The sequence below is a fragment of the Pipistrellus hanaki genome (genome assembly GCF_964339955.1).
Source record: "Pipistrellus hanaki genome assembly, chromosome: 8".
Taxonomy (NCBI): Eukaryota; Metazoa; Chordata; class Mammalia; order Chiroptera; family Vespertilionidae; genus Pipistrellus; species Pipistrellus hanaki.
Genome location: NC_140510.1, coordinates 48,722,746 through 48,783,693, shown reverse-complemented (window position 1 = coordinate 48,783,693; position 60,948 = coordinate 48,722,746). Strand labels below are relative to the sequence as shown.

The 60,948-nt window shown below is 36.4% G+C and overlaps 1 protein-coding gene across 2 annotated transcripts; it reads right to left on the bottom strand.

Moving 5' to 3' along the window:
* Positions 1 to 1,551: 1,551 nt before the first annotated feature.
* On the bottom strand, positions 1,552 to 52,753 carry MTX2 (metaxin 2). 2 transcript variants are annotated; one of them, XM_084892677.1, is made up of 11 exons: positions 52,492 to 52,753; positions 40,972 to 41,123; positions 32,903 to 32,950; positions 31,872 to 31,918; positions 15,218 to 15,290; positions 12,052 to 12,128; positions 10,603 to 10,695; positions 10,060 to 10,098; positions 9,539 to 9,664; positions 7,505 to 7,581; positions 1,552 to 2,006 (listed from the first exon to the last, which is right to left on the bottom strand). In XM_084892677.1, the coding sequence occupies exons 5-11, from the start codon at positions 15,276 to 15,278 to the stop codon at positions 1,823 to 1,825; spliced, it is 657 nt and encodes a 218-aa protein (XP_084748803.1). In that variant the 5' UTR covers positions 15,279 to 15,290; positions 31,872 to 31,918; positions 32,903 to 32,950; positions 40,972 to 41,123; positions 52,492 to 52,753; the 3' UTR covers positions 1,552 to 1,822. The 2 variants fall into 2 exon arrangements, with proteins under 2 accessions (XP_084748803.1, XP_084748802.1); XM_084892676.1 differs by lacking the exon at positions 40,972 to 41,123.
* Positions 52,754 to 60,948: the final 8,195 nt, after the last annotated feature.

Sequence of the window (60,948 nt, the reverse complement as noted above, 5' to 3'; positions counted from 1 at the left end):
AGGTTTACAGTTGATATTATAAACCTCCTTTTGCCCCATCCTGTATATCCAGAGATTTTTTAAGAATCACAAATTATGTAAACATCAATTTCTTCAGTTAAAAAATATTTTACTTCATGGTGGTTTAATTACGTTTACTTGATAACTAAAAAATCTTTTTGCCTAATCCAAAGTTCTAAATATTATCTCCTCGTTTTTTAGAAGTGTTATTGTTTTAGCTCTTACATCATTTAAATGTATAGTCCATATTGAATTAATTTTAATGGATTGCAGGTTGCGAGACTGATTCCCAGTCAGGGCACATACCTACGTTGCCAGTTCAATCCAGGTCGGGATGCATATGGGAGGCAACGAATGTATGTTTCTCTGACTCTTCCTTCCTCTCTCTAAAAAACCAATAGAAAGTGAGGATTAAGTATACATATATGTAAACCTATTATAAAAATTGTGCAAATATTAAGTATATATATATAAGCCTGTCATAAAAATTGTGCAAAACCAGGTAACTTGGGATGTTTTTATTTTAATAATAATATACATTACAAAATTAGTTCATGGAAGCTATAATAAACAGCACTGTAGTCCAAAGAGAGAGCCCAAAGTTTATGGGGGATTTAGACTAAGGAGACTGTAATGTGCACCTTATAATGTATAGATTTATAATCTTCAACAAAAATAACTATAGTGTTCCTTAAAGGCCAAAGAGCTGCCCGACTGCCTGCGTTTGAATCCCAGCTCTACCACTTATAACTCTATGACCTTGGGCAAGGTATTACCCTTTCTGTCTCCATTCCTCTTTTTTGATTTGGGGATAATAACCTTTGCAGTGTTTTTGTAAGGATTAAATGAGTTAAAAATGCGTGCATGGTACCTAAAAATACAAAAGTATTATTATAGAAATTATTTTTACATCTGACTCTTCATAGCATCCCTGGTTTTATGTAAAATATTAGAAAATTTGAAAAGGATACAACACATAATCCTTAATGCTTATATATAAGCTCTTATTGATACTTCTGTGAAAACTATCCTCTCTTCCCCACAAAAGGAATAAAAAAGCATTATTTAAATATTTTCTCAAAGTTTCACAAAAAAAAAAAAAATCCTTGAAACTATCCCTTTATCAATATAAATTATAGCTGCTCTGATGAAATGTTTTTAAATTTAATTGAGTTTATTTTTATTCCTTTTTATTGAATTTATTGGGGTGATACTGGTTAACAAACTTATACAGGTTTCAGGTGCACAACTCCACAACATCATCTGTACCCTGTATTGTGTGTTCACCACCCCAAGTCAATTAACCTTAGAGATGAAGAATGTTCTTAAATGGTCATCTGCTCAAGGCTTTAATCACCTTGTAATCATTCACATTTTCCAAGAGTATACTTATTAGGAACATTTTTCCTATGACCAGGTTTACCATGTAGCTAGCAAACTAATCTTGGGCATAGGAACACAAATAATTTGCCTGAGAAAAGACATTGCTTACTCCATGAATAAAGCTCAGAAAGTGGCTCTCAGAAAGACCAAGTAAATACAGAAGCCATATAGTTGTTTAAAGTTTATTTTTATGTGCATACAAGTTTCAAGAAAACAAAACTTTCAAGATATAGAGTATGACATATCAAATGGATTCATTAGAATTATTTCAATTTGTACAGAAACACCAGTATAAAGTACATGTACAAGATACATTATATAATTTTTTGAGGTTTCAAAAGCAGTGTTTTGGTTTTAAAATGTTGATACCATTCACATATCATTCAAGTAACATATTTCAAGTTAAAATTTTTAACAACAACTAAATTAACACATAACTCTAGGACAATCTAAGAGATGAGCTGCCTTTAGCACGATCTTCAAAATAGTGCTGTTCAATTCTTCTACAAAAAGCAAGAAGGTTGCTATAGTTTTTCACCTTCTCAGAAAGTTCATCATTGGTCAATTGTGTGGTAAGAATGGTGTACAGATGGCCAAATACCAGTGCATCTAGTTCAGTAGGCCTAAAACAAAAGTAGAAATGAGAGTAACATAGTGTTTAACTTGTATGGTAGGGTATATACTATTTTTAAAAACATATTATTCATCTATTTAAAAGAAAAACTCACAGAAAGAAATTCTACCCAACTTGATAGAATTTATTGTTTTAACTTAGAGTTTGTTATAAGATATGAAAAATAATTTTAATTATGATTTGCTAGTGTGTGCCTTGCTTTTTGAAGTAGTAGTATTACTTTAATGTGTTAAAATTATATTGGTATGATTGATCATATTCATCTTATTCATTAATTTGTTCACTAGATAAATATAGCATGTCGCCAATGTGCCAAAACCTTCCCTGATGCTAGAGAGATAAAAACAAGAAAGATATTCTAAGACATGGACACAAATTACACAACAGAATTTAGTAAATGTGTGAATAGATGCATAGACAAAATGTTGACAAAGCACAGAGGATTTCACTGCGGTGTGGGACAACAAAATGATACCTGATTACCCAATCATATACTAACAATATATCATTTTATTTTTTTTTAAATATATTTTATTGATTTTTTACAGAGAGGAAGAGAGAGGGATAGAGAGTTAGAAACATCGATGAGAGAGAATCATCGATCAGCTGCCTCTTGCACACCCCCTACTGGGGATGTGCCCACAACCAAGGTACATGCCCTTGACCAGAATCGAACCCGGGACCTTTCAGTCCGCAGGCCGACACTCTATCCACTGAGCTAAACCGGTTTCGGCCAATATATCATTTTAATTTGACCATTTTTAAAGTGATTTAACTTTAAAAATGAAGGTGGTTTCAACAAAAATTTTTCCAGGGGGTTTCCATATAAAAAAAATGAAATTTATCTACCTTACTACTAATGGTCTACATTATATTAAGATAACCATGGCAATTATGAACTAACTAGAGGCTCGATACACGAAATTCATCCAAGAGTAGGCCTTCCTTCCCCAGGCTGCAGGCCCTGGCTTCCTTCTGGCACTTCTGATTAGCATATTATGCTTTTATTATTACAGATTACTGCTATTAGTCCTATAGTGATACAAATTTTTGAGAAAAGATGTGTTAGTCTACCTAAATTGAAAAAATATTATAGTAATCTGGTTTGGCAGGATAGATTGGGGGGGTGGGGGGGGGGGTCCTATCAAATCTAAATCCTAAAGCTACTAACTTACTTACTAGCTATGTGGCCTTAATCACTATTGATAAATAAGCTCATGCAGTTCCATGGCTTTAAATGCCTCTTTATGCCACTAATTCCCAGATATTTATCTCCAGTCCTAATCTTTCCCCTAAACTCCAGAATCATATATTCAGTGAATCAATAAAAAGGTGGTTACACACTAAAACTGTAACTAACCCTTCCCCATTATACTTCAAGTTATTTAAAGGTAACAATGCACATATCTTGATATCCCCAGTTCTTAGTAAAATATCTAAGGAACTGAATCTGTATTTGCTGAATGAAACAAAAAGAAAGCATCTTGCCTAAGTTGTGTAAAATACTTAATTTTTCAAAGTCTCTTTCTCTCTTTTGACATATTCATGAAGTTTTCATAAAAGTCAGATGCACAGTTGATGACCATGTTTAAGAGGGAATACAATAGGATGGTTTAAAAAAAAAACAAAAACACAAGTGTCCTTGGACTTAATAGAAACATAATTCTATCACTATAAATGGACTATCAAGGGGATGAGGGCAGGAAGAGATTAACCAAATAACTTATATAAGCACTAGAGGCCCAGTGCATGGATTCAAGTACCAGTGGGGTTCCTTGGCCTGGCCTGCACCCTATCGCAATCTGGAATCCCTCAGGGGATGTTGGAGAGCCAGTTTTGGCCTGATCACCGCAGGCCAGACTAAGGGACCCCACTGGTACATGAATCCGTGCACCAGACCTAGTATGCATATAAGATCTTTGGTTAATCTCTTCCCCTCCCTCCCTTCCCTCTGAGATTCATCAGTCTAATCCATGTTTCCACACCTGTGGTTTCCACTCCTGCATTGAGCGTCTACCCCCTGGTGGTCAGTGGACATCATAGCTACCAGCTGGTCAGCCGGTCATTTATGCTTTTATATATATAGATAGCCCATGGACACAGACAATAGTACAGAAGGCCTTGGTGTGTGTGTGTGGGGGGGGGGTGGTCAATGGGTGGAATAAAGAGAACAGCTGTAATACTTTCAACAATAAAGATAAATTTTAAATATATATTACTCCCCCCCCAAAAAAAAAACACAGATCTCTAGAAAGAACCAAGGATGTAGATCAAGCATGTCAAACTTGCAGCCGACAGGCCACAAGCCTCATTTAAATAAATTGTAGCAGGTGGATAAATGTAGAGCCTTGGCACTTTGTGAGAAATAATATAAACATCAAAACTTCCATATCCCTAAACACATTTCTCAAAAGATATATCTTATCTTACCAATGCAAAATTTATTTTTCTAATCCTTTTTTATGGTGAACTACCCTTTGCTTCTTATACTAGAGCCATAAAAAGGTGAATATATTCCATGATGCAACTCCCAGTAGTATAGATAGCATCCTTATCAATAAATGCTCTGAATGAGTTGGAAGTATAAATGTATGTTTAACCTGGTATGGTCTAGAAATGCCTCTGAAGTGTTAAAAATGTTCTTAGTTCCAAATATACGTCCACATAACTCAAAAGGTGCAGAATTGCATATGGATAACAAACATACAAAAACTGATCTGAAGTTACATAAAAATAGCTGTTTTGTGGCCAGTTATTCTAGAACAAGCATGTCAAACTCAAAGGCTAACATGGGCCAAATAAACAATATTTAAGCTTAAGAAGCCCACAAAAAAACAAAAGCTTCAATTTTCATAGAAACAGGTTTATTTCAAAAAGTATAGTATAAAAAAAGAACAAGAGCAATGATAAAATTAGTGTTTTCTTTCTGACATTCGGCATCTCTTCTCTGCTACTGTCTTTCCTGCTTTGGGAGAAACCTTGTTCACAGTGATTACTTTCAAAACTGACCCTGGGTCTGACAGGAGATTTATTTCCTTTTAAAACTGTAAATAACTGCTCATACTGTTATATTAGCTGGGCCGCAAATATATTCGTTGTGGGTTGCATGCGGCCCATGGGCCACGAGTTTGACATGCATGCTCTAGAACATCTAACAGGAAGTAGAATACAATATACCAAGTCAAACAACACACACACACACACACACACACACACACACAAACTAATGCACATCTGTTGCCATCCTTACAAATTTCAGCAATTACTTGTATTTATTAACTCTGACATATATAAATTACCAATTTTCTCAAATCTTTCTTCTTACAAAGTATTCTTATAGCAGTGATTAACATAACTATATACTATTACTAAAACTCACAGAACTATGCACATAAAAGTGTCAATTTTACTATATGTAAATTATATAACAATAAACTTAACTTTAAAAAAGCAACAAACTCAGAAAAATGTTTGCAACTCATATGCAAGACAAGCACAAAAAATACATTTTACCCAATATTTCTACTGAATTATTTAATTAAGTCAAGATCCTTAAGTACTTTCCATTTTAATTACCTTTCCTATATCATATGGACAGGAAACATAACATTTGCACCCTTCTGTTTACTAAGTAGTTGGTGAGTTGCAATTTGGATATAAACAGCAATTCTCCTACTAAGACTTTTAACATCTTTCACATATATTATTGCATTTATCTTTATAGACTTTTTATTAGAAAGATATCCCAGGGTGACAAATACATTTTTAAAGTCCTACGCAATTTGTTGCCTTCTTATTATTCTTTCCACATTTCTGATGGTTAGCTACTCTTCTTTCATGTGAATATTAAAATAAAAACAGCACTGTCAATGTGAATATTTTCCTAGCAAGCCACATTTAAATTGTTTGCACTCATCTTTTTTGCTTTACTTATTATGATTCCATACTTTTCTTTCTGTCTCAGTCAGTCTAGTTTCAAAAAGATAAATTTTGTCTGAGTATTCCTTAATCTTTCTTTCCAATTACACCACTAACTTGTCATGTCTTCAGACAACTAGAAATAACCTACATATCCTTTCTTTAAATACTGGCCACTAATCTTTAGGACAGTCATTCAAGTTTGTAAATCAAGCCCCTTGCCATTAATTTTTTCTATATTTTGCGTTTGGATATTTTTGAGCTATTTTCCCTTCATTTTCTTAACAGGTGATTTCTTAATTGAATAAATCTCAATAAAATCCTATTCCTTTCAGAAACTTTTCTCTTAAGATTCCCAAGTATAATTCTTGCACCATTTCTTCAATATACTTCCCTATCTGTATATGAAGCTATAGTTTCAAATTTTACCATTTACTTAATGGTTACTAGCAATATTTTTTTCTTCTTAAAACCTAACTCCTTTTCCAATTCCTCATTCAACTTAACCTATCTTTAACCAACTGCTTCTAGCTAACAGACTTTGTTTGGAAAACAGACCTGCAAGGAGGTCATAAATACTCTGGAATACTATAACTCTTTCTTGATTAAAATATTTCTTGATTTAAAATATATATATATGTCTACTATTTCTTCTCCTTTATTAAAAAGATCATATGTAAATATCACTTTAAGAAAAGTTTTATTTTTTCATTCCAAGTCTACCTTGAAGGGAACTAATGACCAAGTAGTCTTTGCTTAGGTTTCTTAACAGATCACACATCATCAAGATAGCGTAGTGCCAATTTTGTTTTTGTTGCATTTCAGAAATATGACTCAAGATACTTAAAAGCTACCAACCTATATAGTTGAAGGAATAAAAATCCACATGTTTTAGTATCTACCTTATATTATTTATAATATTTTTCAAATTCATTTTCTTCTGCCTTTCCACCATTTAAGCTTCTTTGTCTTCTTTTCCCAATTACTATTCTTACTGCAAGATCTCCCTCAATGACCCCTTTTCCCTTTCTTTCATCAAGTAAAGCTATTGGGCTTCTTTCATGAGCTCTCTCAACAACCCCAGTAGGTAAGCAAGGAGAAAGTTTTATTCTAATTTAAGAGGGTAAGGAGAAGACACATAGGAGAGTCAAGAATAGAATTCAGGGTCTCTAACTTGGATTCCAGTACTATATGTCTTGACTTAAGCCAGTACTCTTTTCATTACTCTTCTAAAGTAAAAGTGCCTATGATAGATAAAGGAATGAGAAAAGTTTTGCCACAACGAAGTACAAATACAAGTTACCTTTTCCTAAATGTAATTTTCTTGCATGTTAATATTAACTAAACAGTTGGGTGAAATTAAAATTAAAAACTAAACCTATTCTTTAATCACAACTGTTAAGGAAAAATGTTTATCTAGGTAAAATTATTTCAAATATGTCTCATCCAGAGCCAAACCAGCCAGGGCTCACAAATATTTCTTGATAAAACAACTTATCCATGATAAAATAAGTTTGTAACCTAACAATATAGACAAGAAACTAACTTTAAAAAAATAAAATTTCTTACTGCTTATTGAAGAAATATGGTTGTGTTCCCAGTCTTTGAGAAAGAGCTTGACAGCACTGGTCAACATCTTCCAAAACCTAATATAGGCAACAGACCCCAAAGAAAAGTATTTAAATTAGCAAAACATTAAAATGTGTCTAAAACTATTTATAACAGAGTTTATAACAAAAATATAAATTTAGGTAATCTTACCTAATAATAGAGAAACATGTAAATTGACTGTACCCCTGTTACGCCCACAGCCAACCAGAGTGAGTATGCAAATTAACCCAACGAAGATGGTAATTTGCATACATACCTGGGTCATGGGAACCTCCTCGGCACCTAGGTCACTCCCAGCCAGCCACTGAGCAGAGGCTTTGGGCTTAGGAAGGGGTCAAACCTACATTTGGGATGGCAGGACAGGGAGGTTCCCCTTCCAAGCCTAAAGCCTGGGGCTGAAGTTTTAGGTTTGGGCAGGGGCCAAGCCTGGGGGGGGTGGGGGGTGGGGTTGATAAAATCAATGGAAACATATCCTCAGGTGAGGATAAAAAGAAAAAGAAAGAAATGTCATATCCTATGAAAGACACATCTTGAAAATGCTTAAAGAAAGTTGTCATTTTTTCATGGTGAAGGGACTGGAGTCTGTGTTGATGAAAACACCTTGGCGGCTGCTTTGACTGGCAGTGGCTGCAGCAGCAGCGTGATGGGGCTGGCGATTTCCCCCGATCAGCCCGGTTGCCTCCCACAAAGAGAGGCCAGACTGCTGCTTAGGTCCGCTCCCAACGGGGAGCGGGCAGGCTGGGCGGAGGACCCCTCCCCAGTGCACGAATTTCATGCACCGGGCCCCTAGTCTTTTATAATACTAGTATATTTAAATTTGACAATAGGTCACATATAAAATATAAATAATATTACCTTTAGAAGACATACAAAGAAAATTTGAAAGCCAATTTCCTTTAAATGCAAGTACAATTAAGGATTACTATCAAGAAAGTTTTTACCTTAAAACTCTACTAGTACTCCCTACAAAAACTGTTTTTGTTGAATCCAATGATTTTACAAATATTAAAAAACCTGCTTCATAAAAATGACACTGCTCACCTATCATGAGCAAAAGCATTTCAATTGTTTTTACACTAGTGGAGGTAGATTTTATTTACTCCATCCCTATTAATTTATCCAAGGTCCCTTATGGCCAATAGCACACATAAGTGAGTTGTCTGGCTAGAACTGGGGTAGCCTTATAAAAGAGACATTAGCTCTAGCTGGTTTGGCTCAGAGAATAAAGTGTCAGTCTGCAGACACAAAGGTTCCAGGTTTGATTCTGGTTAAGGGTGTATGCCTGGGTTGCGGGCTCAGTCCAACATGCAGGAGGCAACCAAGCAATAATTCCCACTTATCACTGATGTTTCTCTCTCTCTCTTCCTCTCCCTCCCTCTCTGAAATCAATACAAAAAATAAAATAAAATAAAAAAGATGTTTAAAATAAATAATAGACATTAATTAGTCTAATGATATTTAAATTCATGACCTTGATAAGATTTATATTTTTTAATCTTGCTACTTCAGTATATCTAAGACCAAAATATTAAAAATATATATATATATTAAGCACTGTATTTAACAGGATGTTTTTTAAGCCCTGATACTGCAGATCAATATTTATTGTCATAAAAGATGCCCACAATATATTGTTAAATGGGAAAAACTTCAGGTTATAGAGTGGTATAATATGATCCCATTTAAGGTAAATATTATTAAGAGATACCTAGAATAATGTTCTCAAAATAGTTAACAGTGGCTATTTCTTGGTGGCTGTATTTCAGGCCATTTTTATTTCCTTTTTATTAACTTTTCTATATTATATAGTTTATTTTACAATCAGCATGTGATTTTTATAAAATCATGTTAAAGAAAATAAGAGCAAATGTTTGTTAGTTTTGTGTTATATTGGGATTTTTTAAGGACTATCAACACAAAAAAGAAGAATTTAATACTTTAAAGGTTTATCTTAAATGCATTAAGGGTTTGTGAACTTCAATCTGAACTGACCTGGTCCAGAGTCTTTTTACCCCATCCAATAGCTTTCATCTTGCGTTTGACTTCCCACTGTTTCTGATAGGCCAGAATACGATTCAGAGGCCAAGGGTAAGGAGATCCATATCTAGCATGTGTGATCTAAAGCAAAAAGATTTTGTTAAAAACATGATTCTTCCTAAAAACAAAGACTACTTTTCACAAATAGAATTCTAAGGGAATCACTGTCAGAGAACACAAATAGAGCAATCTGAAAAAAAACAAAAAAATACAGAGCTTGCAATCTAAAAAATTAAAATTTTAAAACATTCCTTTTAAAAATATATAAACTTTTATGTACTTCGCAACCAGTTATATCAAACAATGACACATAGCTTCCCTAAAATGTATGTGCAAGCAAAATTAAAGTAAGTGAAAAACTATATCACTAATGGTATAAACCACAATGTTTCATTTATGAGCAGGGACTTACAATTCTGAACAAAAGTATTTTCTCATTAAATTTTAATTAAGATAAATGCTGCAGAACCACTCACCTCCCCTACTGTAGCTTCATCACACCACTGGAGATACAACTAGGAACAAAAGAAATAGTCACAAAAACTTAAGAATACAAAAAGAAAATGATAAAAAGAAAGTTATTTCTTGCCATGGTAATTTTTTTATAAACCAACTTTATAAATGTCATATATATGAGGGGCTTTTATCTTACATATAAATATAAAATAATTATATATAATTATTAAATTTAATGGTGGAACTTAATAAAAAGATTTCTTATTCATATAGTAATATCTCCAAATACCATTATTTTACAGATATTATTTAAGTACACTTAACAAGGCCAAATAAAGTGATAAGTAAGCAAGAATCACTCCTTTTTACAAACAGAAAAATCAAAGTGAAAATATCAGGCAATTTGTTCAAAGATAATGATCAAATAATTTGGGTAAGCATCCTAGCTCTTAAATTGCTTGACTATTTTATTATTTCTCAATAACTTTAAATAACCCATAAAAAAACATTATCTTTTAGGAGAAAAAAAGCTTATTTTTAAGGCCTATTATTTTCTATTATACCTCTGCAGTCAATAGCATATTGTTGACTAATTCCATGTAGGCTTTCATTTCTGCTTTTTGGACTTCATCCAACCCATCACTAAGAGAATGGCCCTAAAGGGAATTTAAAAAAATTTAAGAGCATCATATTAAATATACAAAAACTTTCAGTTATGTTACTACCAAGTAATATAACATCAATCCTTTTACTGCAAATGTCCAATGGATTAATTTCCAAAATATTTCCAAAAAGAAAATTATTTTATATCAAAACTTTATTATATACTCTATGGCTACAATATATTAATAAGTCGTATTTGTCATTATAAAATGATTCAATGGATAAAATTACGTTATCAACTATTTCACAAAAGAAAAAAATAACAATGGTCTATAAACATTGTTACTTTTAGAGACTAACCTAATTAATAATAAAATAAATACCAAAAGATTGACATGCATTACTTACAAATTGGTCAAAGATAAATAAAAGTATAGGGAAATAGATACTAATTTTTAAAATCTACATTACAGTAATGAGTGAATGCATAAAATGATATAGCCTTTAGTTCAATCTGGCAATCTGTTTTTAAGATTTTAAATATGCATACCCTAACATCACTATATTACTCTTAGGAACTTATTCTAAGGAACTAACATCACTATATTACTTAAGTTCCTTAGAATAAGTTCCTAAGAGTAATATAGTGATGTTAGGGTATGCATATTCTAATCTGACAAGTGAACAAATGTGTATGTACAAAAATATTTCTTGTAGCACTCAATAACAGCAAAAAAATTGGCAACTTACAACTAAGTATCCATCAGTAAAGACAATAAATTATAATATATCTAAATTGTAAAAAATATATATAATTTAAAAGGGTAATTTAAATATATATATATGTAAATTTATATATATATATATATATATATATATATATATATATAACTATGGAAAAATTTCTAAGCATACTGATGATTTTAAAAGAAGATTGCAAAATAATTAATAATAGTATGATCTATGATTTTCTATATATACAAAGAAAAAAGTCAGGAAGGGTTTCCCCAAAATGTTAATGGAGGCTGTCCTTTAATAACTATTAAAATCTAAACTGAATAATTCAAATGGATAAATTAATATATTCAACTTCTAAACAGATCCTATATCTCCCTTCTTAAAGGTTAATTTGACATTTTTCAAAAACCTAAGTTTTCATTCATGCCAAAATTCTCATAAGCATAAGTTACAAAGTTATCTACGATTCTGTAAAAATCAAATTACCTCTTTTGCCAATGGTTTTCATTATTTAAAAAACGTGCACTTCAGAAATATTTCTCCAGTAGTTTATACTGGCATTTTCTAAAACTAGGTTAAAATCAATGTAAATGTTCAAACATGCTTAAAAATGGTGAATAACTTATTTAAGAGTAGCTGTAACCAAATTCATTTGGTGTCTTTTTTATTACCTTAGCTTTAACGAATTGAACTATTGGACCAAGTTCTGATACTACTTGATTTCCTACATGAATAAAAGGTACTTTACCTGTTGGGAAAAAAGAAAAGTGTGAAAACACTGTCAGTATAGGAAAGTTTGTGCTAATAAACATAGGAAACTGACACAAAACTGAGATATGTTTTATTAATATAGAAAACTATAACTTTTGAAAATTATAGTTAAATGTGTATGTTAAGTTCTATAATTTTAAATACTGATTATTTACTAATTTTAAAATAAAAGACAAAAGAAATATTTGAATTATTTATTTACATAATTCTCACTTATGTATAACAGATCACAATAGTCCCCTTTCAGCACTAACAAATCACTCTATAGTAAATATTAATTATTCAATTACATGAACCAAGCCCAGATACTGGTTCATGACCACTGATAGATTTCAAAGAAATTCAACTGGGCCTTCTTTTCAATCCATATTTTAAAATACATTTAAGAAGATTTCCTTTTGTGTCTTCTACTTTCAAGTCTGATATTCATTAAGGTTGATATATTAAGTACATAATGGTGTATTAATAAATGTCTTTGAATCAGAAATTAAGAGAATTAGCAATCCTTGTTAGTTTATGAGTCATAATATCATAATACAAAGTATGCCTAACATATATTGGAAAAAAGAACAAGTAGGATACTTATAAACGCTGGCTTTTCTAAATAAATGTCATGTTAAAAAATTATTTCATTCCTATAAGCACTAATAGTTGATGAAATTATCAGAGACGATGAGAACAAAATATTCTCCAAGTAGCAATAAAGTTTACCCCCAAAACTAGAGAATAAACTCTGCTGTCAGGCCTAGTTCAAACAGAGTTCACATTAACAGCAGGCTTCTTCATGGTCCTTTTCAATAGATTCACTCCTCTCTGGCTCAGTTAGCCTGAGGGTAATGGATGAGGTGCAAAGCACCAACAAAAGCTTCATATGCATCCATAGGATAACATATTACAAAGGAGAGTCAGGCCTCTTAGAACACAACTCAATAGATGTATTTAGAAGACATATTCATGTTAAACAACATAGAAACACTGAATTCTTCATTCTTTTCTTCTACTGTTTTATAAATCTTGCAATAAAAGAAAATAATTTCTTATTTGGATAAGTATTAGGGCATATGTTTTTAGTGCAGATCCTTTGAGATAAAATAATCTTAGAATGAAAACTATTTATTTATGAATGCCTATTCTGAAGGGTATTTCTGGGGTGTAACATTTTGAGAGCAAAGTATATTTCTCCTTTTCAATAACCAGTTTGGAGTTCTTAGAAGAAATTTCATTTTATTTCGTTTCTTAAAAACATTTTGAGCACTGTGGATTCTGAAAAAAGGAAGCAGTGTTAATAAATTAAATACTTATATATCATGAATTATAAAAATATACTAAAATATAAATAGCCAGGGAGTCTTTATGACCAAAACAACTGGATGGCCAACTGAACAGCAGGCTGCGTGGGGCGACAAGGCCGGCAGGGGGATTAGGGAGGGAGGACTAAATGACTGAACAAGCAGTCGAACTCAGATTGGAGAGAATGCAGACTAGGCTGAGGGGACCTCCACCCTATGTACGAATTTTGTGCACTGAGCCTCTAGTGGCATGTGCTCTGGGCTGGAGTAGAACCTGGGACCCTTCAGTCCACAGGCTGATACTCTATCCACTGAGCCAAGCTGGCTAAGGCGCAAAACACAGTTTATATCTTATATTTTCTTTTGAAAATGTACTAAAATTTAATCACTCATAAAAGCTGTACTTATTCTTGAATTATTATTATTATTATTGTATTATCTTCCCCATGGATATCTGTAAACTTACTTTTGCCCCACCCTCTACAGAGTATTCATATAGAATTTTAGAATTTTCAGTGTGTATGGAGAGAGCATCTTCACAGCTTTTGACAATTATTACTACCCTTAAGAACATAAGACGGGGAAAAAAAATGTTTAACACAAGGTATCATTACAATGAAGAAACAGGAAAATATTCCCCTAAAAAAAAAAAATGTAGCACACTTATGCCCATCAGTTATATTCAACAAGATTTATTCATAAAAGTATGACTATATGCTATTATTGCCCCAGCAAAAGCAGTTATAATAATCCATATCAATTCTATTTAGCATTTATCAGCTTTGTGGCATTATCCTAATAAAGAGGGGGATATGGAAATTTACTGTCACTCAGCCACAAAGATGGCAGCACCCGTAGCCACAAGATGGTGGCACCCATAGCCACAAGATGGTGGTGCCCAGTCCTCTCAGCCCTGCCGGAGTCTCCCTGTCCTGGGGGGCGGCTGCTGAGAGCAGGCAGCGTGAGCAGCAGAATGCTTGCTTTGTCCAACTGGGCCACAGCGGCCTCTGGGCAGCAGACATGGAGCAGTGGGGCGGGGCGAATGCTTGCGCCATCGTCCCAGTGACGAGGCAAGCGTTCCACACCTGGCCACGCAGGGCTTCTGGCCAGGCTGAACGCGGAATGCTTGCATTGCTGCAGGCCGGGCTGAGGAACTCCCTACCCTCCCCATGCATGAATTTTATATTAAAAATATCTAATCATTCTTATTTAAAGCTGTGCTAATACATGACACATAGAAAAACAGTACTGATTATGAAAAATATCAGAAAGGATAAAATCTTAATAGAAAGTATTTTAAAACTTGTTAAAATGAAAAGAACTAAAAACTAAAAACATTCAGAGATGACATTAAGACCTATGACAAGTTAATTTAATTATTTCACAATTTCTCTTCTTCCATATTTATAATGGGACAATATAATTTAGAGAAATCTGTTTAATAATAAATGGATCCATCAATATTAAAATTTGTTTTGTGAAGAGGGAACAGTCCTGTGTAAAAAGGACTGGCAAAATCTAAGATTTTGTATTTTCCTAAAATCTACTATTTAAAACAATTCCTTAACTTTCCAGTAAATATTTCTGACCACAGAGCTGAAATGCATATACAGGCCCACCACAGTATTGTCAAGTTTGCAATTTTACTTTATAAAACCATAGGGAAATTCTTCAAAGAGTAAACAAAAAATATAGGCATTTAAAAAAAATCTAGGTGCAAATTGAACTAGCACCAAGTTTGTTAACGTATAATAACAGTAGAGAAGAAGACACTTACCAGATGGAGACATATATTCTGCATTTGCCCTACAAACTACTTTGATAGGCAGATTACACATTTGCAAAAAGGCCTGTAAATCAAGAGAAATACAGTAAGCCTAGGGAAGCATATTTGATCACAACTTTTTAAAAACTTTTCTAAACTTAAGTAATCACATTTATATCTATTGAAAGTGAAAGATTTGTATTCCAAACAAAAATATTTCCCTACTGAAAGTGTGATGTAAACACCAGTGAGTGTATGAAGTTTAAAGCATTTATACATTTAAGAAAAGAAATGTAAATTATCCACATTTATTTTACTGTATTCATTTACATAAGTCCACAATACTATACATTGCTTTAATTTTCTTTAATAGATAGCAAAAGTCCAGTTATTATAAGGTATTGTTACTTAATTCTACTATTCTTTTTTGTCTTAGGATAAAGTTCTCAAAATGTTATTTCTGCTATTTTAAAGCTCTCTCCAATAATACTAAATATCCTAACATGTAGTTTTTATGCTCATTAATCACTTACTAAAGATATAGTTTTATTTTTACTTTGTTTAAAGTAACGAAAATTTTATAAGCAACTTAAATATCTAATAGGAAATGGGTAAATTATTTATGTTAAATCCAAACCATGGAATATTATACAATTAAAAATCACACTTTTAAATAAAGAATATTTTACGACAGGAAAAATATCCACATTATAATACTAAGTGAAAAAATATAAAATTGTATTGATGATATATACTAATTCATTTTTAAGTGTTTTTAAGACATCAATAAACTCTCTACCAACATACATGCCTTCTGTTAGATTCTCTCCACTGTTTTTTATAACACTCAAAGGTTACTCCCCTTGTTCTCTCTTCTATGACATGTAGGTTTCTTTTTCTCCACTCACTATATTTACCTATGTTCTTTCTATAAAAATGTTCAATTAGAATAATCATCCTATATAATAAAAGGCTAATATGCAAACTGTCCCCTCTACTGGGAGTTTGACTAGGGGAGGGGGCTGGCCTGCCAACCACCCAGAGCCTCTCCCCCCAGCCAGCTGTGGCCCCTCCCCCTGGCTACCCCACATCAGCCCCCCCACCCCGATCAGGGGCAGGGCCAACTGCTGGCCTCCCGTATGCCCTTGTCCCCTCCCCCCACTACACCCCAATCTAGACAGGCTAGCCCAACATCACCTATCCACAAATTGCTCCAGGTCTCTAGACCTATATAATAAAGAGGTAATATGCAAATTGACCATCACTCCAACACACAAGATGGCCGCCCATATGTGGACAATGATGGCCATCCCATGTGGACACAAGATGGCCACCACAAGATGGCAGCAGGGGAGGGCAGATGTGGATAATCAGGCCAGCAGGAGAAGAAAACTGGGGGGGGGTCGGGGGGGGTTGTTCCAGGCCTACAGGGGAGGGCAGTTGGGGGCAACCAAGCTGGCAGGGGAGGGCAGTTAGGGGTGACCAGGCTGGCAGGGTAGGGCAGATAGGGACAATCAGGCCAGCAGGGGAGGGCTGCTAGGGGTGACTGGGCTGGCAAGGTAGGGAAGTTAGGGGTTACAGGGCCAGCAAGGGAGGGCAATTAGGGGCGACGAGGCTGGCGAGAGGGCTGTTAGGGGTGACCGGGCAAGCAGGCAAGGGCAGTTGGGGATGACCAGGTTGGCAGGGAAGGGCAGTTAGGGGCAATCGGGCTGGCAGGGGAGCAGTTAGGCATCAATCAGGCTGTCAAGGAAGTATTAGGGGTGATCAGGCTAGCAGGCAGAAGTAGGGCAATCAGGCAGGCAGAGAGGCGAGCAGTTGGGAGCTAACAGTCTTGGTGGGATTGGGCCTAAACAGGCAGTTGGACATCCCTCAAGGGGTCCCAGATTGGAGAGGGTGCAGGCTGGACTGAGGGACACCCACCCAAGCACGATTTTCATGCAACAGGCCTCTAATAAATTATGGTTTTAATTACCACATACAAATTAGAAAACAAAGTTTTTATCTATTTCAAAACTGAGGAAACTATTATAAATAACAGTCAAATATCAGTTGAGATAAATTACAATAATAAATAACAAGGCTAATACTTATCATATATTAAGTCTATTAATAGACCAGCTTATCCTAGCCAATAAAGATTTCTAATAGGGGTTGCCTATTACAATTCCTTCCTCAGTTTTATATTGGAAATCAGTCTTAAGATTCTTTCAAAGCAGTAAGAGTGTTCAACAGTGATTATTATCTTATATGAAGAGCTCTATTTACCTAAAAATATGTCAATTCTCTTCTTTAAATCTGTCTTCCGAAAACTCTAGTCTTCTAGAAATGCTCCTCTCTAAAAATAAACCTCTGATCCCTCTCTACTTATACCCTCTGATTCCTGCATTGCTCTAAAATTTATATCTATATGTCTGATGTCATCAAGTAAATATAATACCTTAGAGAAACAAGGAATAGATTTGAATTTTTGTAATCCTGTCACCGCTCCAACCTCCCTCATTTTCCTACAGCTACCATAAGACAGTGCACTACTTATACTAAGCATTCAATGCTTAGTGACGGAGCCAACCGAAGCTCTCAGAGTTTATTGTGGCAGAGGCTCAATTATCTCCCTATATATGTTTCCCCTTTCTCTACAGTGGTAGAACCCATGATGTATATCTTCACACGTGACTGCCTGAAATAAGAACTTTTATTCCCCAGGCTCTCTTGTAACAGGGTGTGGCCAAAGTCTAAATTCTGACCAATGGGATTTAAAGTTCTAGGCAACTGCTGGAAAGTTTCTTAAACAGGAACCATTTTTTCCATCCTGTTGACTAGAATGTGAAAAGGATGACTGTAGCCACAGCAGCCAAACTAAAACATTAAGTACAAATTCAGTGTTTAATAGGGGTGTCGAACTCAATCAGAGAAGGGGCCAAAATCTAAAATCCAGCCTAAATCGCGGGCCGAATGGTTTACTGAACAGTCATAAACTGACAATGTCATAAACCACATGTGTCAAACACAAGGCCCGCGGGCCAAATCCAGCCCGCCAGGCCTTGCAATGTGGCCCGCACCTCGCTGTCATCACTGCACTCCGCTGTCAGTTTATGACATTGTCAGTTTATGACTGTTCAGTAAACCATTCGGCCCGCGATTTAGGCTGGATTTTAGATTTTGGCCCCTTCTCTGATTGAGTTCGACACCCCTATCATAAACTGACAGCGGAGTGCAGTGATGACAGCGCGGTGCAGGCCACATTGCAAGGCCTGGCGGGCTGGATTTGGCCCGCGGGCCTTGTGTTTGACACATGTGGATAGTCACCAAGTCTGGATTACCTGGATTTATAAGAAGAAAAAAAAAATCCATTTGAGTTTTTTGTCACTCACAGCCAAAAGTTAATCCTAACTAATTCACCAACAATTACTATTTCTAAGTTTAAGCACTACCTCAGCCAACCAAAAACTAATTCCTCTGTGTCGCTGTAAGTGTATATTAACATTCCTCTAAATACCATAATCTGCACTCCCGATTTATAGTAATAATAGTGAGCTTCTTGATTAACCTCTAAGTATAGACTAGGGAAGTGGTTCTCCAACCTGGTTGGCATGCATCAAAATCATGTGGAAGACTTATTAAAACACTGTTTGCTAGGAAGATAATTAGAATAAAGTTTAAATGGCTCTTTCAAGAAGAGTAGTGACGAGAAGGCAGGAAGGATTAAAAAGGTCAACTCCCTTCCATTATACATGCAACAGCACTGATGGTAGAGAAAGGCTGAGCTCATTAAAACATAAATAGAAAGAAAAAGTGAAAATAGGCTGAAATTACAAGAAACAGGTAGAAAAACTGACATGCAAAATCCATGAGAAGGAAAAAAGGAATGGGATAAAAGCACATGTGGAAAGACTTTTGCCAAAAAACAGGACACTTTTTCCACTGTCATATACGGAGTGGTCGGAAACAGTGATGAGAACTGCAATATAATAAGAAAACTAGAGGGTGCTCATATTCCATAATTAACAGAAGGAGAACTCATATGCTAAGAATGAGGAACTAAGAGAAGATTGCGGCCCTCAAAAGAAGAAAGAAATCTGAAAGAATTGCTTATATCTTCTCAAAGGTCTAAATAATATTCAGTTGTTAATTAACAGTCATAATATATAAAAAATAATAAATGTGATATACTGCATTTTGCTATAATACATGCATAATGGCAACTAAACTGATCAATATTCCAGAAAGCTGTATTTCACAAAAATGATTAAACAAAATTGTAATGTTCTATAACCAAAGCCATACTTCCAATCCTGTGAATTTTCTCCTCCTTTACTATAAATACAAACTTAATTTTGTCCAATTTAACATCAATTTTGTCCAACTGATGGCTAACTCTGGCCATTATTAGTTTTACAATATTTACTTTAATTACTCGTTATCCCTGATTCAAAATATGTTTTCTTAATTAATCTGTATTTCACAAAGAAGTCTGATGTCACAAACACAGTATTTTCATCCAAACTTTCAAAATACGAAACATTACTATGATTGTGTTCAAGAATATAAAAATTCTAAAACCAAACCAGACTTTGATTCAAACAGTATTATCCCTTTCTCTTGTAGGATGAAAGAAAATCCCCAAAACATTCCAAAATAGCATTTTCACCTTTCATTTTCATTTTCAATCCCCTACTAGCACTCCAAATACTCCAAATAAAATAGGCATGAAACAACCTAAAACACATTTTACTTTCAATCTAAAATTGAAATCTGCATGTTTTTCTTATCTAAATCCAAAGGAAAATGTAGTTCTAATTATAGTAAAAATAAATAATGACTTAAGATAACTCCCCTAAATTCTATTCCTCAGTTGGATATTTTATTCCAAACTAATTCAAGTGATTGACAATATAAAGTTTTTGAGTCAAAAACTTACTACATTCTATCAGAATAATGATGTATAAACTGTGCTGTCCAATATGGTAGCCACTAGTCATCTGTGGCTATTTAACTTAAATTTAAGTGAATTAAAGTTGAATAAAATTTAAATTCAGTTCCCCAGTCATACCAGCCACATTTCAACTGTTCAAAAGTCACATGTGGCTACTGGATATCTATTTATTGGACAACACACAAGACACACACACTCACATACCCCCCCCCCAAAAAAAAAAACACCGGAACATTTACATCATCACAGAAAGTTAGTTCTATTGCACCCAGTGGGTCTGTAACAATGGTAATCAGTGCATTAAAGACATCTTAGCAAAAAAAGAAGAAGAAGAAAAGACATCTTAGCAAGAGAAAACATGAATAACAAGCAACTCCGCTCTGCTCTCTTTTCAAAGGCCTGGAGATGCTAAGGTACAACTACATTTTTTTAAACCAGAAAAGCATGTTCTATTGAAACACTGAGAAACCCAATCTCAAAGGCCACCCCATCTCTTTTATGGACACAAGTGACAGAAGTATGTACAGATCAGTATCATCTTTGTCAATACTTTCCTGTAGGTCTGTAATATCAAGGTGTTAGAAACTGATATTATAAGAATAAAAATACAATCACGGATAGTTTTATCTTTGGTGTTTTCTATCCCCTGCATCTACAGCCCACCAAGTGAAAAGCCAATTTAACTGCCTGGTTAAAATAAGCAGCTTTAAGAAGCTAAGAAAGCCATCCAATGAGAGAAGTATTATCTTCTGAAAATTTGCTGAGACATGAGTGACATGAAAAAGCCACTGCCAGCAGGAGTCCTTTAAAATCTCAACAACTATGGCTCAACCTTCAGGAGATTAAAAATAAGTATGCAAGTCTCTTATAATTAATGTAAGTAGGAAAGTAGAATAACATTAATGAGAAAATCAAACAAAAGCAATACATCTCAAGTATTATGCATGTCTAGTTTCTTCAAGTTTTTATTTATGGAGAAATATACTAATAATATTCCAGAAAGAAATGTAGGGAGGAAATTAGTGAAGTTAAGTTCAAAACCAAAAAGTCATTCATTTCTTTTACAGAAAACAATAAATATGACAGTTCCTGACAGAAACAAGGAAATAAAATCCAAATATTAAAAACCTTAAAATATCAAATATTCTTTTATTTAATTGCATTATGGCTTTTCAAAAAGATAACTAAAAACAGTTCAGAAAATGGTGAAAAGGTCTCCACCCCAGCTGGATGGAAACACAGCCAGCCAACAACAGGCCTGCTCCGGTCACTACATTTACCCAGGGAAGATGTTGCCTCATTAAGATGCTATTCTTACCATAATTTAGAGCAAATGACTCTCTGTTGCTGACTCATAAGCCATAGCACTATTATGACTGGGGAACCATTAGCACATCCCCATTCCTTAATTGTCGCTGGATAAGTGCTCTAGGAGAACTTAATGGATCCTAACAAAAGATAGATTTAAGAAGCAAGTTGTTTAAATGGAAGAAGACTACAGTATCTTTTGAAAAATGAAAAGTCTTTGCATCAGTTTTAAGAGTCAGTATAGAACAAAAAGGAATTAATAAAGCAGAGCCTCCCAGTGAGACATCTCGCAGTGGAGTCTTAGCGACTGATTGTGTTAGCTTGAGAAAGTTTCTTTATCTCATAAGCATTGATTTCTAAAATGAAAACAATTTATTAAGCAGAATAATTGAGGTACTGTATGTAAAATATTATTTAAAATCAAAATAGCAAAATTGTACACTAAGATAAAAATCTCTAAATAGATATTTAAAGGATAAATGAGGCAACATGACCCAAAGAACTTTTCAAAAGAATAATGTAAAGAGCAAGTGTATGATTTCTGTTTTTATTATGTATCTCATATAAAATAAACTCTCTCTAACAAGGCAAAAACAAGTGAATAAGGATACTGACATAAACTTTTACTTTACAAATACTTTTTCTAAGCAACACACTAATGAAACTGATAAAAAGCCTCTACCTCCAGAATACATGCTCCATTAGTACACAATGACTATGTCTACCTTATCCACTGTGCTATCATTGGCATACTACAGTTTCTCAATAAATATTTGCTTAATGAGTAAGATATTGTTATTCATAATAATAAATGCAAACATAACTTCATAGATAACTAGTATTATACAAAAAAGCTCAGTTCTTTAAAAATTAAATGTGGGAGGAATTGGGGGATGACATCTATAATACTCTCAACAATAAAAAATAAAAACTCTGCAACCCAGAAGAGTGCCCTCTCTCAACTATGTTGCAACCCTGTCTTGAACTTCTACTCTCCATAACTAAGAAATAAATTTCTATTGTTTATATGCAAAAAAAAAAAAAAAGATGTAACTCCTTTTAAATTCAGAGGATTTTTAAAAGTCAGCAATATTACAAATATCAATAAACAGATAGTGTTTTAGGAAACAGTAAAAGGAATTCACCTTAAAAAAAAATAGCTGTGCAGAAGTAATCAGAAACTACAATTCAATAAGCATAAATAAGCTTTAAATAAAACAAATTTGTTGCCAAAACATGAAATGCTATTAAGAGCAAATCAGAGGACCTCCCATAGTACAACTCTCACTTGAAAACTATCCCTGGAATATTTGACTCAATTTTATAATAGATACATCAACATCTGATAGCTGTAGGAAAAAAAATCAAGTATAGACTAAAAGCAACAAAAATAATAATCAGAATAGGAAAAGATACAAGCTTTCCCTGTTAGAATAAATAAAAGTAAGTTGTAGAGTCGAAATTAAGGAAAAGAGATATAAAATAGGCAAAGAAAGGAAAAGATTAATTCTTGTAACCTAAGAACCTAATGCAATACCAGTTGCATGACTGGCACTCAATGAATAATTTGGGAATAAAGAAAAGAAACTTTCCCCCCTGAGGTCCTATAATGAATATTTTAAAGTTTTGTTAGTTACAGATAAAATAAATATTCCCAACTGAGAAGAATAAAAACAGAAAAAAATTATTAGGATATGCTAAATAGTAAATGGCAAGAATAAAATGTATACCTTTCATTTTAATAAAATAATGGTAACTCAATATTGAATCATTTACCAATGAGCAGTAATAATGATTTTCTTTCCTCTTCTTTATTCCAAAAACAAAATGAGCATTGGTAAAATGCATAACAGTATTCTTTAATTGAACTTAAACAAAAAATTCAACATTGTTTCCTAATCCTATATAATAAAAGCTTAATAAGCAAATCGACCTAACAGTAGAACTGATAAAATGACCGATCACTATGATGTGCACTGACCAGCAGTGGGCAGATGCTCAATGCAGGAGCTGCCTCCAGCCTGCAGGCCCCAGACCAACTAAGGCGGGTGCCAGCAGGGGCCCCCAATTGCCCTTCTGGTCACCCCACAGATGGGCCCTGATTGCAGGCCAGGCCTAAGAATCCTACCCAGGCACCAATTCGTGCATCAGGCCTCTAGTAAAGATATAAAAATAATTCAAAAGTTTAAAGAATTATATTGAATATGTTTTTTAAAGATTGGGTGCTTTATACTAATTAATTTTGTGGAATTTAAAGAATTATAAACATAGCTTCTAAAAAGTATGTGAATCACATTAACAAAGTTATCCAAATTCTAAGTAGTAGACAATCAATTCATTTTTAGTTACAACAAGGTAAACCTATCCTGACAGCAGACCTTAGGTTTTCTTCTTTGGGACAAAGCTTTTATTCATTTCATAATTAAATTTGAAATATTTTATGTAAAGATTCACCAAGGACTATTCTAAAGCATGCAATACCATTTTCAGGACATAAAATAAAAATGGTTCTGAATTTTAATTCATATCTTGTTTTACTAGGACACAAAGGAAAACTATGATGACAACTGAAGAATTATTTTTCACTTTACTGAAGAGGCATGTTTTAAAATTAAAAACCATGAACAAATCTATCTACAAAATAATTTTTATATCAAACAGCTGCAGATCCTATAATTGAAATAATATATCTAATGTTACAAATGAAAAGTGTTAGGTATCATTCTTAAAGTGACAGATTAAGTACCTAATCCAGTTAAAGTAATAGCCATATTTGTAGTTTAACATAAATTAAGACTTTAATTATATTTGTGACTATTTTAAACAAAATAACGAACTCCTTTGTACCTGGGAATGTAATTTATAGCAAAGCCAGGTTCATTTTCCAAACCAATCTATTTCACACTGCAGAAGTACTTTGGTATAATGGTATAATGTAATTCTTATTGTAGAATGTTGAAAGAATAGATTCACTAAAAGCACAGAAGAGGTTTGAAGATAAATGAAGATGCTATTCATTCAAGGGTAATTTCATCTTAGAACTATATGAAAGATGTTTCACTCACACGAGTAGTGTATGGCCTCAAATTTAAGTGTATTTTCAGCTCAAATACAATGCTGCTAGATCGATTATGTTGATACTGTATATCTAATAATGAAGAATTCTAGCCTTTTTCTGTTTAAAAAATTGACTGTCATTTTTCTCATCTTACTGTTGTCTTTATTACTCTGTTTAACAGCAACAAATTTTGAAATTCTGCTTGCTATTTACTTTTTAAACAAAAAAATATACAATTGATGTTCTTACTTGTAATCTCTCAGAATTACAGGAGTATGATCATTTTTTGCTACGTTAAATAGATACTTATATTAGTAATCCAATACCCTACATAATCACTTTACATTATTTCACTAATTACTAAAAATAACAACTCTCTTAGCCACCTAATTCTATTTTGAATATTCTTCATTTTCACAACTCTGGTAAGATTAATTTAAATATTTTATATAACAATACCATTTATGAGCTGATGGATTAATATTAATGAAAATTTTTTATTCTGCAAAATTCTGTTTGTAACTTAAGTTTTATATGTTTAAATTATTCCGGAGTATAAGCATAAATCACAAAAAAAAATGCTTTTTATATTTTTGGTATAGAAAAGGTGATGAGGATAAAATATTCAATCTGAAAAATTTAAACTCAGTGATATCAAGGAAACCTCTGCGGCCTCCATTTTGCTCATTTTAGGATACTGAAAAGGATTTTACAAGTCCCCTGATGTAACAAATGTTTACCAAGTTCTCTCTACCCCTTAGTTTTCCTTTCCTTCTCCTAATCCTGAAAGTAAATACAGAAGCCTCATTTTTCAGAGGATGAGCAAAGTGGGAGGGGTGAGCAAATGTTAAAAAACTAAAATTTAGCACTGGTTGGGTAGGCCAATTGGTTAGAGCATCATCCGATACACTAAGTTTGAGGTTTCAATCTCTGGTCAGAGCACATACAAGAAGCAAGCAATAAATGCCTAGTGGAACAACAAATCGATGTTTCTCTGTTCTCTCGCTCTCTTCTCTCTCTCGCTCTGGCTCTCGCTCTCACTCTCGCTCTCCTTTCTCTCTAAAATAAAATGAAAAAGTAAACTCAACTTTTCACTTTATGAAATTTTAAGATGTCAATTTTTAAATATTTTCTATAAAATATTAATTCTCTATTAAAATATATCTACTGATATCATTCCGCTTGTATTTAATTTAATCAGATTTAAATTAAACTAAGACAAAAACTGCATACAACCATAAACAATTTGTATCCAACTAAACTGAAAATTGAAAATCATTTCTTTCAAAATTCTGCAGGTAAGCTGTCCACTGTGGCCATATGCTATGCAGCATTTTCATAATCACAATGCAACAACTGACATGCAGTCCCAAAGCAAAGAGAAATATTCCTCCTTCTGTTCTTCCCTGATCACTACATTAGGATATTACTATTTTAACTACACACCAAAAACAGGTTTCTTTATTTTTAAATACATTTTTATTCATTTCAGAGAGGAAAGAAGAGGGAGAAATTGAAACATCAATGATGAGAGAATCACTGATCAGCTGCCTCCTGCAGGTCTCACACTAGGAATCAAGCCTGCAACCAGGGCATGTGCCCTTGTTGGGAACCAAACCTGGGACCCTCCAGTCTGCAGGCTGATGCTCTATCCACTGAACCAAACTGGCCAGGGCAAAAAGGTTTCTTTTTAAATTAGCTTAAAATCAAAATCTTCTCTAAAATGGACTGGAAAGTAACATTTTATTATATAAAGGCATTAAAAATATGTATATAAATCTTTGAAGTCAAAATAGGCACTAATTCAGCATTTAACATCATTTTTCTATTACTTTTACTTTTGTCCTACTGATTACCAAATTTCAACTTCACAATAACTCATAATATAGGTAAGACTTCCTTTATCACGTTTCAAAGATCTAAAAACTAAGAAATGTCTTAATGTCACATCTTAATGTAATCTATAAGAATAAGATATAATTAGCTAGGAAATGTCAGAAATAATTTTTGATTTAAATGCACGCATGTGTGTGTGTGTATGTGAGCCTAATATGCAAATTGTCCCCTCAGGAGTTCGACTGGGAGACTGGGAGATCAATCGCTCACTATAATGTGCACTGACTACCAGGGAGCTGCACAAAATAAAGACCCCAGCCAGTGGCCAGCAGCCAGAAAAGGGAGGCCCTGGCCAGCAGCCAGAAGGCCCTGAACAGCCCTTATCACCAGCTAGGCCTAAGGACCTTACCCATGCACAATTTGTACACTGGGCCTCTAGTCTATATATATAAAAACCTAAGCAACTGTTCGACCTTTTGACTGGTCACTATGATATGCACTAACCACCAGGGGACAGAAGCTCAATGCACAGGCATGGAAACATGGAACAGATTGATGAATCTCAGAGGGAAGGGGAGAAGAAAGGATGGGAAGAGGTTAACCAAAGATCTTATATGCATACTAGAGGCCCGGTACATGGATTCATGCACCATGCGGTACCTTGGCCTGGCCACCAGCTGTTCCCCCTCATTCTGGCCCCACTGCACCTGCCAGCGGGCTCCCACCCAGTCAGTTCTGATTTGGAGAGGCTTATGCTGCTGTCGTGGTGCTTGCCAGCCATGAACTCTGAATCTAGCATCTGTCCCAAGGGGTTAGGGGGCGATAGGCCCTTCGGGCAGGTGGTGGGACACCCTTGCCAGCCAGAGATTCATCCCCCTCACATTCATGCCAGTTGTCAGGAGCCACCAGGAGGCTGCTTTTATAACGTTTCTTCCCTTACAGAGTGTCTAGGGAGGGGCAATGGCCGCAGTGCCCAAGGCCGACTTCCAGGAGACCGGTGGTGCTGCTGGAATCATGCCAGCGGTGCCGGTCCATCATTGCCTGGCCTGTTCTCTGGAAATTGGACCTACAGGACTACTGAGGGAGAGAGTGGCTGCTGCCAGGCTGGTGGGCTGCCAGGACAGGTTGGTCAGCTGAGCAGCACTCATGCTGTGGGAACACACTGACCACCAGGGGGGGCAGCTCCTTCATTGAGCATCTGCCCCGTGTTGAGCATGGTCATTGCACTTCATAGCTACCGGTCATTCGGTCAACCAGTTGCTTAGACTTTTATATATATAGATATCTATTAAATAATTAATTGGTTAGGTTAGGGATATGAGTAGACACAGAAAATTATTATCAAAGTTCTTTTACCAATCAATATAAGCTTAATTCCTTCAAAGTGGAAGTATTATAAAATGGAAAGTTTCTCTCTCACTGTGTGTGTGTAGTACGTTATATATATATGTATATATACCTAGTTACATGTATGTATGTATGTACATATATATGTATATATCATGAAAAACAGAGAAACACACACTACACTAATACTCACTATATTCAACACATGAAATTATTTTATGACCAGGCAAACACTTGAGGTAATACCAATACTTTGTGAATGAGAAAGAAAAACGAATCTAAGAGGAAATAACAGCCATGAGAAAAATTTTTTATTTTCTTTTAAACTGAAATCAAGGTTCCTTTAATCAAAAATGATCTAACCACTTAGTTTCAGAGGTATAATAAATGCCAACTCTATGTGGTAAATAAAATTTAAATTTCCTGATTGTTAACTAACAGACTATTAAAATATATGATGTATGATATCTGGTATCTTCTAGTAAATATCCAGTTTATGGATATCTGTCACATTGTTTTGATCAATTTTATACATTTAACTGATTCTTCTAAATGCATGCTGGTCCACTATATAGATGAAAATTACTCCATAAAGTTTACATCAGATATCTGGAAAAGTCACATTTATAGTCATGGCTACTATCAGCTGTCAAGCCAAAGAATATTGAAGAAAACCAAGAATTTTTAATATATGCTGGTTAATTTATCATCTAAGTGACATATGTAGTATAACAAAACAATTGAAAATGGTTAAGCAAAATTCTGCATTTTGAAAGGTCCCTTTTTTCCTGGTTTTATTTTTAATTGCAACTATGATTTGAGAAGCCATGGTGAGAAAGCAAATTAACAGGAACCATAAAAATAGAGTTGCTAAATAAAGTATACACCAAGATTTTTTTCCCTCCCACAGATTATTTAAGGCATTCATTTTTTTATCGCTAATATACCAATATTTTAATTTGCTATGAAAACTAATTAAGCCATCTATCCCAGGGTTTCTCAACATTGACACTAAGTATATTTGGGGCTGGATAATCCTTTATTGTGGAGAGGCTGTAAGATGTTTAAGAGCATCCCTGGCTCTTAAACATCTTAGAGCATCCCCTACCCAGTAGATGCCAATAGCACTCTCCCATAACAGTGAGACAACAGAACATGTCCAAACATGGTCAAGTGTCCCCTTTGGAGTTGAAACCTCCCTTAGTTAAGAACCATTGGTGTATTCCTATCCAAAATACTTTCCTTAGTGAAAATTATTTCACTATTTCCTAAACTACTCTTCTTTGGGGGTTCCCAAACAGCTTCAGCAGAGAGATCAGTAAACTTCCTAAAAACCATATGCAGAATAGTCTAGGTATGTTTTTACTTGTGTGCGTTCACTGGAATGTTTCATCAGATCCTGAAAGAGTTATTCCAAAAATGGCAATTAAAAAAAGGTTAAGAATTAGTGCTTCGACTAAAATATTCACTGTTCCCTGAGCCATCTTTACAAGGCTATAAAGATTGAAAATACTAGTTTATACACAGCAAATAATTTATTGGTACTATCAATTACTAGGTAACATTGCTTTTCCGATATGTACAAACCCTTCATTCAACAAATATTTACTAAGTGCATTCTATATTCTAGGCACCATGTTATTAGTATTTGAAAGCAAAACTTAAATTCTATTTTCCTTACCAAAAATAAATAATTTTTTTAAATTAAATAGCAGTATAAAATCCATATTTATTGTCTATAGCCAACTAAAATGTTTGCTTCTCCAAAGTTAACATAAGAAAACACACTAGTTATAATGCTAGTGCCTAAAGATAAAATAAAGGTAAATAAAATAAAATAAACATAATTTATATTCTAAAAAGATACAAATCTTCAAAAAGAAACTTACAAGATACTCAGACTCATACAAATAAGCTACTGTTCAATACATTCCTTTTCATCTCTCCTTTCACTATCTTAAATAAAACACAAATGTATTGAATGATATACTATGTATTAAACATAGTTATTAAGCCCAGAGGATACCAAGTGAATAAAGAAATATGAGATAACCAAGTGCCTAACATCATGCCTAGAACACAGCAAAAGTTCACAGTTCCTTTTCCTCCTTTCTGTCCTCAAGATGCTCACAGTCTCATCTCCAATAAATATCACATGTCTTACATTTCTCTTTTAAGTTATCTTTTAGATGCTGGACCAAAAAGAAAAAAAAAAAAAATCTTTGTAATTCAAATTATGTAAGCTAACTGAATGAACAGCAGATATGTAAAATGTTTGAATAATTATAATTCTATAACCTACATGAACATTTCTTTATTTTGTTAAAGTAAATAATCCCCAAGTATCCTATTCTTCCTATAGTACAATTTAAAATTTATAGGACCACTAATCTTTTTTGGATTATACAACTTAAAGAGCTATTGCATTCAATAAGTGGCAGGGGGATAAACACTAATGTAATCAATCCTATATAATAAAGAGGTGACATGCAAATTGACCTTCACGTCCTCACAAGATGGCTGGCTGCATACTACCTGGTTGCAGGGGGGTTAGTAAGGGACGACCAAACGACTGAACAGCAGGCTGCTGTGGTGACCAGACCAGCCGGGGGGCCATGAGGGGTGACCAGGCCAGCAGGGAGGGGGGGAAGTTGGGGGAAACCAGGCCGGCATGGGGAGCAGTTGGGGGTTATTAGGCTGGCAGTAGGGGGGCAATGAGAGGTGACTAGGCTGGTGGGGAGCAGGCAGTTGGGGGCGACCAGGCCAGAAGCAGGGATGGCAGTTAAGGGTGACCAGGCTAGCAGAGAGGGGCAGTTGGGGGGCGACCATGCTGGGGGGGGGGGGGGGCGCGCGGGGGCGCGCGCGCACAGTAAGGAGTGACTAGGCAGGCAGGCAGATGAGCACTTAGGAGCCAGTGGTCCAGGATCTGAGAGAGATGTCCTCCAAGGATTGGAGAGGGTGCAGGCTGTGCTGAGAGGTCCCCCACCCCACCTCCATGCATGAATTTCATGCACCAGGCCTCTAGTAAGTATATAAAAAACTAGAGGCTCGGTGCACAAAATTCGTGTGCAGGAAGTGGGGTGTCCCTCAACTCAGCCTGCACTCTCTCCAATCTGGGGCCCTTTGAGGGATGTCCGACCACCCGTTTGGCTCGATCCCACTGGGCCATCTTGTGGTGGCCATCTTGTGTCCACATAGGGTCAGCCACTGGGATCAAGCCTAAGCAGTAGGTCGGACATCCCTCTCACAATCCAGGACTACTGGCTCCCAACTGTCCTCCCCTACAGGTCTGGTCCCTGCCAACTGCCCTCCCCTCCTGGCCTGGGTCCCTCCCAACCACCCTTGCCTGCAGACCTGGATCCCCCCCAACTCCTCTCCCCTGCAGGCCTGCCCCCTCCCCCCCCCCCAACTGCCCTCCCCTGCAATCCTGGTTCCCCCAACTGCCTTCCCCTGCTGACCCAGTCACCCCTAACTCACCCACAAATGCCCTCTTCTGTAGGCCTGGTCTCCCCCAACTGCCCTCCCCTGCAGACCTGCCCCCCCCCCCCCCCCAACTGCCCTTCCTAGACGGCCTGGTCTCCCCAACTATCCTCCTCTCCTGGCCTGGTCACACCAACTGCCCTCCTCTGATGGCCTGGTCACCCCTTACTACCCCACACTGTCCTCCCCTGCAGGCCATCCTGTGGCAGCCCTCTTGTGTCCACATAGGAGCAGCTATCTTGGGTCTTGGTGTGATGGACAATTTGCATATTGCTCTTTTATTAGATAGGATTATTAGAGAAGAATATGTCTGCTTTAAGATTATCAAAATGTTATAATGAGTATAATGAGAAAATGATGCTTTAAAATATGTGGTGAATAAATCTTCACAAATAAGTTAGAAAGTAATCTGGTGTCTGTAAATATCACCCCAAAAAAATCAACACCATCATATCTAGCCAAAAGCAAAACTACTAAGAAACAGAAGTAATTTTTTATAAAAAGAACAAATAAAAATGTTATGTTTATTTTATATACTGACAACAAATAACTGAGTAATATTATATAATAAACTTACCCTTCACAGAAGAGATTATATTATTGTAAAACACAAAACTTCTAAACAGAATGCATCAAATTATCTGGGGGGGAGGGGGAATTTCCAACTCAAAATGAAAAAAATGTTACATTATTTATGTATTTACCTGCACAGCAAGGGAAGCTGCATTGTCAGAAAGCAAAATTTGCTCCCCTGTGGAAATACAATAAAAAGTTTGAGTAAAAAGTGTGATTGCTAACCAAGTCAGATATACTTATATTTTTATTTTTAAAAGCTATTCTTATTTTTAAAAAGATACAGCCTTTCAGTAACATAAATATTAAGTTCTAGATCAAAACTATTTAATTATAATTTTGATTGTATTATCATTGTATGTAAACAAGACTATTTCCTCTAAAACTGATTATTTATCACATTTTTATCAGCAACATATAATTAAAATCACTCACTTAAAAACAAACTCATTTTTCAAGTTTTTAAGATATTCTTCTTTTCATTAAAATTAAATATATTTTAAAATTAAGTACTATTTGTATGTACTCAACCTCTCTAGTTAAAAATCAAACTATTTGAAATATAAAACCAGCTTGCAGTTCATATTGCACAGTGCATCTAAGTCTGTCACACAAAAGAAAGATGACAAGTTCACTGCAATAAAAATTCCATGCTTAGAAGACCAGGGCTGCTGCATATTAGTCTTCATTACTTTGCAGTCTTCTGACAACTGTAGCAGGCTGCTGAGCCCCAAATGGGGTCCATAATGTGATCTGATGATATATGAAGAGCTGCTAAAGGGAGCCTGAACATCCTGGCCTATACATTTTAACAGTTCCTTTTTACTGAGAGCCCACTTTACCACAGGACTTCAAAAATCTGCTGTGTCAGCTATTGGTGCAGTAAATCTGCCAACTGCTCCTGCAACCACATCATTTTACACTGCCTACAGCAACCAATATAATGAGTCAATAATAAACTAAGGACCTTATACGCCATGAATAGTTGGTTTACACTGGCAGACACAAGTTTAGGCAAAATCTCCTAGACAAATTACACAAGAGAAGCCCTTTTCTTTATGTTTTATGTTCCCTTTGCAGTAAATTATATTATTGAGTGAATTTTTTTGGTAATAGATATATTTTGATGCAAGGCCATTTTTAATTGTGAACAAGTTCCTACCTTTCAGTTGCTGATATAATGTAGCATTTTCAGGCCAAGGTTCTACGGCTGTGGAAACAAGGCAATGGTAATTAGGCACATAGAGCAAAAACATTTGAATAAGCCACCAAGTTAAGTAAGCACATGCATTGACCTAGAGGAGTGGTCGGCAAACCGAGGCTCGTGAGCCACATGCAGCTCTTTGGCCCCTAGTGTTCTAACGCCACTTCTTCAAAATATTATAGATTCGCCTAGGCCGAAAACCGACTTCTGCCCATGGGCCACAAGGTTTCAATCACACTGTACGTGCACGCCTGCACGTGGTATTTTATGGAAGAGCCACACTCATGGGGCCAGAGAGCCGCATGTGGCTTGTGAGCCACAGACAGTGGTAGGCAAACCATGGCTCGTGAGCCACATGCAGCTCTTTGGCCCCTTTGAGTGTGGCTCTTCCACGGTCTGGGCAAGTCTATTTTAAAGAAGTGGCATTAGAAGAAGTTTAAGTTTAAAAAATTTGGCTCTTAAAAGAAATTTCAATCATTGTACTGTTGATATTTGGCTCTGCTGACTAATGAGTTTGCTGACCATTGGCCTAGAGCAGTGTTTCCCAACCTTCTCTCATGATGAGAATCACCTGGTGGAGTTGTTAAAACACAGATTCCTGAATCCCAACTAAGAAGTGCTAAACTAGGATTTTTGGGAACATATAGGTAAAATTGCATACCTAACTTAGTGCTCTGTATATAACATCTGTGTTAGAGCACTAGTTAAGTATACAATTTTACCTATATGTTCCCAAAAATCCTAGTTTAGCACTTCTTAGTTGGGATTCAGGAATCTGTGTTTTAACAACTCCACCAGGTGATTCTCATCATGAGAGAAGGTTGGGAAACACTGGTTTAGATAACACTTTAAATGCATGCTTGATTTATTGTTTGGTGGTGATTTGTTTTTTGTTTGCTATGGGGAGGAAGTGGAAGGTATCTTGCCCAATGGAAAGTAAGAGTTGAAAAAACTAACATAGCCTATGCTACTATTCCTTTAGCCTCCTTCAAACACAGACATATCCAGAATGTTACTCATATAGATATAAAAAGATACTGAATTCTGATTCACTATAAAAACAATAGGGAAACAATATAATATTTCACCGTAAACATTTAACAAAGTAAATTTTCAAACAGACAACAATGCATGAAAGAATCAAATATATCTGTATGATGTTGTGCATGTTGCTTCATAAGCTGGTTATATTTAAACATATAGTGGAATCCTAGTGTATTTTAGAACATTTCATTGCCTTGATCCCACCACCACCACCCCACAAAACTAAAGGAGAATAGTATGATGAAGCAAAAAGTACCTACAATGTCAAAGCTGGTAAAGCTAATTTTAGGCCTAGTCAGGTTTGACCTTGACTTTTAACCATTCATCTACAGAAGACTCTAGTTAGCTACAAAAATATTAGCAACTTAACTTGGGAAAAGCACTAGATATAAATTCTGACTAATCAACAACACTTAAGAAGCAACGTCTCCACTGATAGAATATATAGGATTTATGTAATTTGTTGAATTTTCCTTTGTAAAAGCCATAAAACATCAGAATCTCCAATTCTAGCACAGTAACTACATTTGCTCTCAGGAAAAATCTAAGTTAAATACATGAAATTTGATAATACTTAGTATTTTCTTATTCTGTTTATAATACAGTTTCTGTGATATAGCAACAAATTATCATTTAATATATAACTCTACCTGAGTTTTTTAAAGAAATGTATGCATATGAAGTATTTTTTTCTTATGAATGATCATTTAAGATGCACTAAAACGGTCCCAGGGATAAGGTGACTCCTTAATTTGCTTTTATTTACACTTTAAGATAAAAAGGAAAATGTAATAGTAGTATTATAAATTGTAAATGCTTTGTTTCAGTTTGGGCTACACAAAATTAAACTCATACTTAAGGGTAATACCATGAAATCACCAAGCAAATAATGAACAGACATAGTTTTATATGCTGTTACCCACAACATTATACATACACGTAAAGGCTACTGAGTTTCAACTCACATACCAAAAAGGCAGTGAAACTAAATATTATGTTATTGTAAACTTTTTAACAAAGTAAAATTGCAGTAAGAAACCCAATTAACCTGTGTAACACAGTTTTATAAAAAGTCAGGGAAACAAAACAAGCTGACGTTAGCAAATTACTCAAAAATAACCTTTTAGGATAAACTGTATGGTCAGCACACCTACACTGTTTACGTCTATATGAGAAACAATACAATGAGGTTCATTCATTATAAGATCCTACATCATCAAAGATTCAATTGTATGCATTGTATTAATATTATTAAAGCAATAAAGCATAGAAATAAAATTTACAAAAATTTCAAAGATGTTGAAACTAAGTGGACACAGTGTGTTGTATACATCTTCTGTATCATGTTGAGCGTATATAGTTGGTGCTCATTGTGTGTCAAAAAAAAAAAATAGAAAAGGACCGAAACTGGTTTGGCTCAGTGGATAGAGAGTCAGCCTGTGGACCGAAAGGTCCCGGGTTCAATTCCAGTCAAGAGCATGTACCTTGGTTGCGGGCACAACCCCAGTATGGGGTGTGCAAGAGGCAGCTGATCGATGATTCTCTCTCATTGATGTTTCTAACTCTCTATCCCTCTCTCTTCCTCTCTGTAAAAAAATCAATAAGATATATTTTAAAAAAGAAAAAAAGAAAAGAGATATTTTGGTTAAACCTACTCTATTCGCTAAATATTAATATTATCTAATCAAAATGTTATCTAGACTGCCCTGGCCAGTGTTGCTAAGTGGTTAGAGCATCAACCTGAACATGGAAAGGTCCTGGGTTAAATTCCCAGTCAAGGGCCTGGGTTGCAGGTTCAATCCCTGACCTGAGTCAGGGAGCATGTGGGAGGCAACCAAATGATATGACTCTCACAACAATGCTTCTCCTTTCGCTCCTTCTGTCCCTCCCTGTCTCCCTACCCTCCCTTCCACTCTCTCTAAAAAAATCAATGGAAAAAATGTCCTTGGTACTGAACTTAATATTATCAACTATGTTAAAGTAATAAATGTTCTAATTAAATATTCTGATAATTTTAACTGCTTGTTAGCTGTTTTGTACACATATGAGACATAGATTTAAATTTTTATAAATGATGGAATAGCATTCTCTTAGCATTAAATACATACTGAATATAATTTAAATGTTCTCTGTTAAGTCAGAAACTATTTCACTACTCTGCAGTATCAAGTTCTCATATAAATAATAAGTTATGTTGAGTTCTTTTATCATCAACCCCATGGATTCTTCAGATCTATTATAACAGACATATGTGAAAGTAAAAGAAATGTCGCAACATATTGCCTAACTGCAAATAAGAACAAAGAAGTTGCCTACAAATACCAAAAGCTCTGCTATTAAGAACCGAAAGCTGAAAATGGGGGTGAAAGTGCTATGCTTTTCTTGATCCAAGATGCAAACTATGTTCCAACTCAAAAATTATTATTGAAAAGAAATTCTTGGAAAGTAACTGCCAAAACATCTGATACTATCTTCACAACTAAAGCCTACCATTTAAAAAGAGAAGGCAATAAGGCTGACAGAAACCTATATAATCGTGTTATTTTAACAGCCTGGAATTCCAGTGCATCCATAGACCAGGTGGCAAGAGATGGTAGATGAGGCAGGGAATGACTAGCTACCTATCTCACCCATGAGTATAGAGATATCACTGATTTAAATGTGTCACCTATGTAAACCAGCTCAAATAATTACATTTTAAGCATGACATGGAACAAGAAATGACTACCATGTTATTCGATAGAGTATCCAAAGTGAAAATCCTAAGTTGTGTAGATCTACAAATCAACCATACAGATTTTTATCTAGAAAATGAGCTCTACAACTGCCTTCATAAGGAAGTCCATGAATCATGAACATTATTACCCACACATAGCAAAGTACAAAGCCTATTTCTTGGTTTGGGTAATATTAATTAAAGCCTTTTTATTCAGAATGCCTATTATATGAAAGACAAAGTCCAAAAATACAACTTCTCCCCCACTCCTCTTCCGAGGTTAGGCAAGTCAATACCCACCCTTGCTCCTGACCCTCCGTAACAGATTACAAACTGAAAATTATAGTGCTGACAACAGACCTTAAAACTCTGTAGTATTTAAAAAGGGAAATATTTTAAAACAATAATAAAACATTTTCATCTCATACAAGTTTTACTTCAGTCAACCCAAAATGTTTTAGACCACAGACTAAGTCTTTTTATTTTTATTAAATTTATTGGGGTGACATTGGTTAATAAGATTATATAGGTCTCAAGTGTAGATTTCTATGATACATGATCTATATATTGCATTATGGGCCCACCACCCAAATCCAAATCCTCCTGTCACCATATATTTGCCCCCCTTACCCTTCACTGTCCCCTATCCCCTTTCCTCTGGTTAACTACCATAGTGCTGTCTAAATCAAGAGTGAATAAAGTTTCAAAATTCATCCATCATATTTTCAATTTCTACCAGCAAAAGTATACACTGATATGCCTTTTTAAACCTGCCTTAGAGAAGGGCCAAACTTAGAATAAATATAGAAGGTGTAGCTAAAAGTTTCTTTGAAAAAAAAAAAGCCTGGGCCCTAGCCAGTTTGGCTCAGTGGATAGAGCGTGGACCTGCGGACTCAAGGGTCCCGGGTTCGATTCTGGTCGAGGACATGTGCCTTGGTTTCGGGCACATCCCCAGTGAGGGGTGTGCAGGAGGCACCTGACTAATGTTTCTCTCTCATCGATGTTTCTAACTCTCTCTCCCTCTTCCTTCCTCTCTGTGAAAAATCAATAAAATATATTTTTTTTAAATAAAAAAATAAAGGAAGACTGGTAGGAAATGGGGATTGAGAGAGAATGCTGTCTAATGCTGTCAAGGAGCCAAGTTACTGGTATTATTAGACAAAAAGTAAACTTTATGCTTAACATACATCAATAGTTTGTGTGGCTCTTAAAATAAACATTAGAATCGTCAGCTTGGCCTTACACATAATTCTCTCTACTCTCTGACCTCATCGTAACTTCACTCCACCCACTCTGTACTCCAGCCACACTGGCCTTCATCTAGTTCCTGAATGAGCCCCATTCCTTCCTGTCCTAGAGATTCATTTGGTCTGTCTCCTCTGCCCTGGAGCAATCCGCCCTCACATGTCTGCTCAAACATCACTTCCTCGGTTGGGCCAAGTTCATGGACATGCAACCTGAGCAGATCCACAGGCCTGCACTGAGAAAGGCTCCGCCCTTGGTTTAATGTTGTGCTCTCTCAGTCCGGGAATACTTCTGAACAAGGGGCTCTCGTTTTCCTTTTGCACCGGGCCTACAGCCAGTCCTGTCTTCAGGGAAGTCTTCTCTGACCTCCCTGAATGTTCACACACTCTTTACAGGCTTGAAGAGCATGCACACTCGGTTATACCACTTAACACAGCCAACTTTTTGACATAGAAGTCAGGACTATTTGATTGTTTATCTCTCCCTAGAACATAAAACACCATAAATCCCCATGTCCAATTTTTGTTACCATTTCATCCCTAGAACCTAGCACCTTACAGGCAATCAGTAGATGTTGGCTGAATAAATGTTTCCTATTCACTATCGTTATTATTATCAATCTGTTACCATTTAGGCTAAGAATACAGCAGAGAAGATTAGGAAACTACACAACATGCTCCAAAAAAGGAAACTTTACCCAAAAAACTTTAATACTACAACCAATAACACAACTGTAAAAATATTAAACAGCTGTCTGAAATAGTTGGCAGAATTTAATTCTATAAACTCACCTATGCAATGACCCTTAACACTGAAAATTTGTTTATATATTTTATATCAAATATATAGTTTTCATGAGATATTACTGTTACAACCCTCCTAAAACTAATATCAAGGCCCTCAATCAATGATAAGTAATCTCACTAATCCCCTTTCCACACTCTACAATCAACCCAGGATCACCACCTTTAAATCTCATGTCCCCATCAATAAAATATATGAGCATGCAGACCCAAATAAATTTAGAAATCATATGGCTGGTATTCCTGAGCTAATAAATCACATCCATTATAAAACATACACTAAAAATGAAAGTAGAGTTTTTAAAAATTGAAATCCAAGTTCCAAGAGTTTAGTCCTGTACTTTAAAGGATTGTCTTGCACAATGCAGGGTGTTTTTACTCCACCCCACTTTGGAAAACACTGTTCTAGTTAAATAATTACCTTTTTGCAATTTTAGAGGAGAACCCAGCCATTCAGGTACCCTTGAACAAAGAAGTATCCTCCTCTATTTTAGTAAAATCCTTTTTTGACAATAGAAAAAACTTAGAATTTACACAAATTAATGGGAAGGGATATCTGCCTACCTTATCTACCTATCAACAGGACACTCATATCCTGTGAGAGCACTTAAAATTTCCCCATACATTTCATACTTTCTCACATTCGTGACTTTGCTCAAATTATTCCCTTCTGTCAGAACACTCTTTCAGCAGCACAAACTTAAATCCTATACCTTTCTCAAGTTAAAATGATACCTCCATCAAGAAAGCTTTCCTTAAGTTATCAAACCTAATTTCTCCTTTATCTATATTGTCGACAGCAGTTTGTACTTGTCTTAGATCATAGATTACTTTCTACCCTGTTCTATTATGTCAATATCTTATCTTCCTTTCAAGACAGTAAATTCCTAAAATGTGAAAAATCCCTATGGTCCTGAGATTATTTATTAAAGACTTGGATTCTCAATTGCTCCAAACTGAATATGGCATTGATAATAATATATGCCAAAATATGAAATTCAAATTAAGCAATATTTCAGTATTTTTATCTAAGTATCATTTAAAGCTAATATCTTTATTACAAGAGGTCCAAAGTAAAATTACCCATCTTTCAGAAATTTATTCTTTCACAAAAAGAAACCTATTATATCATTTTCATACCAAAGCAACAATTTAAGGTACTCTTCATGACATAACTGCATAACAAGGTTTCTCTCCAATTAACATTATTAAAAGTCTTTTACCCACTTAGTGCTTTACTTACTTTCCAATTTGCCCAAGTAAAATGATTACATTTAGTATCTCTTTTCCCAGTAGCAAAGGTGATGTTTCTTATTTCAATCTTCAATGGAATTCAGAGGGTTTTTTGGTTGTTGTTTTTTTTAAAATATATTTTATTGATATTTTACAGAGAGGAGGAAGGGAGAGAGATAGAGAGCTAGAAACGTCGATGAGAGAGAAACGTTGACCAGCTGCCTCTTGCACACCCCTCCCATTGGGGATGTGCCCGCAACCAATGTACATGCCCTTGACCCCTTGACCGGAATAGAACCTGGGACCTTTCAGTCCTCAGACTGATGCTCTACCACTGAGCCAAACAGGTTTCGGCTACAGAGGGTTTTTTAATCCAAATAAGTATTTTTAACCCTTTGCACTCCGCTGTACCCTCTCAGGGGACATCGGAATTCTAGCATATCACTCGGATGTCCCCTCTCAGGGGACATTGCAGTTTATTATGATTACGGGGAATTGAGTTAATTCAACGCACGTTTCTGCCGCAAAGTAGCGTCGGGTAGCTGGTAGCCAATGTCCAGAATGGTTCGGAGTGCAAAGGGTTAAATTTTTCAAAGAAACTTTCTCTAGTCCTAACAGTATTTATGTTGGAGAACAAAGTTTAAAAAACAAGAGAGAGGCGATCTATATGCTTGGACTTTTGAAAGTCATAAGATAAACTTTAAAATGCCTAAATAAATTAGTATTAAAAATGCATACATTGTAAAGCAACACCCATAGCCAAATATATATTTGCTTCTCATTTAATTACCTTTAAGGTACCTACTATTTTTAAGTTTTATCAATCAATACAGTAGAAAGAAAGAAAAAAGAAAAAAAAAGAAACCAATATTCAATATTTCTTATAAAGAAACTAATCCATTATAATTTTAGAGAAATGACTACTGGCCAATAAATTTTAGGGATATATATATACCCCTAGATCTCTTAAAGGTTCTTTATTTTACCTGAGGTATTCTTTCAAGTATCAGGTTGAGTGACAAGTCATTGTGATAGCAGATGATCTCTCTATTCCATTCAATTCAGGGTACATCAGTGTGAAAGTGCTATGACCTAATAAACAAATCTAATTCCCAAGTCCATCTCTTGATGATCTAACCTAAGAGGACAAGAGAAAGGCCATGAAAAGAAGTGCCCTAGATTGTTGTTGGTTTTTAAATTCTGCATTCTTAATGTACAACATGACTCCTCTGGCATATGAATGTAGGTAAAGACATAATTTGTAGAATAATAAGCACTAATATTACATGCTGCTTCAGCGCTGTCATATTTCTAAATCCATCAAATTGATTAATGTTATATTAACTCTACACAAACCTATCATTTGTGCACTAATGAAGTAAACTACAGTTTATCCTTAGGCAACTGGGTCCCAAAAGCTCATAGATGTCATCTCTTCAGCTTCCAAAGATGATGTAGACAGTGTATATAAAAGGAGTAAGAAACATGTATAGCCTACCTCCAAATTTGAAAGGCTTTCTGCCAAAGGTGTAAATACAAAGACTACTAATATAACAAATGCTCAAAGAGCCTTTGACAGCTCTTAAACACGGACAAGTTATGGCCACACACAAAGAGAAAAGAAAAAAATAATTTACTAGTTTGACATTCATACTATTCTGATGATCTCAGTGATAACAACAGATATTAATTTCAAAACCTAACAAGTTTTAAACAATTATGATATGAAGGCCTCATTTAAAGTAGATTTTAAAGATGTTTAGACTTAAAATATGATAATATGTGACTTTATTAAAACTACAATTTTAAGAGCTACCTATTAAATTCAGAAGCAATTCAAACTGCAAACTATAATACAATTCAAAGATAACACTATATCTCAGATATCACTGATAACGAAATGATTAAATAATGATGCCCCTGAGCGGTTTCATAGGGGATGTTTAAAGATATTACACAGGATATGTTAGGAGAAGTGACTCTTCCCACAAAAGGAGTTGAAAACCTATCTTCCATCACCTCAATAGTCAGAGAGCAATGTTTGTCAGAAAGTGGCTCATGTGAAAAAAATGGAGAAGTGCAGTGCAACACTGTCATTTCCATAAACCTAAAAATAACCAGCAAGTAGCATTATGTATCATTAACTGTAAGTCTACTGTCTTAGTCCATTTGGGCTGCTTATAACAAAATACCAGAGACTGGTGACTTATAAACCAAAGAAATATATCTCTCACAGTTCTGGAGGCTGCAAGCCCAAGATAAGCATGGTCAGGTTCTGGAGAAGATCCTCTTCTAGGTCATTAACTACTGATTTCTTGTTGTGTCCTCACATGGCAGCAGGGCAGGGGAGCTGTCTGGGGCCTCTTTTATAAGGGCACTAATCCCAATCATAAGGGCTCTGTCTTCATTACCTAATAACCTCCCAATGACCCCACCTTTTAATAGCATTACCTTGGGGGAAAGGATTTCATACACAAATTTAGGGGAAACACAAAAATTTAGATCATAGAAGTTACTTAAAGTATATCCTGGAAACAAGTGCAGATACAATGATTACAGACTATGTTAGTTTGAAATAAGGGCCCTGAAGCCCATGGCAAATAAAACTTATCCCATATATCCCTCATCAATATCCTCAATCATCCATTCATTTGTAACAAAGTGATAAACAAAAAATTAAAATGATTCTAAGTGAGGGCACATGAATGAATAATAAAGAATTAATTCTATATTAGTAATAGAGAATTAAGGCAAATGGATTCCAATTATGATCCAGCAGGCAAGCAGGTGAGCGATTAGGAGCCAGTGGTCCAGGATTGTGAGAGAGATGTCCAGATTGGAGATGGTGCAGGCTGGGCTGAGAGGACCCCCCCATCCGTGCACGATTTTCATGCACTGGGCCTCTTGTCATTTTACAAAATATTAGTAAAGTCATTTACCTATGATACAAAGATAACACAAAAAAGTAAATAATACTTTATATTGTCTATAAACTACATTCCATGATTTCTAAAATATATCTCTTTCTAAAATATTTATTTTAATATTAAGATTATTTTATCTTCACCAAACCACCACCAACTGTTACACTACAAGAAAATCAGTACAAGTATATGGCAAGAAGGATAAGTCTGTTTTAGGAAAAAATACATCAAGAACAATTCATAATTTCAACTAAAGAACAAAAATCAATTACCATGCAGTTAACTTTACATAACTAGTTCTCATCCACTGACTAACCTAACCAGAATGCTAAATTGATGAATAGTAAAAATAACAATGACAATGCCTAATGAAAAAAATAATAGTAACTTTTGTTTTTACATTATTTTGTCATGGTGTATCCTTTAATTTATAAGAAAATTAGGAACACTGTTTATAATTCATGATGCCAAAATATTTTCCTATAACATAATGATTAATTGTAAGAAAAGAAGGTGGATAAAAGGCCAGATCACTAACACATCATCTGTCAATATTATCTTACAGAAATAAATTCTGGAGTAATATGGCCTCTTCCTGGCTAACAAATGATACAAATTTTTTGTATGAAGTTACAGTCAGTGCTCTATTTGACCAAGTAATGAAATATGACCTGAAGGGGAAAATATTTAAGGATATTGTATTTACTGGGATATACACAACTATATACAACAACAGTCTTTTTTTTTTTTTTTATCCAGAGTCAGGTTAAGTCATAAAGAAACTTCTTTGACATAAGAGTTCTTAGAGATAAAAATACATAATAAGCACAAAAACACAGCTAAGTGTATAAGCACAATGAAATGCTTTTTATGGTTTCTATTTTGCTAACACAAGTTACAGTTAATGGGAATTGCCATGGTAAAATGATTGTTTTTATGAAATGAACATTCTTTATTACTAACCAATCAAATTTCATTTTTATTACTGATGTAGAAAAGTCCAAAACCATGATTCATTAATAGAAAATACAAAAATAAGAAAAGTGTTCAAGAATAGAGGATCATTTACAAAGCAATAAAAAATTAAAACATGCATTTCTCTTACTGGCAAGGCAAATAATTCTACACAAACGTCTGTAGCTGAATTTGCTGAATATTGTAACATTTCTGAACAAAAAATGAGAAGCCTGAAATTAATATTTCATCCTCCATTTGGTATTTTAGTCCATCTGAAAGGACTAAAATTTTTAGTCCATGTTAAGAAGTTTGATGTTTTCTTTCAATTTTCACTCAAATATAGAAGACTTGAGCTAACAATAACTCAAATGTCTTCATAGAAATAAGAGTGACAAATTTTATGGGGCACCCATCACCAAAACTTTTAAGTTAAAAACAAAAAGTCATTAAATTTTAGAGTATAAAATGTTAATAAAGCACACAAGAAAACTAAAACTCACATTATGTTTAACTACGGACTATTTGAAGATCAAAATAAGCCTTTCAAGTTTTCCAAAAGGCAACAAAACACTTCCTCTAAGAATTTGGCTTCCAACTTATTCATGAATATAAGTATGATAAACTAAAATAGTCACAATGCTCTCAATAAATTGTACTTTGCCTCTAATCTAAAGTATAACCATTTTTTGTCTTGGTTTTGCTTCTCCATCTGCCCCTTCACATGTGGCAAAGCGCTAAAACTACGGTATAATATGAGACTATTCATATAGCTAAAATAAATCAAAAAAGATTCTCTGAAATCTAACAGCCAGTTCAATAACTTCTCACTAATTCCTCAGTGCCTTCCTCCATACTGGGGGATCCTCAGAATACTGATTATAAAAAAACTAACAAAATATCTATTTTCAAGAACAAAAGAATTAAATGCATTGTGTTGTGTGGTTTTTTTCCTTCAATTATATGTTGCAATCATCAGGTTCAGATATTTGGACATGCAGATTTAAGAGCCCTGACTATCATTTTCTTCATTTTCAATAAACCTTGTGAACAATAGCATTAAAAATGACTTTTAAGCTATGTTTTCCATTTCTTTGCACCTCTAGAACCCTTCTGAATGCTTTTCAAGTCCAGATTTCCCAGTACTCATGTAGAAATGGGATGAAATAGAAGCACTTTATTACTGATATAAAAACAAAAACTTCTAAACATGCCTGTTTTGATTATACTTACTTTCAATATTTTTACATATGGATTCCATGGAACCTATAAAACTACTTTCTCGGATCATACCATAAACTAATGCTACCACTAAAATGAAGTTATTAATAAATTTAAATAATTAAGTACCCACATGCCCACAATGAGATAAATGAAATATTCCATTCTTCTATTCTCATTCTTTATATAGTTTTGAGCTTCTAAATAAAGAACAGACAGATATTGTCGTGATTTCAAAAGATTAATAATTACAGTATGACAAAATTAACCAATATGCTTAAAATATAACAAGGCACTGGGAAGTAATAAGATCATTCAGAAAAGATGGTAGTATATGAGTTAATAAAAATAAAAGCACTTTGGACATTTTCTGCTGTCTAAAATTACTCTTAAACAATAAAAGTAATAATAGAAGCTCCCATGTATTGAACACTCATCAGATACCACATGTACTAGGTGTTTAATATCTATACTAATAAAAGGGTAATGTGCACATTGGTCAGGATGCCCTCACAGTAAGGACCAGCTGCATGGGCGACAAAGCCGGCAGAGGGATTAGTGAGGGACAACCAAACGACTGAACAGCAAGGCTGCGTGGGGCTACCAGGGTGGCAGGGGGGTTAGCGAGGGACGACCACGAGGGACGACCAAATGACCGAACAGCAGGCTACATGGGGCAACCAGGGGGGCAGGGAGGACAGTGAGGGGCAACCAGACTGGCAGAGGGGAACAGTTGGGGGCAACCAGACTGGCAAAGAGGAGTTGTTGGGGGCAACCAGGCCGGCGAGGGGGAGGTGGGCAGTTGGAGGCAACCAAGCCGGCAGGGGATGGGCAATTAGGGGCGACCAGGCCGGCAGAGGGGAGCAATTGGGGATGACCAGTCTGGCAGGAGGGGAGGTAAGGGGTGAAGAGGCCAGCGGGGAGGGGGGCCAGCGGGGAGGGGGGGGAGCAGTTGGGGACAACCAGGCCAGCAGGGGGAAGAGGAGGCAGTTAGGGGCGACCAGGCCAGCAGGCAGAGGCAGTTAGGGGTGATTGGGCTGTCAGGGTGGGGGCAGTTAGGGCCAATCAGGCAGGCAGGCAGGCAGGTGAGAAGTTAAGAGCCAATGGTCCCGGATTGTTATTCATGTTCAACTGACAGTGATCCTGGGCATCAGGCCTAAACCAGCGGTCAGACATTCCCCCAAGGGGTCCCAGATTGGAGAGAGTGCAGGCTGGGCTGAGGGGACACCCCACCACCCCCACCCCTGCGCACAAATTTCATGCACCAGGCCTCTAGTATATTATAAAGTACATTATCCCCCCTTTAAAATAAGGAAACTATAGCCAAGAAGAGTCTGCCCAAGAGCATAAAAGAAGAGGCAGAGATGAACTTAGGACTCAGTTCTATCTTCCTTCAATGGCCTGTTCCTAACCTTCATGCTTCCTTACTTAAAGGAGCTTCAATTTCTTCATCTGTAAAATAACAACACCTATCTAACAGAATCAAATTATTAATATTAGCAATTATGTATATAAATCATCTAGCACAGTGGCTCAAAAAGAAACGCTTACTCTTAATACACTAGTAGTAATCAGATAAATGTCAGCTAAGTTTTTAAGGCTAAAACTTTTTGGCACTAATAAATCTGCCTCTGCTGAAAAAGACTCAGAATATATTTATATCTATGACCTATACCCGTGGTCTGCAAACTGTGGCTCTCAAGCCACATGCAGCTCTTTGGCCTCTTGAGTGTGGCTCTTCCACAAAATACTATGGTCTGGGCGAGTCTATTTTGAAGAAGTGGCGTTAGAAGAAGATTAAGTTTTAAAAATTTTGCTCTCGCCAATACCGGTTTGGCTCAGTGGATAGAGCGTCAGCCTGTGGACTGAAAGATCCTGGATTCGATTCCAGTCAAGGGTATGTACCTTGGTTGCGGGCACATCCTCAGTGGGTGGGGTGCAAGAGGCAGCTGATCGATGATTCTCTCTCATCGATGTTTCTAACTCTCTATTTCTCTCTCTTCCTCTCTGTAAAAAATTAATAAAATATATTTTTAAAAAACACGAAACAAAACAAACAAAAAAACTCTTACCACTTACTTAATTTGTGGACACATCAGTAAACAAAACAGGAAAATGTACCCTGCCCTAAAAAACTAAAAAGAAACTAAAATGGAACTAAAAAACTAGTGGGGAAAAAAACAGAACAAAATAAATATTTAAAAAATTTGGCTCTCAAAAGAAATTGCAATCATTGCATTGTTGATATTTGGCTCTGTTGACTAATGAGTTTGCCGACCACTGACCTATACCAAAATTCTTTTTCAGTGAAGACTAGAGGCCCGATGCACGAAGTTCATGCGAGAGCGGGCCCTCCTTCCCCCAGCTGCCGGCACCAGCTTCCCTCTGGCACCCGGGACCCGGGCTGCCCTCCAGCCTCCAGCAGGTACTGGGGACCCTGGCTTCCCTTGCAGCCCTGGCTTCGTCTGGAGGGATGTCTGAAAGGAGTCTGGTCTAATTAGAATAATATTTTATTATTATAGATAAATATGGCTGGAGTCTATCAAATGTATAATCGTTAAACAAGTATCTTAGAATCATTTGTTATAGGAGTAACTTTAATAATTGTAATAACTGTAGATGTTTTATATTATTGAAATAAATTTTGTATTCTATTTAGGAATAACTATTTTTTAATATATTTTATTGATTTTTTACAGAGAGGAAGGGAGAGGGAGAGAGAGTTAGAAACATCAATGAGAGAGAAACATCAACCAGCTGCCTCTTGCACACCCCCTACGGGGGATGTGCCCGCAACCAATGTACATGCCCTTAACCGGAATCGAACCTGGGACCTTTCAGTCCAGCGCTCTACCACTGAGCCAAACCGGTTTCGGCTATTTACAAATAACTTTTAAAAGTTTGACCAAAACATATCTTCACAAAGGAAATTAGCAGCAAAACCCAATAAAAGAGAAAAACTGATAAGTAAACAGCTAAAAAGACTATTATGAACAATTATTGGTTGCTCAAAATATGCCAAACACAACACTAAGCATTTTATATCTCTTCTCATCGTTTTAAAATAACATATAATTTATATTCACTATTTTACAAATAAGAAATTTGAGGCTTAAAAAGGTAAGAATTTGCCCAAGGTCACACATTTAGTAAGTAGCTGAATAAGAGCCCAGATCTGATTCTTACTCCAAAATTCAGACAGTGCAACAAGATGAAGGAAGTTATCAACACTACACAGACGCCTCCTGCTTGTGCTCATCACCTCTCCTTCTGTATGTACCTGATGGCACTGTGAAGCCCTAACGTCAGGAGCCACTCTTGACACAGGAATGGGCAAGTAAGTCAGGCCTGTCCATCATAGTACACCATCATGTTGGCAACACTGACTGCTCCAAATGTGGTCACACGACTGACATGGGGCTACTTAATCCTCCCCTTGGATATATTCATACTCAACTGACAGTGAAAATTAAAAAAACAAAAACAGAAACAGAAAAACAGAAACTCAAGTAATGTACTGGAATACCTTGTCATTAAAAGAAAAAATGCAAGTCAAAATATAAAATACACAGGCTGTTATAAAAGATTTTGAAATTCATTCAATATGCAGGCTGTTATAAAAGATTTTGAAATTCATTCAATATGTAGGACTGTTTTTATCTTTCTTCTAAAGTTCTAAATCTCCCATATAACAATCTAGCGGCCAAACCACAAGTTCAAAATTCATACTTTACCATTCCTTTCCATGTTACTGAATTAAAAGAACAATTCAAATTCCTTTTTCATTTTAAGAAACTTGCCCAAAGAAACTACTCATTAGATATAAACATATCTATGCAAACACTTCTTATACAGAGAAAAATCACTTCTACCTGTGATGGCTTTAGGATGCATCAACTTAGCTAGACTGAACTTACATTTGCCAGAATTCCCTTTCCACTATATTTCTGATTAGGGTGAGCTACAAGGAATCTTCTCTCACAGACTTCAGGAAGACAGAAGGGGCAACAGTCATTCTATAGCATGTAAAACACCTCCTACCCTGTTTCCCTGAAAATAAGACAGTGTCTTATATTAATTTTTCCTCCCAAAGTTGCGCTCGGTCTTATTTTCAGGGGATGTCTTATCTTTCCATGCGCTAGGTCTTATTTTTGGAGGATGTCTTATTTTCGGGGAAACACAGTAGTTATTCAAACTCACGGCTGTGAAGGAATTTTGCTGATATAATTAAAGTCCCTTAATTATCTGACTTTAATAAAAAGGGAGATTATCCTGGGTGGACCCTATTTAATCAGTTGGGAACCCTTTAACAGAGGCTCTAAGTCCTCCCAGAGATCAGACACTGCAAGTAGCAGCCACTACATGTGCTCTCTCGGTCCTGAATCTCCCATTCCTGCCTGTCCACCTCATGGGCTTAGTACATGGTTGGTGAACAACCCACACAACAGCATAAGCCATCGCTGTGTGTGTGTGTGTGTGTGTGTGTGTGTGTGTGTGTGTGGAGACACAAAGATAAAGATAGAGATATAGAGCTCCTACTGCTTCTGCTTCTCTGTTGAGCTTATACACACCCTACATACCCATCAGAATAAAACTAGATAAGTAAATTACAATTTTATTACAATGAAATACTATATGGTCATTTTAAATGATGTATAACTCCATTCATAGACATTACATATGACTAAGCAGATTACAAAAAAGTATGCATATTTTACTTTTATGTGTGTGTGTTGGTTTTGTGTGTGTGTGTGTGTGTGTGTGTGTGTGTGTGTGTTTAATATTTGGGAAAGAGAAAGGAAAGAGCTTTGCTTACCAAAGTTTAATGATGAGGATGGGGTTTTAAAGGCTTAATCTGGGAGTTACAATTTTAGGCAATCCTTACTTCATTCTTTTTATATTTATTTGGGAGAGGGAGTTGTTTTCATTCTACAATGGCCATGTATCCTAATTTTTCAGAAAAGAAATAAACCTTTCTCATTTGAGAGGGGAAAATGTCAGGCAGACTTACAGGCTAAAATGTGCCAAAAGCCTTAAAAGACAAACAGGAGTTATCCAAGCAAAGCGGACATTTCAGGCAGAGGACATGTGCCAAAGGTGCCAAAGTTTAGGAAGGAGAATGTTCAAGGAAAGGAGTGACAAGAGATGAGGCTAGCAGGCTTGGATTAACTTATGGAGAGTCTGCCATGATTCCTCCACCTACTGACAATGGGTAACTAATGAAGGTATTAAAATAAGAGGATCACATTTGCATTTTAGCAAATAAAAATAAAACAACACAAAACCTCATCGAGGCTTGCAGTGTGGAGACTATATTGGAAGGAGACTAGACTGGAAGCAGGGAAACCGATTCAGAGACTACCACAGTAATCCAAGCAAGAAAAGCAGTGGAGATGGAGAGAAAAAGCCAGAGTCACGAAGGAGTAAGAACTGAGAGAACTTAGTGGGGGAGACACTGGTAGTAGAGACAAAAGCGGTTCACTTAAACTGGGGAGTTCAGAGGCTTCCAAAAAGATATCCTTATGAATTAGGCTCCCCAGATATCACAGACAGCATATAGGCAAGAAGTCTTTAAATGTATCCAAAAGAAATATCAAACATTGTGGTGGCTCACAGCTACTGAAAGGAAGAATAATAAGCAAAGTGTTAAATACATTAAAAATGAAAGCTCTGGGCTACAAAAACAGATTCATAATGATTTATTAAGTTAAAATAGGACTATGTATGTATATCTCTCAAATCTCCTGAGGTTGAGCTCTTCCAACAAAATCATATTACTGCCAAAAATAGAAGATTCAGAATTGTTGGATTTGAGTCACACTCAGATGTCACTTCAAGTTAAACACAGGGTTTCATATAAATTGTTATTTTATCTGCCCTTTTTTATTTTTTTACTGCTTGCCAAAGTACAATCTTTTAGATCTTTAAAATTAGAATCACTTAAATTACAAAAGTAAAATATTCTCACTAGAACAATTTAAATTCAGAAATATAGTTACTCCACCTTTTACCAATGCCCTACCCTGATTACCCTTGAAATTACTCCTTAAAATTAGTTGAATATTTTTCTATGGCTTTTTGTTTTTGTTTTTGTTTTGCTTACATATACACGTTTACACAGCATTTATTTATTTAACAATAATGGGTTGGTGCAATATATATTATTCTATAACTTGTTTTTTACTTAAGATCATCATAACTCAAGTCAATATATTCAACAAGTGTCTCTTCATTTATAGTATCTGTAATTATGTGAGCATATGATTTGATATATAATTAGGACATTTTTGGTTTTTTGCTCTTACAAATATCACTTTATATTTCTTTTATTTTTCTGTGTATTTCTTTAAGCGCTGGTCCTTACATTTCTATCAGATTGAATCCCCTGAAGAAGAATTTCTGGGTGTTATGTCAGTCCATCAAGTCAAAGGTGTTTCTAAAAAGTTCACGTAGCCTGGCCTGGTGGCTCAGTTGGTTGGAGTCCCTCCAAACACAAGCACAGCTGCAGGCTCCATCCTCAGTGGGATGCATGTGGAAAGCACCCCATCCACGTTTCTCTCTCACACAGATGTTTCTGTTTCTCCGTCTCTTTTTCTCTCTAAAATTCAGTAACAGAGAACAAATCCTCGGGTGAGGATTTAAATATATATTTTTATTTAACTCTAGTCGGTGTTGCTCTCTGGTCACACAGAAGGATTAGATTCCAGGTCAAGGGCATGTACCTGGGTTGCAGTCAGGGCAAGGGCAAGGGCGGGAGGCACCGGATGGATGCACAACAATGTTGTTGTTTTCTCCCTCCCTCCCTTTCTTCTTTCCTGCTTCCTTCCCTCCTCCCTACCTTTCTCTCTCTAAAAAAAATATCAAAAAAATATCCTCGGTGAGAATTTTTAAAAAGTATTTAATAAGTATTTTTTTAAGTACATGTGGGTTTGAAGATGCTTCAGGGAATCCTAGAGACCTGGCATATGGCTATATTGTATCTCTTGGAGATAAAACGATAACTTCGGTGACCCCTCAATGACAAAAGGTCACTAGGACGACTTATCGGCGGCAAACACCTGACACTGGAGGTCTCTCCTCGGGCCCCCGGTGGCCACGCCCCGCCCGAGGCCAGCCCCCCTCCGCCTCCACACCCCGCCCCCGGCCACCGGGGAGCCGACAAAGCGCCGCCCCGGAGGCTGCCCGGCTCCCGCCGTGGCGAGGTGACCTTGACCCAGCGTCTCCCCTCAGTTTTCGCATCCGCGGTATCAGGCTGGTTGGTACCCCGCGCCGCCTCCTTCCTCAGGCCGGGGTGCCGCATCTCAGGCCGCCAGCCCGGGGGGGAAACTGCAGCCCTAACCCTCCCGCTGCCCCCGCCACTGGCCCGCGCCGCCCCCGCCCACCCCGCGCCCCGGCCACGCGCGCTACCTGCGATCTGCGAGACGAAGGCTTCCGCCACGAGAGACATGTCGGCCGGGCGAGCCTGCGCCCGCGGTTCCCGCTCCCACGGCCCTCCTCGCCTTCCTCCGCGGCCCCCGGCGGCTCCCGGCGGCTCCCGGCGGCTCCCGGCGGCAGACGGGCCTGGGCCGGGCTGCGGCTCGGACTCGCAAAGCCCACCGCCGCGGCGACTGCGCCGGCGTGGACCCCAAGGTTACCGCCAGCCCGGCGGGCACTTCCGGCGCAGCTGACAGCGCCGCGCGAGCGCTTCCGGCGCCCGCCCCGCCCCCGGGCTCCCAGGGCTGCCGGCGCCCGGTGCTCCCGGCGGGCGGCGGGAGGAGGCGTGGGGGGTGCCTGGCTCCCGGGGACCCTAGGCTCCAACCTGGGGCGTGCGCAGGGGGACCCTGGCAGTTTTTAGTGCCTTTTCTGTAAGCGAGAATCTTGTAAACAGCTCCCATTTTTAAGGGCACACTACTAGACACCGGGCACTTACCAAAATATAAACAGCATTCTATTTCTTTTCATCCTCTCAGCTACCCAATAAAATGCCACTGTTATCAACATTTTACCGATAAGAAAACAAGCTTGGGGGCTTTAAACGTTTGCTCGGGGAGTCTGCTCTTAGGCCCAGCTTCACATTCATGTTAATTTCCTCTCTTCTATTATACTGCTAGGTTGATTAGCCCATGGACAGACATTAGTGTTTAATTATTCCTTAATTCAAACATGGCTTGCCAAAGAGAAGGAGACTGGAGCAGCACCTAAGCTGAGAGACTGTGCCCTTCAACTCTATACACCGCAAATGAGAATAAGAATACACTAAAAAGAAAAGAATACTCTAGTTAGGGGTCCTCAAACTTTTTAAAGTGGGGGCCAGATCACGGTCCCTCAGAGAGCTGGAGGGCCGGACTATATGAACTACTAATTCCTACTGTAACACCTTGGCTGTGCTCACTGCCCAAAAAACCTGGCGGGCCGGATCAGACTCCTCTGCGGGCCGCATGTGGCCCTCGGGCTGTAGTTTGAAGACCCCTGCTCTAGTTTCACACACTTCTCCACTTTGGGGGGTGAGAAGGGCAGGAAGAGAAGACACTAACTCCCATAAGTGACTTTTTAACCCCTTAACTTGATAACTTCCAAAATAGGTATACATAATTAAAGAAAAAACAGAAAGAAAAAAAAATATGTTACAAGTTGAAAAGTGGAACAGACTTAAGAGATCACCTTCTGGGCCAAAGCCCTCTCTCACTGATGAGAAACGCGTTCAGAGGTGAAGTGGTTGGTTTTAAATCACACAGTAGGTCAAAAAGTCAGGTAGCTTCCTAAGTTTTTGCAAAGGAAAAACTGGTATTCTAAGAATTGCTGTCCATGACACAGGATATTTAGGAAATTATGTCTCCTTTCTGTTTGCTTCCATAATTCTAAACCTCTATTACAATTTATTGATCATATTTCTACCTGGTTCACTAATATATTAGTCTCATAACTGATTGCCACAAACTAAGTGACTTAAAATAACTGACATGTCTCCTAGGGGCTGGAAGTCCAAAGTCAAGATGTCCACAGGGCCATGCTTTCTCTCATGGCTCATGCTTTCCCTGCCTCTTTGTAACTTCGAGGGGTTGCCAGAAATTTTTGGCCTTTCTTGGTCTAGGCATATCACTCAAATCTCTGTCTCCATCATTACGTTAATTTCCCTGTCTGTCTGTGTCCACATTTCCTTTTGTCATAAGTCATTGAACGAGGGCCCACCATAATACAGTATGACCTCATCTTAACTTATTTTCATGTGCAAAGATTCTGTTTCCAAATAAGGTCACATTCATAGGTAACAGAGAGGCTTGAACATATCTTTTTTTTAATTTTATTTTATTTTATTTTATTTTATTTTTATTTTGCAGGTGTGGGTGGATTCTGCCCACTGCACTAAATATTTTTTAATGTCATCAATATTTGCATCACCTTCTACAATTAAAAAAAAAAAAACTAGTTGAATTAAATTTAAATTTATCCCAAAACTTACATGAACAAAAGCAGTGTTTTAGGAAGCAGAGTTTTTTTTCAATGGCTGAGATTCAGAGTTGACAAGAGGCTGAGAAAATAGGCTTTTCTTGTTCATGCTGAGGGCAGTAACTGATAGTAAAGAGTATGCTATGCCCAGTTACCACATCACCCCAGGGGTGGTACTGACCAAGATAAATTAACTGTTCCAGGTATTTTGGTGTCAATTGAAAGAAAGCTTTCGGTTCCTGTCTGTTCTCTGCACAGTGGGGAATTATATATAACCTGTACAAGGGAAGAAGATCATCAGCTATTCAAGTACTATTACCAGGTTTGGTTGGTAACTATTTAAAAATGGAAGATAGAGTATTTTGACTATTTTTTGACACATGCAAAGTTTTTTAGATTTCTTTATATCATAGAACTGAGCCAGAGCTTTTAAATTTAGAATTGAACAGGGGAAAACAAAATTCAACATGTCCAAGGGGCAGAAGTGAGCCCCAAAATGGAAGACAGGGGCAAGAGTCAGGGACTGGGCATTTAGGCAAAAGAAACAGAGCAAGATGAGAGGCAAAGGAGAATACATCCTTGAAATGTCAATAGACATCTATGGCTTGATGCCAGAGATGGCACATGAATGAACTGGGCTGGCTGAAAGTTACTGGTTTGGGACTGACATCAACTCTCTTCTACCAAGGTCTTGAGAAAGAAACGGATCTGCTTGGGGCACTGTCTTTGCTCAAACCATTCTCCATTGTAGCCAGGGAAACAGAAGCATCAGCACCATATGGATTCACTTTTTCTCCCTGACTGACGGTTCCTTTGCTTCCCACACAGGCTAATTTAGGCTGGAAAGAATCTATAATGTGGGAGGTCTTTATTACTAAAAATTAAATCCAATAAAATGCAGATGTCCTGATGGTACCCACAAACAAGCTGTCTTTGTAATAAACAGCCAACTGGAGAAAATATATTTATGCATCTGTATTAGAACAACTGGCAGCTTTAAAACTGAAGATCTGTTTAAGATCACCACAATTAAGGAAAATACAAGAAAACAAGCCACTGGAATTTCTAAGAATGAGGTTATAAAACAAAAGTGTTAGGGAATCCATATGTTTCTAAAAGGATAATCACACAATAATTTAAAATGAAATATTAATGCATAACACTAAGAGCCTTATTGTTTGCCCTAATAAAATCACTTATCTTGCAAAACTGTACCATCAGAATATTTTTATGTCTGTAATCTAGATTTTATATTACTATATTAAATAGAAAATATACAGCTATCATGATGAATATATACTTTATAAAGATTAATATACTAAGGCATTTTATCTGCATTTCATTTTTCTCTGACAAAATTTTAATATTTTAAATGTAAATATTTTCTTTTTTTAAAATGCCCGCAAGAGAAAAATCTGGGCTAAGATTCTTCATACTATTTATAAAACCATGACATAATAAATTCTGAACTGTAATATTTAAGACACTTTCTCTCCCTCTCCCCCTTCTTCCTACTTCTATAAATAAATAAATAAATAAATAAATAAATAAATAAATAGTGACTACATCCAAGCCTTATATAATATTGGTCTCATTGACTTTTAATTGTACTGCTGAGAATCTATCTTAAATCAGCTTCATGTTCCTTGGCAGAGAGTCACTCTAAAAGTGATAATGACAGAACATGTGCAGACAGAACAATATCCAAAAGTTATTATTTGATTGTATGTCCTTATTTAAGACTGTATACAAATGGGCAAGACACATATCATTGGGCAACTATACTGCTTAATACGAAATGATGTGTTAAACAAGGAGAAACTGGCAAACTTTGTAGACTGGCTGCAGACATTCTTGCTTTTGATAATGGTTTGGCATTGGTTTTACACTATTCCTGACTTTAATGCTGGATGTTGGGTGCCATTTAATGCTGGTGGTCTTGATCCAGCATCTAGAAGGGTTCAGAAAACTGGAGAAGGAGCCGAAACCGGTTTGGCTCAGTGGTAGAGTGTCGGTCTGCAGACTGAAAGGTCCCAGGTTCGATTCCTGTCAAGGGCATGTACCTTGGTTGTGGGCACATCCCCGGTAGGGGGTGTGCAAGAGGCAGCTGGTCGATGTTTCTCTCTCATCAATGTTTCTAGCTCTCTATCTCTCTCCCTTCCTCTCTGTAAAAAATCAATAAAATATATTTTAAAAAAATAAAAATAAAAAACTGGAGAAGGAGCTGTGCATAAATTAAGTAAGAGTCCAAAGACAAAACATAATGTTGAAAGGCATTATAGGGAGTCAGAGAAGACTTAGTTAAAGGAACTAAGGTCTCCTCTTCTCAGGACCCCTTGCTTTTTATTAACACAAATTGCCCTAAGGCAAGTAGAGATATACACATCAAAGGGTAGGGTTAAGTACGGTAGCATTGTCAGATTGGGGAATTGCCTTAGGCTCTTCAGGTGTTTGGCCAACAGGAGGCAATAACATGTAGATTGAAATGCCCTGAGCTGTCTGGCAGCAAGCAATCATCCTTTTCAGGTTTGGGGAAATGCCTGTAGCCATCCCAGATGATTCAGCCCTTGCTTACTTGCTGAAATTGGCTTCTCATATTTTACCCTTAAACAATGCCAAAGAGTTGGTGATGGTGATTAAGGAGCCCGAAGCAAGAATGTCTACAACATGTGTCACACAAACAGCTGGTAAAGGGATGGGCCTAAACAGAAATTCGGAAGGACTCCTGAGCGCTTGGAGCCATTTTGAGCCAAGAGTCCCATGATGAGGAAATAGGCCACCTCTGAGGTAAAGTCACACCAAGAAGCTTATGCCAAATGACATGGCCACCACTGTTTTCCTTCGCCTTCTTTCCAAATTAGAACCTATATTAGAGCATGAGATTTTTTCAGTCAATTATCAGATAATTATTGAACCCCAAATTGTAATGCTGAGCCCTCAACTAGATCATGGAGATATTATGGTGAACAAAATTCAGTGTCCACTCTGAATTAAATCCATCTCAGAAGATGGATCCAATTGAGAAAGTGGACAAGCAAACAAATGATTTCAACACAGAGTAATAAGGACTGTGAGTGTCCAAACCTACTTAAAGTCACAGACAGCCCTAACCGGTTTGGCTCAGTGGATAGAGCATCAGCCTGCAGACTCAAGGGTCCCAGATTCGATTCCGGCCAAGGGCATGTACCTTGGTTATGGGCACATTCCCAGTAGGGAGTGTGGGGAGGCAGCTGATTGATATTTCTCTCTCATCGATGTTTCTAACTCTCTCTTCCTCTCCTTCCCTCTCCGTAAAAAAATCAATAAAATGTATTTTTTTTAAATAATTTTAAAAAATAAAGTCATAGAAATCAATCTTACCTAAGAAATGTTTCAAGTTGTTGCCATAGTACAACAACCCTTCAGTATAAGTGGAATGCCCTTGCCAGGATGCCAAATGCCTTTCTTGAATTTAGATGTATGAAAAATAACTCCTTGGGCTGGAGTACATACACCTTTAGTAACCCAACAGGTCATCTAATATGTTAGCATTAAAAGGAGTAATGAACAACCTCACAGTCTCTCAGAGATAGAACCTGCTTCTGTCCATGAAAATTATTATTATTATTATTATTATTATTATTACTTTCTAGGTAAAATGAAAAATCTCACTATATAACTTTTCAAAATTAAAAGCAACCAACTTGTTGCTCAGTTCCAATATCAGTGTGAAATATTTGGTATCTTGCCAGCTTCTTTTTTTTTTTTTTTTTTTTTTAACAGTACTCCAGGAACTAAAACACAGAAACTAAAAGGAATAGGAATAGGAACAGCTAATACTAGGTAACAGCACCTCTTGGCAGTCATAGCAATGGTTCCCATTTTCTCTCTAGAAAGTTTTTAATAAGTGACTGAATATTCTTTTCATTGGCTTCATTCATATGAACCACATGCACTCTATCAAGATCTTCTATTTAGCTTTGTCTGTACTTTACTGTCAATAAAGAACCTAATTCCAAGTATAAAAATCACAAAAGAGCCCTGGCCGGTTTGGCTCAGAGGATGGGTGTTGGCCTTCGGACTGAAAGGTCCCAGGTTCGATTCTGGTCAAGGCACATGCTGAGCTTGCAAGAGGCAGCCGATCAATGATTCTCTCTCATCATTGATGTTTCTGTCTCTCTCTCCCTCTCCCTTCCTCTCTGAAATCAATAAAAAAAAAAATTTTTAAATCACAAAAGAATATTTGCCTTTGCTTTTCAAATTGTAATTATAATACTAGTAGTATTGTCAGACTACTGCTTCAATTCAGCGGGGGGAAAGATATTGTATATAAAGCACTCACAACACATTATTTCCATCTAAATAGAAATCTAAGGCTGGAGTATTAAAAACTCAAATATGAAGGACTTTCACTAGCTTAAGTGATAAGAAAATTCAACTTCTCCTCTGAGACACTCTCACCCAGCTTTCTCCAAAGGATTTGTAGCTAACCTCCCCACACCTGAGAAAAAAGAATCTGCCTACATAATGCACCTACGTAAGTATAGTTGCACATATACAGAAACACAAATATGAAAAACAAAGAATCTCAATATCTTAAAATGAGATGAAGACAGAGTGAATAAAGATGCTTCCTAAGAGAATAAATTTCAAAATAATAATAATAACTTTTCCTGAGTATCTAATAAAGGCTTAAAGATCATATAAGTTGCTTATATTTTTTTTCTTATGATGACCTAAAAGTATATCTCTCACCTTTCTTTAATGCCCATTTTCGTGTTGAAGTGTACATTTACAGCAAGACATAAAGCTTTTAGAAAAAGAATGCATACTATTAAACACTTTAAGCTCACCAGCCCTGCCAGATCATGTTGCATCAAGAAAACATATTAAGGAAAGCAGAAGTTGGGTTAAAAAGCACTATAATAGGCTTTAAATTAAAGTTAATATCATAACTTTCCCTGTATTTTTAAAATTTAAGTTCTTGAGTTTTAAAGCATGCACTCCTGATAGCCAAAGGTTTGTCCTATTTTGTTTTTAAATTTTGTGTTGATTGTTAGACTTATAAAAAAGTGGCAAAAAATATAGAGTTGCCATATACTCTTCACTCAGTTTTATCTAATGCTAATAACTAATAGTAAAATATAATTTGTATTTTATGTAAATACAACACTCTACTTGCAAATGTAATGCATTGTACTTATAAAATGCATGCATATTTGTAAATGTAAAAATAAAATTACTGAAACTAAGAAATTAACATTCATGTGGTACAATGAACAAATCTCTAGACCTTCTACTCATTTCTCCAGTTTTCCCACTCACTTCCTCTCTCTTGTCCAGGCTTCCACGCTGCATTTTTGTATTTAATAAGTACATTGTGGAGGATACATTGAGACTATACAAAAATCTTCTTTCAGATCATACTTTTGTCCACTAATTTTAATATCCATCGATGGCTCTTGCCGGTGGCAATTATTAATTTGGTGTTTACCTAATGATGATTTTCTATTTTTATCACTCTTCCTACATTTATTAGAATTCTACTGCAAAAAAGAGCTATGCCTTCTCCCATTTATTTATTTATTTATTCAATTACTTATTTGTATCAGTATGAATTTTATTCTATCCTGTATAATAAAAGGCTAGTATGCAAATTGTCCCTATGGGCAGGAGTTCAGTTGACCAGTAGTTAGACATGCGCTGACCACCAAGGGGTGGGGCGGAACATGGCAAGCATAAGTGATGCAGTGCTGGCAGCTGGCAGCAGTGGAGGCGCTGCCAGCCCCAATGGGCCCTGATGAGAGTGGGACCATGGCGGGATGATGGAGCAGGAGAGTGGGCGGTGCCAGGCCAAGGCAGGTGCGAAGGGAGGCCCCAGCCAGTGACAGTGGTGGGCAGCCAAGGAAAGGGAGTCCCAGCTGGCTGGTAGCCAGCAGCCACTAGAGACCCTACCTATGCACAAATTTTGTGCACTGGGCCTCTAATTTGTTATAATCCAAAACTATTATTGTTAATTTTATTACTCAAATGTCCCCAGATCTGGCTATCGGTACATTTTCCAAGTTGATTCCTGTATATTTTCAAATGCCCCTATTATTATTTGAGCATTTCCTTATTTTCTGGCACTAGAGATGTTCCAGGTTCATTTTGTGTTTTCCCTGTTCCAGCCATGAAATCAACCATTTTCCAAGAAACCCTGGTTTCTTTTTGTGAAGCATAGTATTTAGAAACCAAGATCTGGATACTTCCAGTGGACAAAGGTAGGAAATATATGTGTATAGTAACACCATGTTTATTTCCACAACTATCCATGTGTATGTATATGTGTGTGTGTGTGCATATACATATATAAAACCATGAATTTATATTGATAATTTCCATTTTAACCCAACACCACAGAATTCATTCTAGCCTTCCCCACTTTTGTTAATCTTTCTTATTGGTAACTTCTTTCTC

Coding starts and splice junctions, on each gene's coding strand:
- MTX2 (XM_084892676.1), bottom strand. CDS start 52,531: ATGTCTCTCGTGGCGGAAGCCTTCGTCTCGCAGATCGCAG. Junction 15,291..31,871: donor CAGCTTCCCTTGCTGTGCAG/GTAAATACATAA, acceptor CTTGATTTACAG/GCCTTTTTGCAAATGTGTAA. Junction 2,007..7,504: donor CCATATTTCTTCAATAAGCA/GTAAGAAATTTT, acceptor CTTTTGTTTTAG/GCCTACTGAACTAGATGCAC.